Source organism: Triticum aestivum, chromosome 5A (assembly GCF_018294505.1).
Source record: "Triticum aestivum cultivar Chinese Spring chromosome 5A, IWGSC CS RefSeq v2.1, whole genome shotgun sequence".
Taxonomy (NCBI): Eukaryota; Viridiplantae; Streptophyta; class Magnoliopsida; order Poales; family Poaceae; genus Triticum; species Triticum aestivum.
In genome coordinates, this window is record NC_057806.1 from 116386521 (window position 1) to 116458609 (window position 72089).

The following is a 72089-nucleotide window of genomic DNA, read 5'->3' on the forward strand; positions in this document are numbered from 1 at the left end:
TTCTCAAATTTTGAAAATAGGATCATTTGATTTTATTTATTTTATCTTCAATTATTTCTATTATCAAAATATGAGAGAGGGAATAAAATGACTTTACCAAAATAAATAAATATTGAGGATTTAATAAAAAAATCAAATAAGATTTTATTTTGGTTTTATTTGCTATTTTATTTGAATTTAGGAAAAATGCGTGTTTTTCAAAATTGCATTTAGGCCCCAAATAAATGTTCATCTTGTGTGGCTCGATTTTAGAAGTCGGGGAAAATTTATTTCGGGATTTTTGGAGTCCATTTAGTATTCCTTTTGTTTTTTTCTGAGCATAACTATTTTTTAAAAAACGCAACCGACTTACCGGGCCGTGTCCGACCTGGACACTTGGCCCGGCCGGCTTTATAAGTCAGGGAGGCCCAGCTGGACCCCCACCAAACCCTAGCCGCCAGCCCCACCGCCCTAGCCCGCCGCCGCCGCCGGAGGATGACCTCGCCGCCACCGGGTTTTTTTCGAAAAACCGATCGGTTTTCCATCGGTTTCGTTCGGTTTTTTTATTTCATTTTTCTAATAGATCGGTTTTTCCGGTTTATCTAATTAGCGAGCGTTCGCTCGTTCGTTCATTTTAACGAACGCGTTCTTCGATTAGATCCAGTTAACGAACGTCCGTTCGTTAATCTGTTCGTCGTTTTCTTTTTCTCGGATTAAATCCGCGAATTTTCTGATCGCGATTCCCGATCCGTTTCTCATTCTAGTATAACTTTTCGCTCGTTTATCGGAATCAGGCGATTCAAGCGCTTGGAGTTTCGTCTCGAAACCCTCTTCCTGTTTAACCAACTCAAACAAGTTTTGCCACTGTAAAAATTGCCCTAGATCCAAAATAGTAAATGAAGCTTGTTTCTTTTGCCGTTTGTCTTTCGTTGCTTCGTTCGATTTGATTCTTTTTGCCAACCGGAGTTCTTAAGTTGAACTTTCTAGTTAGATCTCTTATTTGAGTTTTACCTATGCATTAGTTGAGTACTTATTGTATGCTTGTTTGTTTGCGATAGAGTACCCGGAGTGCGCCGCTTGCTACTTTGAATCGCAAGGTTTCGCGGATCATCAGCAAGGCAAGTAACACTTTGATCATACCTCCTACTACCCAGTTTTTATTGCATTAGATCAATCCTCACACATTGCATGATTAGGATCTAATTAAATTGCGGGTTTGGGGAGTAGTTGAGGTAGTACCTATTACCTGTTATTATCAAACCTTTGGGAGTTACTTCTACGTTTGCTTATCATGTCATGCTATGCTAGTAGACGTGGATTGGGTGAGTGAAATCCATGACATATGTGAGATTGTTAAAGTAAAGGTTTATCTAAGGTGGCAACTTAAATACACATCTGGGTGGATTGAGGCACCTGGGTATTCCAGCGATTGCATGTTTTCTTTTGGACCGCCACCCAGGCTCAAAGGGATCATGAGATTATTGATGCTAGAAACTTCCGTGTGCATCCACAAGCTACTATGGGCTCTAGCATAGTTGATTAAGTCGTGCGAACTCTTACAGTGGTAGACTAGCAGATGTAGGGGAAAGTAGGTGTAACGGTCTACCCGATCGTAAGGTGCTAGCGCTTCTGAAAGACTATGTCTCGATCATCCATTTCTCAAACACCCTGTAGTGCGAGAATCCCAACGGAGAAGATTGAGTCTTGTGGGGGGAAAGTGCGCAAACCTATGCAGAGTGTATAAACTAATCATGGTTAGTCGTGTCCCCGGTTATGGACATCTTGAGTATCTAGTACCTGGATTATCATGTGAATCTCATCATGTTACTCTAAAATAAATTTTGTTGGGTTTTGTTTAATGATGATGTTTAATTGGGATTGAGAATGCTGTCAACCATTCTCAATGTTTAACAACTACCATGATAGTTAAATAAAATTTATTCCTTTGTAGTAGGGAAAATTGGATTTACGCAAAACTGTAACCATAGAGCTTTCCACCAGCCAAATATGCATGTAGTATAGACTTATTCTTCCATTACTCTCTATGTGTTACATTGCCAGCATATTCCATGTGCTGACCCATTTCGGGCTGCAACGTTAATGTTGCAGACTTTTCAGACGATGATTAAGGTGCTTTTAGGTCATGGTTCTATACTCAGTGATGCCATTGGAGTTGATGGACTCACTTATCTTCCAAGCCTTCCGCTGTTATCGTTATTAGATGGCCTTAAGCCATATTTATTGTAATAAGTTCTCTTTTGAGACTCTCGATGTAATAAGTGTGTGATTGCCACTCTGTTATAAATCCTTCAAGTACTGTGTGGTGTCAACATTACTGATCCAAGGATGACACCTGAGCACAGAGATTGGACCGTTTGAGGTATGGTCGCTACAAGATGGTATCAGAGCACACGTTGACTGTAGGACATGACCACTAAGCTAAAAGACCTAGATCACTACTCACTGTCTTCTCATTCTGACCTCTCATCTTTTCTACTCTTTTAGGATGGTGGATGCAAGGAACAAGTTCATGCAACCAGATGAAGATACACCCTTTGGACGCCACTTGAAGTCACTAGATACCTGAACATAGGAGTACCAAGCTTCACCGGAACCTACAACGCCACTCTACCTGAAGAAGAGCGCTGGATGATTCAAGTTCAAGTTCCAGGAAGGACATTCATGCCAGTCATTGAGCCCATAGAGTTTTCTTTTGATGCACCAACTTGGAATCTAGGAAAGAGCATGGCAGCTCACATCGCCATGGGACGCATTGGAGAAGTTTACCGCAATGATCTCAAGGATACCATCTACCAGATTTGTGGGCGTCGAGATAGCACTGGGAGATGATCAGCACCAGGAAGGATAGATCAGTTGCAGCTTTTATCCAGGAGTTAAACCAGCACATTCGACATCAGGAGAACCAGATGTGCACCGACATGATAGATCTGAAGAAGGCGAGGACAAGAATCAAGGAACTGGAGGAAGAACTCGAGGCTACGCGTGAAGATTATGAAGAGGAAATCGAAGTACTAGTGGACAAGAATGCCGACTTAACAATGAAGATTGGAATACTCATGGGAGGCCCTACACCAGTAGAGGAAGACGAAGAACCCAAGGAAATTCGCCCAGAAGACTACATCATCATCGAAGACACCGACTCGGATCCAGATGATAGCGATGATGACTATGTTGATGAAGCTGGAGGAGATATCATGGAGTCTGCAACCGAAGAATATTTCTAGTAGACCACCCATCAGTAGTAGTAGTCCACCATGTAAATATAGTAGCCCGAGCACTTTTGCGATAGTTAGATCGATTGTATGCCCTTGTTTGATTGAATGAAGTGAATTGTTTGCTTTTGCCTCATGTGCATATGGGTAGTGTTTTCTCTTTAGACCCCCTCTATTCTTAAATCTCATCTTTTCTAAACCCTCAGATGCCTCCGAGACGTGACCCCGGATTTGCTTGTTGGGGAACGTAGCAGAAATTCAAAATTTTCCTACGTGTCACCAAGATCTGTCTATGGAGAGACCAGCAACGAAGGGAAGGAGAGTGCATCTACATACCCTTGTAGATCGCTACACGGAAGCGTTCAAGAGAACTGGGTTGATGGAGTCGTACTCGTCGTGATCCAAATCACCGATGATCCTAGTGCCGAACGGACGGCACCTCCGTGTTCAACACACGTACAGCCCGGTGACGTCTCCCATGCCTTGATCCAGCAAGGAGAGAGGGAGAGGTTGAGGAAGACTCCATCCAGCAGCAGCACGACGGCGTGGTGGTGGTGGAGGAGCGTGGTACTCCAACAGGGCTTCGCCAAGCACCGCAAGAGACGAGGAGGGAGAGGGGTAGGGCTACGCCAAGAAGGAGAGGAACTCATGTGTATTGGGCAGCCCAAACCTCAAGTATATATAGGGGAAGGGGAGGGGCTGCGCTCCCACCTAGGGTTCCCTCCCTAGGGGTGGCGGCAGCCCCCAGATCCCATCTGGGTGGCGGCCACAAGGGGGATAGGGGGAGGCGCACCTGGGGTGGGCCTTAGGGCCCATCTGCCCTAGGGTTTGCCCCCTTCCCCTCTTGGAGGCGCCTTGGGCCTTGGTGGGGGGCGCACCAGCCCACCTGGGGCTGGTCCCCTCCCACACTTGGCCCATGCAGCCCTCCGGGGCTGGTGGCCCCACTTGGTGGTCCCGGTACGTCACCGATAAAACCCGAAACTTTTCCGGTGACCAAAACAGGACTTCCCATATATAAATCTTTACCTCTAGACCATTCCGGAACTCCTCGTGACGTCCGGGATCTCATCCGGGACTCTGAACAACATTCGGTAACCATGTATATCTATTCCTTATAACCCTAGCGTCATCGAACCTTAAGTGTGTAGACCCTACGGGTTCGGGAACCATGCAGACATGACCGAGATGACTCTCCGGTCAATAACCAACAATGGGATCTGGATACCCATGTTGGCTCCCACATGTTCCACGATGATCTCATCGGATGAACCATGATGTCAAGGACTTAATCAATCCCGTATACAATTCCCTTTGTCTAGCGGTACGATACTTGCTCGAGATTCGATCGTCGGTATCCCAATACCTTGTTCAATCTCGTTACTGGCAAGTCTCTTTTACTCGTTCCGTAACACATCATCCCGTGATCAACTCCTTGATCACATTGTGCACATTATGATGATGTCCTACCGAGTGGGCCCAGAGATACCTCTCTGTTTACACGGAGTGACAAATCCCAGTCTCGATTCGTGCCAACCCAACAGACACTTTTGGAGATACCTGTAATGTACCTTTATAGCCACCCAGTTACGTTGTGACGTTTGGCACACCCAAAGCACTCCTACGATATCCGGGAGTTGCACAACCTCATGGTCTAAGGAAATGATACTTGACATTAGAAAAGCTTTAGCATGCGAACTACATGATCTTGTGCTAGGCTTAGGATTGGGTCTTGTCCATCACATCATTCTCCTAATGATGTGATCCCATTATCAACGACATCCAATGTCCATGGTCAGGAAACCGTAACCATCTATTGATCAACGAGCTAGTCAACTAGAGGCTTACTAGGGACATGGTGTTGTCTATGTATCCACACATGTATCTGAGTTTCCTATCAATACAATTCTAGCATGGATAATAAACGATTATCATGAACAAGGAAATATAATAATAACCAATTTATTATTGCCTCTAGGGCATATTTCCAACAGTCTCCCACTTGCACTAGAGTCAATAATCCAGTTCACATCGATATGTGATTAACACTCAAGGTCACATCCCCATGTGACTAACACCCAAAGAGTTCTGGGTTTGATCATGTTATGCTTGTGAGAGAGGTTATAGTCAACGGGTCTGAACCTTTCAGATCCGTGTGTGCTTTACAAATCTCTATGTCATCTCCTAGATGCAGCTACCACGTTCTATTTGGAGCTATTCCAAATAACTGTTCTACTATACGAATCCAGTTTACTACTCAAAATAATCTGGATTAGTGTCAAAGTTTGCATCGGCGTAACCCTTTACGACGAACTCTTTTACCACCTCCATAATCGAGAAAATTCCTTAGTCCACTAGTTACTAAGGATAACTTTGACCGCTGTCCTGTGATCCATTCTTGGATCACTCTTGTACCCCTTGACTGACTCATGGCAAGGCACACTTCAGGTGCGGTACATAGCATAGCATATTGTAGAGCCTACGTCTAAAGCATAGGGGACGACCTTCGTCCTTTCTCTCTATTCTGCCGCGGTCAGGTTTCGAGTCTTACTCAATGTTCACACCTTATAACACAGCCAAGAACTCCTTCTTTGCCGATCCATTTTAAACTCCTTCAAAATCATGTCAAGGTATGTGCTCATTTGAAAGTACTATTAAGCGTTTTGATCTATCCTTATAGATCTTAATGCTCAATACTCAAGTAGCCTAATCCAGGTTTTCCATTGAAAAACACTTTTCAAATAACTCTGCATGCTTTCTAGAAATTCTACATCATTTCCGATCAACAATATGTTAACAACATATACTCATCGGAAATTCTATAGTGCTCCCACTCACTTCTTTGGAAATACAACTTTCTCATAAACTATGTATAAACCCAAAATCTTTGATCATCTCATCAAAGCGTACATTCCAACTCCGAGATGCTTACTCCAGTCCTTAGAAGGATTGCTGGAGCTTTGCATACTTGTTAGCATTTTTCCAGGATTGACAAAACCTTCCGGTTGTATCACATACAACCTTTCCTCAAGAAAATCATTGAGAAAACAATGTCTTAACATCCTATCTGCAAGATTTCATAAATAATGCAGTAATCGCTAATATAATTCCAACAGACTCTTAGCATCGCTACGAGTGAGAAAGTCTCATCATAGTCAACTCCTTGAACTTGTCGGAAAAATCTTAACGACAAGTCGAGCTTTCTTAATGGTGATACTTACCATCATTGTCCGTCTACCTTTTAAAATCCATCTGTACTCAACAGCCTTACGACCATCGAGCCGTTCTGCCAAAGTCTACACTTTGTTTTCATACATGGATCCTCTCTCGGATTATATGGCCTCGAGCCATTTTGGAATCCAGGCCCACCATCGCTTCTCCATAGCTCGTAGGTTCATTGTTGTCTAGCAACATGACTTCCAAGACAGGATTACATACCACTCTGAAGCAGTACGCATCCTTGTCATCCCACGAGGTTTGGTAGTGACTTGATCTGAAGTTTCATGATCACTATCATAAGCTTCCACTTCAATTGGTGTAGGTGCTATAGGAACAACTCCCTGTGCCCTGCCACACACTAGTTGAAGAGACGGTTCAATAACCTCATCAAGTCTCCACCATCCTCCCACTCAATTCTTTCGAGAGAAACTTTTCCTCGAGAAAGGACCCGATTCTAGAAACAATCCCTTATTGCTTTCGGATCTGAGACAGGAGGTATACCCAACTGTTTTGGGTGTCCTATGAAGATGCATTTATCCGCTTTGGGTTCGAGCTTATCAGCCTGAAACTTTTTCACATAAGCGTCGCAGCCCCAAACTTTTAAGAAATGACAGCTTAGGTTTCTCTAAACCATAGTTCATACGGTGTCATCTCATCGGAATTACGTGGTGCCCTAATTAAAGTGAGTGCGGTTGTCTCTAATGCCTAACCCATAAACTATCATGGTAATTCGATAAGAGACATCATGGTATGCATCATATCCAATAGGGTGCAGTTATGATGTTCGGACACATCATCACACTATGGTGTTCCAGGCTGTATTAGTTGTGAAACGATTTCCACAATGTCTTAATTTTGTGCCAAACTCGTAATTCAGATATTCATCTCTATGATCATATCATAGATATTTTATCCTCTTGTCACGACGATCTTTCAACTTCACCCTGAAATTACTTGAACCTTTCAATAATTCAGACTTGTGATTCATCAAGTAAATATACTCAACATCTACTCAAATCATCTGTGAAGTAAGAACATAACGATATCCACTACACGCCTCAGCACTCATTGGACTGCACACATCAAAATGTATTACTTCCAACAAGTTGCTCTCTAGTTCCATTTTATTGAAAAAGAGGCTTTCAGTCATCTTGCCCATGTGGTATGATTTGCATGTCTCAAGTGATTCAAAATCAAGTGAGTCCAAACGGTCCATTTGCATGGAGTTTCTTCATGCATATACACCAATAGACATGGTTCGCATGTCTCAAACTTTTCAAAAACGAGTGAGCCCAAAGATCCATCAACATGGAGCTTCTTCATGTGTTTTATACCGATATGACTTACGTGGCAGTGCCACAAGTAGGTGGTACTATCATTACTATCTTATATCTTTTGGCATGAACATGTGTATCACTACGATCGGGATGGTATTATTCAAATAAACAGAGTAACCATTATTCTCCTTAAATGAATAACCGTATCACGATAGACATAATCCAATCATGTCTATGCTCAACGCAAACACCAAAACAATTATTAGGTTTAATACCAATCTCTATGGTAGAGGGAGCGTACGATATTTGATCAACCTTGGAAATACTTCCAACACATATCGTCATCTCACCTTTTAGCTAGTCTCTGTTTATTCCATAGCCTTTTGTTTCGAGTTACTAACACGTAGCAACCAAACCGGTATCTAATACCCTGGTGCTACTAGAAGTACTAGTAAAGTACACATTATAATGCATATCCAATATACTTCTGTCGACCTTGCCAGCCTTCTCATCTACCAAGTATCTAGGGTGGTTCTGCTTCAGTGACTGTTCCCCTTATTACAGAAGCACTTAGTCTCGGGCTTGGGTTCAACTTTGGGTTTCTTCACTAGAACAGCAGCTGATTTGCCATTTCATGAAGTATCCCGTCTTGCCCTTGCCCTTCTTGAAACTAGTGGTTTCACCAACCATCAACAATTGATGCTCCTTCTTGATTTCTACTTTTGTGGTGTCAAACATCGCGAATATCTCAAGGATCATCATATACGTCCCTGATATATTATAGTTCATCATGAAGCTCTAGCAGCTTGGTGGTAATGACTTCGGAGAACCATCACTATTTCATCTGGAAGATCAACTCCCACTCGATTCAAGCAATTGTTGTACTCAGACAATCTGAGCACAAGCTCAACAATTGAGCTTTTCTCCCTTAGTTTGCAGGCTAAGAAAATCGTCGGAGGTCTTATACCTCTTGACGTGGGCACGAGCCTGAAATCCCAATTTCAGCCCTCGAAACATCTCATATGTTTGTGACGTTTAAAACGTCTTCGGTGCCTCAACTCTAAACCGTTTAACTGAACTATCACGTAGTTATCAAAATGTGTATGTCAGATGTTCACAACATCCACAGACGACGTTCGAGGTTCAGCACACCGAGCGGTGCATTAAGGACATAAGCCTTCTACTGTCTGCATAATTGCTACTATCAACTTTCAACTAATTTTTCTCTAGGAACATATCTAAACAGTAGAACTAAAGCGCGAGCTATGACATAATTTGCAAAATCCTTTTGACTATGTTCAGGATAAACAAGTTCATCTTATGAACTCCCACTCAGATAGACATCCCTCTAGTCATCTAAGTGATTACATGATCCGAGTCAACTAGGCCATGTCCGATCATCACGTGAGACAGACTAGTCAACATCGGTGAACATCTTCATGTTGATCGTATCTACCATACGACTCATGCTCGACCTTTCGGTCTCTTGTGTTCTGAGGCCATGTCTGTACATGCTAGGCTCGTCAAGTCGACCTAAGTGTTTCGCGTGTGTAAATCTGTCTTACACCCATTGTATGTGAACGTTAGAATCTATCACACCCGATCATCACGTGGTGCTTTGAAACAACGAACTGTCGCAACGGTGCACAGTTAGGGGGAACACTTTCTTGAAATTATTATGTGGGATCATCTTATTTACTACCGTCGTTCTAAGTAAACAAGATGCAAAAACATGATAAACATCACATGCAATCAAATAATAGTGACATGATATGGCCAATATCATATAGCTCCTTTGATCTCCATCTTGGGGCTCCATGATCATCTTGTCACCGTCATGACACCATGATCTCCATCATCATGATCTCCATCATCATGATCTCCATCATCGTGTCTCCATGAAGTTGCTCGCCAACTATTACTTCTACTACTAAGGATACCGGTTAGCAATAAAGTAAAGTAATTACATGGCGTTGTTCAATGACACGCAGGTCATACAATAAATAAAGACAACTCCTATGGCTCTTGCCGGTTGTCATACTCATCGACATGCAAGTCGTGATTCCTATTAAAAGAACATGATCAATCTCATACATCACATATCATTCATCACATTCTTCTTGGCCAAATCACATCACATAGCATACCCTGCAAAAACAAGTTAGACGTCCTCTAATTGTTGTTTGCATGTTTTACGTGGCTGCTATGGGTTTCTAGCAAGAACATTTCTTACCTACGCAAAAACCACAACGTGATATGCCAATTGCTATTTACCCTTCATAAGGACCCTTTTCATCGAATCCGATCCGACTAAAGTGGGAGAGACAGACACCCGCTAGCAACCTTATGCAACTAGTGCATGTCAGTCGGTGGAACCAGTCTCACGTAAGAGTACGTGTAAGGTCGGTCCGGGCCGCTTCATCCCACGATGCCTCCGAATCAAGATAAGACTAGTAACGTCAAGTAAATTGACAATATCAACACCCACAACAACTTGTGTTCTACTCGTGCATAGAAACTACGCATAGACCTAGCTCATGATGCCACTGTTGGGGAACGTAGCAGAAATTCAAAATTTTCCTACGTGTCACCAAGATCTGTCTATGGAGAGACCAGCAACGAAGGGAATGAGAGTGCATCTACATACCCTTGTAGATCGCTACGCGGAAGCGTTCAAGAGAACGGGGTTGATGGAGTCGTACTCGTCGTGATCCAAATCACCGATGATCCTAGTGCCGAACGGACGGCACCTTCGTGTTCAACACACGTACAGCCCGGTGACGTCTCCCATGCCTTGATCCAGCAAGGAGAGAGGGGGAGGTTGAGGAAGACTCCATCCAGCAGCAGCACGACGGCGTGGTGGTGGTGGAGGAGCGTGGTACTCCAGCAGGGCTTCGCCAAGCACCGCAAGAGACGAGGAGGGAGAGGGGTAGGGCTGCGCCAAGAAGGAGAGGAACTCGTGTGTATTGGGCAGCCCAAACCTCAAGTATATATAGGGGAAGGGAAGGGGCTGCACCCCCACCTAGGGTTCCCTCCCTAGGGGTGGCGGCAGCCCCCAGATCCCATCTGGGTGGCGGCCACAAGGGGGAGAGGGGGAGGCGCACCTGGGGTGGGCCTTAGGGCCCATCTGCCCTAGGGTTTGCCCCCTTCCCCTCTTGGAGGCGCCTTGGGCCTTGGTGGGGGGGCGCACCAGCCCACCTGGGGCTGGTCCCCTCCCACACTTGGCCCATGCAGCCCTCCGGGGCTGGTGGCCCCACTTGGTGGACCCCCGGGACCCTCCCGGTGGTCCCGGTGCGTCACCGATAAAACCCGAAACTTTTCCGGTGACCAAAACAGGACTTCCCATATATATAAATCTTTACCTCCGGACCATTCCGGAACTCCTCATGACGTCCGGGATCTCATCCGAAACTCTGAACAACATTCGGTAACCACGTATATCTATTCCTTATAACCCTAGCGTCATCGAACCTTAAGTGTGTAGACCCTACGGGTTCGGGAACCATGCAGACATGACCGAGATGACTCTCCGGTCAATAACCAACAGCGGGATCTGGATACCCATGTTGGCTCCCACATGTTCCACAATGATCTCATCGGATGAACCATGATGTCAAGGACTTAATCAATCCCGTATAGAATTCCCTTTGTCTTGCGGTACGATACTTGCCCGAGATTCGATCGTCGGTATCCCGATACCTTGTTCAATCTCGTTACTGGCAAGTCTCTTTTACTCGTTCCGTAACACATCATCCCATGATCAACTCCTTGATCACATTGTGCACATTATGATGATGTCCTACCGAGGGGGCCCAGAGATACCTCTCCGTTTACACAGAGTGACAAATCCCAGTCTCGATTCGTGCCAACCCAACAGACACTTTCGGAGATACCTGTAATGTACCTTTATAGCCACCCAGTTACGTTGTGACGTTTGGCACACCCAAAGCACTCCTACGATATCCAGGAGTTGCACAACCTCATGGTCTAAGGAAATGATACTTGACATTAGAAAAGCTTTAGCATACGAACTACATGATCTTGTGCTAGGCTTAGGATTGGGTCTTGTCCATCACATCATTCTCCTAATGATGTGATCCTGTTATCAACGACATCCAATGTCCATGGTCAGGAAACCGTAACCATCTATTGATCAACGAGCTAGTCAACTAGAGGCTTACTAGGGACATGGTGTTGTCTATGTATCCACACATGTATCTGAGTTTCCTATCAATATAATTCTAGCATGGATAATAAACGATTATCATGAACAAGGAAATATAATAATAACCAATTTATTATTGCCTCTAGGGCATATTTCCAACATTGCCTTCCCACCGGAGCTCACCCAGTTGATCCAGCAGCAGAGCACATTGATGCAGTTGCTAGTCCAGAATCAGAATCAGGGGAACAACAACAACCCACCACCACCACCACCAGTTGATCACTTAGCCCGTTTTCTTAGGCTAAATCCGCCGGTGTTCTCTAGTAGCACCGAGCCGATAGTAGCAGATGATTGGCTCCATAAGACAGCAAGGGAGTTGACCACCGCAGGATGCACAGATGCAGAAAAGGTGAAATTTGCCGCACATCAGCTTGAAGGACCCGCAGCATCATGGTGGGAGAATTTCACAGCCACTTTCCCTATCGACACTGTCATGTGGGACCAGTTTCAGCAAGCTTTTCATACTGCCCGTGTTTCAGCAGGAGCTATGGCCATGAAGAAGCGAGCGTTTCGCAACTTGCGCCAAGGAGGAAGGACAGTTGGTCAGTATGTGGAGGACTTTAGTAAGTTAGCACGTTATGCCCCAGATGACGTAGCTACGGATGCAGCTAAGCAGGAGAAGTTTCTGGAAGGACTGAATGATGAGTTGAGCATGCAGTTGATGGTAGCAACCTTCAACAACTACCAGGAGTTGGTAGACCGTGCTCTTATGATTGAAGGGAAGCAGCAGCAAATTGAGACCTGCAAGAGGAAGTATGGACAAGGGAAGTTCAGGAGCTCAGCAGAAGCCATGTTTTACCCCTAGACCGGGAGGACATTTTCAGCATACCCATGGAGGAGGTAGCTCGCACAATCACAATGGCACCAAGAATGGTAATGGGAATGGAGGAAGCAATGGCCAGAACCGCACCAACGCATCAACTCCAGCCAAGAGAGACCTGAGCCAAGTCACTTGTTTCAGGTGCCAAAAGACCGGACATTATGCTAATGAATGTCCTGAATCCCAGAATGGAAATGGCAATGGAAGCTCTGGGAAGAAGCCGAACCCTTTCAACAGGGGACGGGTGAACCACGTTAATGTGGAGGAGGTTGAAGAGCAGCTGGATGCTGTAATCGGTAAGTTTTTGGTTAAGTCATTTACTGCACTCGTTCTTTTCGATACTGGTGCATCGCATTCATACATATCAAGGGGATTTGTGGATAAGTATAATCTGCCCACCAAAGTTCTTAGAACACCTATGTTAGTAAGCTCACCAGGAGCGGAGTATATGGCTAGCCAAGGATGTTTTCAAGTGCCATTGAGTATAGGTAGGCATGTGTTTCCCTCGGATTTAATCATTTTGGAATCAGAAGGATTGGATGTAATTCTGGGTATGGATTGGCTGTCGATGTATGGAGGAAACATTGATTGCGCCAGTAAGTCGATCTTTCTTACCACCCCAGAAGGGAGAAGGATCAAGTATGTATCCCGACATGTGCCAAAGAGGACTCAAGTAAATTTTTTCACAGGAGTTGTGCAGGAGGAAGTAACAGTGGTGAAGGATTTCCCTGGTGTATTTCCAAAGGAGTTGCCAGGCATGCCACCGGATAGAGATATTGAGTTTTTGATTGAGCTTTTGCCAGGCACAAGGACAATATCAAAGAGACCATATAGGATGCCCGCAAAGGATTTGGTGGAGATTAAGAAGCAGATTAAGGAGTTACTAGATAAAGGATATATTCGCCCAAGTTCTTCGCCTTGGGGATTGCTAGTACTTCTAGTGGAGAAGAAGGATGGATCGTTAAGGATGGTTGTTGATTATCGAGGATTGAATGAAGTAACCATCAAGAACAAGTACCCACTACCAATGATCAATGATATGTTTGATCGATTGCAAGGAGCTAAGGTATTTTCCAAGATCGATCTGCGATCAAGATACCATCAGTTGAAGATTCGAGAACAGGATATACCTAAAACGGCTTTTACCACCGGGTATGGGTTGTACGAGTATACCGTTATGTCATTTTGTCTGACTAACGCACCTGCATATTTTATGAACATGATGAACAAAGTATTCATGGAGTTTTTGGATAAGTTCGTCGTAGTGTTCATTGATGATATCCTGGTATACTCGAAGAACGAAGAGGAGCATAAGGAGCATTTATGTTTGGTACTTGGTAAGCTCAGAGAACATCAATTATATGCCAAGTTTAGCAAATGTGAGTTTTGGTTGAAGGAAGTTGGATTTCTCGGACACGTTATATCCGGAGAAGGTATAGCAGTAGATCCCACTAAGGTTGATACTATGACAAATTGGGAAGCCCCAACAACAGTTGCAGAGATCCGGAGTTTTCTTGGACTCGCAAGATACTACCGGAGGTTTATTGAGAATTTCTCAAAGATTGCAAAGCCTGTGATGGAGTTGTTGAAAAAGGATACCAAGTTCATATGGACCGAGGAATGTGAGGCTAGTTTCCAGGAGTTAAAGAAACATTTGGTTACATCACTGTGTTGATTTTGCCGGATCAGACCAAGGATTATGAGGTGTATTGCGACGCTTCACGTCGAGGACTTGGAGCAGTACTTATGCAGGAAGGAAGAGTTGTTTCATATGCCTCACGACAGCTTAAGCCTCATGAGTTAAATTATGCTACGCATGATTTGGAGTTAGCAGTCGTAGTGCATGCATTGAAAACCTGGAGACACTTTCTCATTAGAAACCATTGTGAGGTGTACACGGATCACAAGAGTTTGAAGTATATTTTCATGCAGAAGGAGTTGAATCTCAGGCAAAGGAGATGATTGGAGCTCATCAAGGATTATGATATGAGATTGCATTATCACCCCGGAAAGGCCAACGTAGTAGCTGACACGTTGAGCCATAAAAGTCATGTCAACACCTTAATGACGGGAGATTTACCAAGGGAGTTAGCCGAAAATCTTCGAGAGCTATGTTTGGAAATAGTACCAAGAGGCTATGTAGAAGCATTGAAGATTCAGTCTACTTTGATGGATAAGATCAGAGACGCCCAGAAGACAGACAAGGAGATTGCCTCTATAAAGGAGAAAATGAGCAAAGGAAAAGCTAAGGGATTTCGTGAAGATGAGCACGATACCTTATGGTTTGAAGACCGTGTTTATGTGCCTAATGATTCGGAGATCAGGAAGTTAATTCTGCAAGAGGCCCATGATTCACCATATTCGATTCACCCAGGAAATACCAAGATGTATTTGGATTTGAAGGATACTTTCTGGTGGACCGGAATGAAGAAGGATATTGCAGAGTATGTAGCAGTTTTTGATGTATGTCAGAGAGTAAAAGCTGAGCATCAGAAGCCAGCAGGATTGCTACAGCCATTGCCGATACCCGAATGGAAGTGGGATAAGTTAGGCATGGATTTTATTACAGGTTTACCCAGAACTCGTTCAGGCTATGACTCCATATGGGTTGTAGTCGATCATTTGACAAAGGTAGCTCATTTCATTCCAGTGAAGACTACCTATACCAGTGCAAAGTTGGCAAAGATATACATGACCAGAATCATATGTTTGCATGGAGTTCCAAGGAGCATTGTATCATATAGAGGAACCCAATTTACCTCAAAGTTCTGGAATCAGTTGCATGAAACTTTGGGTACCAGGCTAGAATTCAGTACGGCTTTCCATCCGCAGACAGATGGACAGACCGAGAGAGTCAATCAGATTTTGGAGGATATGCTGAGAGCTTGTGCGCTAGATTATGGATCTAGTTGGGACGAGAATTTGCCATATGCAGAGTTCTCTTACAACAACAGCTATCAATCCAGTTTGAAGATGGCCCCTTTCGAAGCCTTGTACGGAAGGAGGTGTAGGACCCCATTGTCGTGGGATGAAGTTGGAGACTGCCAGTTGTTTGGACCGGATCTGATTAAGGAGTCTGAACAGAAAGTGAAATTGATTCGCGATAGGCTCAAGGTAGCTCAATCGAGGCAGAAGAGCTACGCAGATTCTAAACGCAAGGAGACGGTTTACGAAGTCGGAGTCCGAGTTTATCTTCGAGTATATCCACTTCGAGGAGTTAAGCGATTTGGAGTTAAGGGAAAGTTAGCGCCACGTTTTGTAGGCCCATACAAAGTTTTGGAGCGTATGGGAGAAGTAGCCTACAAGTTGGAATTGCCCGAAGGATTGTCAGGAGTTCACAACGTGTTCCACGTTTCCCAGTTGAAGAAGTGCCACGCAGAGATGGCTGATATACCGTTGAGAGATACAGTGCCGCTGGAAGCAATTCAGTTGGACAGTGATTTGACCTATGAAGAGAAACCAGTCAAGATTCTAGAATATGCCAGTCGAGTCACCCGCGTCAAGGTTATAAAGTTTTGCAAAGTTCAGTGGAGCCACCACACGAAGGATGAAGCCACCTGGGAGCGAGAGGAAGAATTGCTGAAGGACCACCCTCACCTATTTTCTAGCCAACCCGAATCTCGAGGGCGAGATTCATCTTAAGGGGGATAGGTTTGTAACATCCCAAATTTTCAATTTGGAATGTTATACACTAGATCATCATTGCATATCATATTTTATTGCATTTTGGTTGATCCTAGAAAATTCTACGCAACTCAAGGACCCTCGGAGAGACTTGGGGATTTCGTTATTTTCATATTTGAGTTTTCCCAAATTTTAAAAATAGGATCATTTTATTTTATTTATTTTATCTTCAATTATTTCTATTATCAAAATATGAGAGAGGGAATAAAATGACTTTCCCAAAATAAAGAAATATTAAGGATTTAATAAAAAATCAAATAAGATTTTATTTTGGTTTTATTTGCTATTTTATTTGAATTTAGGAAAAATGCGCGTTTTTCAAAATTGCATTTAGGCCCCAAATAAATGTGCATCCTGTGCGGCTCAATTTTAGAAGCCGGGGAAAATTTATTCGGGATTTTTGGAGTCTGTTTAGTATTCCTTTTGTTTTTTCTGAGCGTAACTATTTTTTAAAAAAACGCAACCGACTTACCGGGCCGTGTCCGACCTGGACACTTGGCCCGGCCGGCTTTATAAGCCGGGGAGGCCCAGCCGGACCCCCACCAAACCCTAGCCGCCAACCCCGCCGCCCTAGCCCGCCGCGACGCCCGCCGCAGTCGGAGGTTGACCTCGCCGCCACCGGGTTTTTTTCCGAAAAACTGATCAGTTTTTCGTCAGTTTCGTTTGGTTTTTTAGTTCTTTTTTTAATAGATCGGTTTTTCCGGTTTATCTAATTAGCGAGCGTTCGCTCATTCGTTCGTTTTAACGAACGCGTTTTTCGATTAGATCCAGTTAACGAACGTCCGTTCATTAATCTATTCGTCGTTTTCTTTTTCTCGCATTAAATTCGCGATTTTTCTGATCGCGATTCCCGATCCGTTTTTCGTTCTAGTATAACTTTTCGCTCGTTTATCGGAATCAGGCGATTCAAGCGCCTGGAGTTTCGTCTCGAAACCCTCTTCCTATTTAACCAACTCAAACAAGTTTTTGCCACTGTAAAAATTGCCCTAGATCCAAAATAGTAAACGAAGCTTGTTTCTTTTGCCGTTTGTCTTTCGTTGCTTCGTTCGATTTGATTCTTTTTGGCAACCGGAGTTCTTAAGTTGAACTTTCTGGCTAGATCTCTTATTTGAGTTTTACCTATGCATTAGTTGAGTACTTATTGTATGCTTGTTTGTTTGCGATAGAGTACCCGGAGTGCACCGCTTGCTACTTCGAATCGCTAGGTTTCACGGATCATCAGCAAGGCAAGTAACACTTTGATCATACCTCCTACTAATCAGTTTTTATTGCATTATATCAATCCTCACACATTGCATGATTAGGATCTAATTAAATTGTGGGTTTGGGGAGTAGTTGAGGTAGTACCTATTACCTGTTATTATCAAACCTTTGGGAGTTACTTCTACGTTTGCTTATCATGCCATGTTATGCTAGTAGACATGGATTGGGTGAGTGAAATCCATGACAGATGTGAGATTGTTAAAGTAAAGGTTTATCTAAGGTGGCAACTTAAATACACATCTGGGTGGATTGAGGCACCTGGGTATTCCAGCGATTGCCTGTTTTCTTTTGGACCGCCACCCAGGCTCAAAGGGATCATGAGATTATTCATGCTAGAAACTTCCATGTGCAGCCACAAGCTACTATGGGCTCTAGCATAGTTGATTAAGTCATGCGAACTCTTACAGTGGTAGACTAGCAGATGTAGGGGAAAGTAGGTGTAAAGGTCTACTCGATCGTAAGGTGCTAGCGCTTCTGAAAGACTATGTCTTGGTCATCCGTTTCTCAAACACCCTCTAGTGTGAGAATCCCAACGGAGGAGATCGAGTCTTGTGGGAAAAAGTGCGCAAACCTCTGCAGAGTGTATAAACTAATCATGGTTAGCCGTGTCCCCGGTTATGGACATCTTGAGTATCTAGTACCTAGATTATCATGTGAATCTCATCATGTTACTCTAAAATAATTTTTGTTGGGTTTTGTTTAATGATGATGTTTAATTGGGATTGAGAATGCTATCAACCATTCTCAATGTTTAACAACTACCATGATAGTTAAATAAAATTTATTCCTTTGCAGTAGGGAAAAATTGGCTTTACGCAAAACTGTAACCATAGAGCTTTCCACCAGCCAAATATGCATGTAGTATAGACTTATTCTTCCATTACTCTCTATGTGTTACATTGCCAGCATATTCCATGTGCTGACCCGTTTCGGGCTGCAACGTTAATGTTGCAGACTTTTCAGACGACGATTAAGGTGCTTTTAGGTCATGGTTCTATACTCAGTGATGCCGTTGGAGTTGATGAACTCACTTATCTTCCAAGCCTTCCGTTGTTATCGTTATTAGATGGCCGTAAGCCATATTTATTGTAATAAGTTCTCTTTTGAGACTCTCGATGTAATAAGTGTGTGGTTGCTACTCTGTTATAAATCCTTCAAGTACTGTGTGGTGTCAGCATTACTGATCCAGGGATAACACCTGAGCACAGAGATTGGACCGTTTGAGGTCTGGTCGCTACAACTCTTTGTTAGATCAACAATAATGCATATGAGAGCCACTCAACATTTTAATCGTGGTCTTCTCCTCTCGACCCCCAAAGAACAAGAAAAGAAATAAAACTATTTACACGGGAAAGCTCCCAACAAGCAAAAAAGAAGAACGAGAAATCTTTTGGGGTTTTCTTTTTAATTACTACCACTACAGGCATGGAAAGTAAACTAGCTAAAAAGCTACAACTAATTTTTTTTGGTTTTTTTCTTAAGGTTTATCAAACACACAAGAAGAAAGCATAAAAAGGGAAATAAACTAGCATGGATATTACAATGAAAAAGTATGAGCACCGACAACTAGCATGAGTTTACGAACAAGAATGTAATGTCGGTGAGAGATACGTACTCCCCAGAGCTTAGGATTTTGGCCTAAATTGGTCTATGGCCACGGTTGGCCTAGCGGGTATCCAAAGTTATAGTTGGGGTCGCACTGAGATGCAGCGGCAATTGCCTGATGAGCTGCAGCTTGGAGGCGAGCTGTCTCTGCCCTCCTCTCGTACTCAGTCGCCTCCTCCCTGGTTACAACATATCTCCCCTTTGCCTGAAAGTCAAAGAAAGTAGGAGCAGGGAGAGCGACGTGATAGGTGCGTTGTCTGTCAAAGATTAGTCGGTACTGGAGGAACTGATCGTTCCTCTCAACAAACTGATGACGAACCATAGCATCATAATCTAGATAAGAAGGAGGCAACTCAATATCATATCCACGTATGGGTATCTCAAGAAATTAGCTATACAAGTTGCATAAATTCCACCAAAGAAATCTACATGAATACGATTATTATGCAACCTACGTGCAACAATAGCCCCCAAGTTGTATTGTTTATCTCCTAAAAGAGCGCTCCTGAGAACGCTGAGATCAGGTACACACATGTGACATGCTTCATCTTTACCGTTTATGCACCTTTCTATGAAGAGAGCAAAATAATGTATAGCAGGAAAATGAATGCTCCCTATGGTGGCTTGTGTTACATCTCTAGATTCCCCCACAGTTATACTAGCAAGAAAATCTCTAAATTTAGATTTGCGAGGTTCACTAACATCACCCCACTGTGGAAGTTTACAAGCAGTGGTAAAATCTTCTAAGTCCATTGTATAAGATTTATCATAAAGATCAAACAGGACGGTGTGAGAATTACATGAAGATGAAAATTTGAACCTTCTCACAAAGGAATCAGTTAGATGATAGTATTGGCGGCACTTATCTGCCTTGAAGCTCTCCAGATCAGCATTACGCACATATGCATCAAATTCCTCTTTAATTCCTTCTTGGAACATGAAGTCCTCTGACGGCCATTCACAAGGCCACACTTGAGCGTCTCTTGGTGGTTCCTCATCCACATCGCGTATTGCGGGCATGGGTCCTTGCTTCCTTGAAGAACCACCTTGGTACATTTTCCTGAATATATTTCTTCCTCTGAAAAATTTCTAAAATTTTTATTAACTCAAAATAAGAGTGAACCATACTCAACAAAATTGATAACAACTACTCCTACAAGTGCCTAGAGGCTATATCATGCATTAAAACTACTTTTGACCATATAAATTTGACATACAAGCTCAAGAACAGGGTCACCTAAGCAGCAAAAATTTGCAATGAATAAAGCACTAGAAAAAAACTAATTGGACCAATGAAGGAGTCACATACCAAAGAACAATCCTCCAAAGCAGTTTTGTGAATGGAGCTTAGAGCTAGGAGATCGAAAATGGCAGCAAGATGAGCTTGCACTCGAGTTTGAGCTGGTTGGTGATTTTTGTGGGAGGAAGAAGGAGTGTGTAGTAGCTGGAATAAGTGGAGGGGAGCCACCATGGGCCCACGAGGCAGGGGGCACACCCAGGGGGTGGGAGCGCCCTGGACCCTCGTGGCCAGGTGCTTGCTCCCCCTGCTGTGTTCTCAGTGCCAAATATTCTCAAATATTCTAGAAAAAATCATATTAAATTTTCAGGGCATTTGGAGAACTTTTATTTTCGGGGTATTTTTTATTGCATGGATAATTCAGAAAACAGACAGAAAAATACTATTTTTTCTTTATTTAATATAAATACAGAAAGTAAAAGGAGGGTACACAGAGTTGTGTTTTCAAAATTCACCCATCTCATGCTCATCAAAAGGTATTCACTAACAAGGTTGATCAGGTCTTGTTAACAAACTCATTTCGAGTAACATGAAACCAGAGAAATTTCGAATAACACTATGTTACCTCAACGGGGATATGCACGTCCCAATAATAAGAATATCATATTTCTTCTTGACAGTAGGTAGAGGAAATTCAAAACCTCCAAAAATAATCGATGGAATTTTTCCAATAGAATTGATACTGTGGACTTGAGGTTGTTTCCTCGGAAAGTGTACCATATGCTCATTACCATTAACATGAAAAGTGACATTGCCTTTGGTGCAATCAATAACAGCCCCTACAGTATTCAAAAAGGGTCTTCCAAGAATAATAGACATATTATCGTCCTCGGGAATATCAAGGATAACAAAGTCTGTTAAAATAGTAATGTTTGCAACCACAACAGGCACATCCTCACAAATACCGACATGTATAGCAGTTGATTTGTCAGTCATTTGCAAAGATATTTCAGTAGGTGTCAACTTATTCAAATCAAGTCTACGATATAAATAGAGAGGCATAACACTAACACCGGCTCCAAGATCACATAAAGCAGTTTTAACATAGTTTCTTTTAATGGAGCATGGTATAGTTGGTACTCCTGGATCTCCAAGTTTCTTTGGTATTCCACCCTTAAAGGTATAATTAGCAAGCATGGTGGAAATTTCAGCTTTCGGTATCTTTATTTTATTAGTAACAATATCCTTCATATATATAGCATAAGGATTCATTTTAAGCATATCAATCAAACGCATACGCAAAAAGATAGGTCTAATCATTTCAACAAAGCGCTCAAAATCCTCATCATCCTTTTTCTTGGATGGTTTAGGAGGAAAAGGCATGGGTTTCTGAACCCATGGTTCTCTTTCTTTACCGTGCTTCCTAGCAACAAAGTCTCTCTTATCATAACGCTGATTCTTTAATTGTGGGTTATCAAGATCAACAACAGGTTCAATCTCTACATCATTATCATTGCTCGGTTGAGCATCAACATGAACATCATCATTAACATTATCACTAGGTTCATGTTCATTACCAGATTGTGTTTCAGCATCAGAGATAGAAATATTATTGGGATTCTCAGGTGTGTCAATAACAGGTTCATTAGAAGCATGTAAAGTCCTATCATTTTTCTTTCTCTTTCTTTTAGAAGGACTAGGTGCATCAACATTAGTTCTCTGAGAATCTTGCTCAATTCTCTTAGGGTGGCCCTCAGGATACAAAGGTTCCTGAGTCACTTTACCTCCTCTAGTTGCAACTCTAACAGCAAAGTCATTGTTTTTACTATTCAATTCATTGAGCAAATCATTCTGAGCTTTAAGTACTTGTTCTACTTGAGTGGTAACCATGGAAGCATGTTTACTAATAAGTTTAAGTTCACCTTTAACATTAGCCATATAATCACTCAAGTGTTTAATCATGTAAGCATTATGTTTCAATTGTCTACCAACATAAGCATTAAAATCTTCTTGCTTAACCATAAAGTTATCAAATTCATCCAAACATTGGCTAGCAAACTTAGCAGGAGGGATTTCAGCTTTATCATATCTATAGATAGAATTTACCTTTACTACATGTGTCGGGTTATCAAGACCGTGTGTTTCTTCTATAGGTGATGAATTAAGACCATGTATTTCTTCAACATGAGGTAAATTCTTAACATCTTCAGCTTTAATACCTTTTTCTTTCATAGATTTCTTTGCCTCTTGCATATCTTCAGGACTGAGAAATAGAATACCCCTTTTCTTCAGAGTTGGCTTAGGAGTTGGTTCAGGAAGTGTCCAATTATTTTCATTAGTCAACATATTATTCAATAGAATTTCAGCTTCATCAATAGTTCTTTCCCTGAAAACACAACCAGCACAACTATCCAGGTGATCTCTGGAAGCATCGGTTAGTCCATTATAAAAGATATCAAGTATTTCATTTTTCTTGAGAGGATGATCAGGCAAAGCATTAAGTAATTGGAGAAGCCTCCCCCAAGCTTGTGGGAGACTCTCTTCTTCAATTTGCACAAAATTATATATTTCCCTTAAAGCAGCTTGTTTCTTATGAGCAGGGAAATATTTAGCAGAGAAGTAATAAATCATATCCTGGGGACTACGCACACAATTAGGATCAAGAGAATTAAACCATACCTTAGCATCACCCTTTAATGAGAACGGAAATATTTTAAGGATATAGTAGTAGCGAGTTTTCTCATCATTGATGAATAGGGTGGCTATATCATTTAATTTAGTAAGATGTGCCACAACAGTTTCAGATTCATAGCCATAGAAAGCATCAGATTCAACCAAAGTAATTATATCAGGATCAACAGAGAATTCATAATCCTTATCAGTAACAAAAATGGGTGAAGTAGCATAAGCAGGATCATATTTCATTCTAGCATTCAGAGATTTTTGTTTCAGCTTAGCTAATAGTTTCTTAAGGTCACTCCTATCATTGCAGGCAAGAAAGTCTCTAGCAGTTTCTTCATCCATAACATAACCCTCAGGAACAACAGGCAATTCATATCTAGGGGGAGAATCTTCATCATCACTTTCATCAATATTATCAGTTTCAGTAATTTCATTCTCTCTAGCCCTAGCAAGTTGTTCATCAAGAAATTCACCTAGTGGCACAATATCATCAAGCATAGAAGTAGTTTCATCATAAGTATCATGCATAGCAGAAGTGGCATCATCAATAACATGCGACATATCAGAATTAATAACAGAAGCAGGTTTAGGTGTCGCAAGCTTACTCAAAACAGAAGGTGAATCAAGTGCAGAGCTAGATGGCAGTTCCTTGCCTCCCCTCGTAGTTGAGGGAAAATCTTAGTTCTTTGATCTTTCAAGTTCTTCACAATGATAAGCAGATATAAATCCCAAGTGACTCAAATAATAGAGCTATGCTCACCGGCAACGACGCTAGAAAATAGTCTTGATAACCCACAAGTATAGGGGATCGCAACAGTTTTCGAGGGTAGAGTATTCCACCAAAATTTATTGATTCGACACAAGGGGAGCCAAAGAATATTCTCAAGTATTAGCAGCTGAGTTGTCAATTCAACCACACCTGGAAACTTAATATCTACAGCAAGGTATTTAGTAGCAAAGTAATATGATAGTAGTGGTAACGATAACAAAAGTAACGGTAGCAAAAGTAATATTTTTGGGTTTCATAGTGATTGTAATAACAGCAGCGGAAAAGTAAATAAGCGAAGAACAATATATGAAAAGCTCGTAGGCAATGGATCGGTGATGGAGAATTATGCCGGATGTGATCGATCATGTAACAGTCATAACCTAGGGTGACACAGAACTAGCTCTAGTTCATCAATGTAATGTAGGCATGTATTCCGAATATAGTCATGTGTGCTTATGTAAAAGAACTTGCATGACATCTTTTGTCCTACCCTCCCGTGGCAGCGGGGTCCTAATGGAAACTAAGGGATATTAAGGCCTCCTTTTAATAGAGTACCGGACCAAAGCATTAACACATAGTGAATACATGAACTCCTCAAACTACGGTCATCACCGGGAGTGGTCCCGATTATTGTCACTTCGGGGTTGCCGGATCATAACACATAGTAGGTGACTGTAGACTTGCAAGATAGGATCAAGAACTCACATATATTCATGAAAACATAATAGGTTCAGATCTGAAATCATGGCACTCGGCCCTAGTGACAAGCATTAAGCATAGCAAAGTCATAGCAACATCAATCTCAGAACATAGTGGATACTAGGGATCAAACCCTAACAAAACTAACTCGATTACATGATAAATCTCATCCAACCCATCACCGTGTAGCAAGCCTACGATGGAATTACTCACGCACGGCGGTGAGCATCATGAAATTGGTGATGGAGGAAGGTTGATGATGACAATGGCGACGGATTCCCCTCTCCGGAGCCCCGAACAGACTCCAGATCAGCCCTCCTGAGAGAGTTTAGGGCTTGACGGCGGCTTCGTATCGTAAAACGCGATGAATCCTTTTCTCTGATTTTTTTTCTCCTCGAACACAAATATATAGAGTTGGAGTTGAGGTCGGTGGAGCATCAGGGGGCCCACGAGGCAAGGGGGCGCGCCCAGGGGGTAGGGCACGCCCCCCACCCTCGTGGACAGGTGGAGGCCCCCCTGACGTGGATTCTTCTTCCAGTATTTTTTATATATTCCAAAATAATTCTCCATTGATTTTCAGGTCATTCCGAGAACTTTTATTTCTGCTGCACAAAAATAACACCATGGCAATTCTACTGAAAATAGCGTCAGTCCGGGTTAGTTCCATTCAAATCATGCAAGTTAGAGTCCAAAGCAAGGGCAAAAGTGTTTGGAAAAGTAGATACGACGGAGACGTATCAGGGATCGGGACCCTACCCCCTCAATCACCTGTAGCCGAGCGCCCCGGCCCGACCTCTTTCGAGCCCACAGTCACATCCTCCAATGGACGAGTGATGACCCACAAGCCTAGGGGATCTATCATAGTCGTTTCGATAAGTAAGAGTGCCGAACCCAATGAGGAACACAAGGAAATGACAAGCGGTTTTCAGCAAGGTATTCTCTGCAAGCACTGAAATTATGAGTAACAGATAGTTTTGTGAAAAGATAAATCATAACAGGTAACAAGTAATGAAAGTAAACAAGGTGCAGCAAGGTGGCCCAATCCTTTTTGTAGTAAAGGACAAGCCTGTATGAACTCTGATATAAAACAAAGCGCTCCCGAGGACACATGGGAATTGTTGTCAAGTTAGTTTTCATCATGCTCATATGGTTCGCGTTCGTTACTTTGATAATTTGATATGTGGGTGGACCGGTGCTTGGGTGCTGCCCTTCCTTGGACAAGCCTCCCACTTATGATTAACCCCTCTCGCAAGCATCCGCAACTACAAAAGAAAAAGAATTAAGGTAAACCTAACCATAGCATGAAGCATATTGATCCAAATCAGCCCCTTACGAAGCAACGCATAAACTTGGGTTTAAGCTCCTGTCACTCTAGCAACCCATCATCTACTTATTACTTCCCAATGCCTTCCCCTAGGCCCAAATCATGGTGAAGTGTCATGTAGTCGACGTTCACATAACACCACTAGAGGAGAGACAACATACATTTCATCAAAATATTGAACGAATACCAAATTCACATGATTACTTATAACAAGACTTCTCCCATGTCCTCATGAACAAATGTAACTACTGACAAAGTATATTCATGTTCATAATAAGAGGAGTATTAATTATCATTAAGGATCTGAACATATGATCTTCCACCAAATAAACCAACTGGCATCAACAACAAGGAGTAATCAACACTACTAGTAACCCACAGGTACCAATCTGAGGTTTTGAGACAAAGATCGGATACAAGAGATGAACTAGGGTTTGAGAGGAGATGGTGCTGGTGAAGATGTTGATGGAGATTGATCCCCTCTTGATGAGAGGATCGTTCGTGATGACGATGGCTTCGGTTTCCCCTCCCGGAAGGAAGTTTCCCCGGCAGAACAGCTCCGTCGGAGCCCTAGATTAATTCTGCCCAGGTTCCGCTTTGGGACGCCGGCGCTTCGTCTCGAAAGCTTCCTTCTTATTTTTTTAGGTCAAAACACACCATGTAGCAGAAGATGGGCGTTGGAGGCCTGCCAGGGGGCCCACAAGGACGGGGGGCCCTCCACCCATGTGGCTGGCTGGTGGCCCCCTCTGGTGCTTTCTTCGTCTAATATTTTTTATATATCCCAAAAATATTCTGCGTGAAGTTTCAGGACTTTTGGAGTTGTGCAGAATAGGTCTTTAATATTTGCTCCTTTTCCCGTCCAGAATTCCAGCTGCGGGCATTCTCTCTCTTCATGTAAACCTTATAAAATAAGAGAGAAAAGACATAAATATTGTGATATAATGTGTAATACCAGAAATCACCTCCTAATCAGAACCAGCCTCCTCCCTAGCATGGTTTGCATCAGAAGCCATGGCCATCACGCGTGCATGCCCCTCAGCCACTCGAGTATGAATTAGGCCCCTCTTCGTCACACTTTCCGCGACAACAGCCTAGGCCAACTCCTGTGCTCCAAAGCTTTCCAACCTCTCCAAAGGGAGCCTTGCTCAGGACTCCAAATAACATGACTACTTGAGGCCACTTTCAACAAGTTTGCATTAGACGTAAGAGCCAAAACTTTAAATGTTGGCATAGATCACGTAATGGGCTTAGGAAATATACCTTCGAGGCCTTGTGTCGCCTTAAGGTTCATTGCCCTCTCCATCATACCCGAACCCGACGTGATGACCGACATCACACTCTCCCTGGAAGGTAGAAGCCGTGATTGGCGAGGTGGGGTCCTGCACACCCTCCGCCGCCTTCTCATTCTTCTCCCCCCACTTGAGTCCCAGCATCCCCTTGAACGCCCCCCAAACATTTTTCCATGGGGAGCATATTTTCGATGAAGGTCTCCCCATCGAACTAGTCCAGGAGTGCCATAGAGTTCCACGGTCTTGTCAGTAACATGGACATTTCCAAACCCTTTAGGTGTCGTGGAGAGCATAAGGGTGAGACTGCGCGACGAGTATACCTGAGCGAGTTGGAACTTGGAAGGATGGGAAATTTTAAGGGTTTTGGAGTTTGATCTTTGAGCATGTAGTAACAAATATTTCCTCTCATATCGTCGAAGATCTCTTTTTGATAGTATCAACTAATGGCCTCAAAGTGACACTTATTGCCAAAATGGAATTAATAAACAGTGCCCTCGCCAAAAAATATACAAATAATAGTTAATGAACAGACTGTCTGTCTGCTAGCAAAATTCATGGAAAGGTTTATTAGAAGGGTGTTTGTTTTCAGGGACTTATTGGTCTAGGGACTTAAATAAGTCCCTATAAGTCTCATCTAAACCAAACAGGAGGGACTTATAGGGACTTAAAGTGGGCATTTGGGACTTATGAAATAAGACTCTCAATAAGGGACTTATAGGGACTTATAGTTGTAATATGGTCTTATAGAGACTTATAAGTCCCAGAAACCAAACAGGTAGGGACTTTTTAGGGACTTGGGACTTATAAATTGGAACTAAAAAAAATCTTAAGACTTATGAACCAAACAGGGCCCTAGGCACGCACCAGGGCGCCGTGGCAAGCCACCCCACATTATTAGGCTTGCACCATGACGACGATGTGCCGCGGTGGTATATATAAGACGGCGACAACTACATCTAGCTGCATGGTTGAGGAGAAATGGCGGGAGCCCACAAGTTCATCTTCCCCAACTTCCTCTCGCTTTTCTTCCATGGTGGCTGTGGGGCCGCATTGCCACCACCGCACCCCTCTGACGTCCTTGTCCACAAGCGGGCGCCACCCTCGGCTCGGCTCACCGACGCAACCGCGCTGGTCGTCGACGTCGACGGCGGCTTGCTCCTCTCCTCGGGCTCCCTCTTCCCCTACTTCATGCTGGTCGCCATCGAGGCCGGCGGCTTGCTCAGGGGCCTCCTCCTGCTCCTCCTCTACCCTTTCATCGCCTGCATCGGCGGCGACGTGGCCATCAGGGCTATGGCCTTCGTCGCCTTCTGCGGGCTCCGCGCCACGAGGTTCCGCGCTGGCCGCGCCGTGTTGCCGCGGTGGCTCCTGGAGAACGTCGGTCTCGAGGCGTTCGACGCCGTGCGGCGGCGGTGGTCCTCTGGCGCTGCCGGTAGGAGGGCGGCGGTGGTGTGGGCCAGCAGGATGCCGAGGGTGATGGTGGAGCCGTTCTTGAAAGATTACCTGGAGGCCGACGTGGCCGATGTCGTCGCGGCGAGGGAGATGAAGGTGCTGTGGGGGCTCTATACCGGCCTCATGGAGGAAGGAGGCGGCGAGGCGGCGTCCGAGGCAAGGAAGAAGATCATGGAGGGCGCCTTCGGCGATGATGTCGTGGGCTTCTCCGGAGGATCCATGGAATTTCTTTGCAACAACACTCTGTCTTCCTCGTGCAAGGAGGTGTACGTGGTGAGCGCCGAGGAGAAGAGCAAGTGGCGGCCATTGCCGCGGGACGAGTACCCGAGGCCGCTCGTCTTCCACGACGGCCGCCTCGCCTTCCTTCCGACGCCGCTCGCTACCGTCGCCATGCTCGTGTGGCTCCCATTGGGCGCCGCTCTCGCCGTGGCCCGCATCGCCGTCGCGATGACGCTCCCATACAAGTACGCCACGCCGATCCTCTCCGCCACGGGCCAGTCGTGGCGCCTCCGCGGCTCGCTGCCGCCGCCGCCGTCGTCGCGCGGGCAGCTCTACGTGTGCAACCACCGGACGCTCATCGACCCCGTGTACGTGTCCATCGCGCTGGACCGCCCCGTGCGCGCCGTGTCCTACAGCCTGAGCCGGCTCTCGGAGCTCATCTCCCCCATCGGCCGCACCGTGCACCTCGCCAGGGACCGCGCCCACGACGGCGCCGCCATGGCGCGCCTCCTGGCCGGGGGAGCGCACGTCGTGGTCTGCCCCGAGGGCACCACCTGCCGCGAGCCGTACCTGCTCCGCTTCAGCCCGCTGTTCGCCGAGCTCAGCGGCGACGGCGTCGTGCCCGTGGCGCTCGCCGTCGAGACGGCCATGTTCCATGGCACCACGGCAGGCGGCTGGAAGTCCATGGACGCGCTCTACTACCTGGCCAACCCAAGGATGTGCTACACCGTGGAGTTCCTCGGCAGGGTCGACACGTCGCCCGTCAGGGACGGCGGCGCCGCGAGCACGGACGTGGCCAACCGCGTGCAGCGCCTGATGGCGGCGTCGCTCGGGTACGAGTGCACCATGCTCACCAGGAAGGACAAGTATCTCATGCTCGCCGGCAACGACGGCGTGGTGCGCGCAAAGGGGGCAGCGTGCCAGTGGCCGTGACGGAAAAGAATTACTCTACATGCAAGCGTCGGAAAAAAAGAAAAAGAAAATAGAGGGAGGCAGAACAAATTTGATTTGAGATCGAGAGTTTGCTACAGCATATGTACTCTGTAGCCTCTGTTAAAGATATATACTACTCCCTCCGTTCCTAAATATTTGTCTTTTTAAAATTTCAAATGGACTACCACATACGGATGTATATAGACATATTTTAAAGTGTAGATTCATTTATTTTGCTCTGTATGTAGTCACTTGTTGAAATCTCTAGAAAGACAAATATTTAAGAACGGAGGGAGTAGTATATACTCTTTAAAGTTTTTGCACATCCTTCAACGCCGCATTACCTTTTCCATATGAGAATAGGGTTCTTTGGCCCTGGCAAAAATATATACTCCTTATATTTTGAAACTCATACATAAATTCATATATACGTAGATACACTTACTCCTATAAAAGCTCCCATCCACACCCTAATTCTATAAGTATCTGCAAGAATCTGACGCACATTACCAGATGACTTGAAATAAATTCAGGAAAAATGCGAACATTGGTGTCAAGTCTAAGACTTCACCACTGTCCTCCTAACCACTCAATTACATATTGGTTCACTCTATATTTTAGAATTGAGAGAGTATATATATCATGAAAGAAATGACACAAATAATCTCCCTACATTATGTTCACTAGGTAGTATTAGAGCATCTCCAAAAGTCCCTACATGTACATTATGTTCATCCATTACATCACCACCAAAAGTTAGCACTAAACCCTAGCCTAGCTACAAAACTCATTTGTACTAAACCCTAGCTAAATGAAAGGGCTCGGCGATGAACGCTACAATAGCCGCGGCCATCACCACATCGGTGGGGGCCATGTGGCGGTTCTGTGGCAGCCTCGAGATCGGAGTGGGAGATGACCACAACCAACATCACCTACTCCTCGGCATCTGCCCGAGACGGGGAAGCCTATCAGCGAGGGGAGTGTGAAGGGAGCGGCGTTCACGATCTCAGAGCAGGGTAACGACCGCGACCATCATTGCCTCCTCCTCGGTTTCGTTGGTCGACACCAGGGACATGGGCCGAGGGAGGGTAGCGGGTCGTCGTTCGGGAAGAGGGCCTGGATGACTAGCGACCAGAGTCACCCTCCATTAGCGGCGGTTGAAAGCTGCCTTCTTCCTCGTCTGAGTCATCATGTGTCGTCATGACAACATGAGGTGGGGACGCCCAGGGGCCCCTATGGTGGGACGGCTCGCCATCGTCTAGTGGAGATCGAATACGACGAGGCTAGCCAATGTCATTGGACCGAGGTGCGTGATCACATGAAGGGACCAAGGGGTTGTTTGGTTGCTGCCCCCATTCCTCGCCAATCGTGGGCTGACCAAAAAACTAGCAAAGGATTCGCGTGCACTGGTTTCACCAATTTGTTGGCGTGAAATCAATTGGAGGGTGGGTGGACGGGCTGAGCATGCCAAAAAATAGGAGCTAATCCAAACATACGCCCACGTCTCAGTCAACGCCAATGTTTTGGCTTGGCAGGTGAGGGCAGCGATCCAAATGTCCCCCAAGTACGAGTGCTGTTACCGTTGGCGCGAGTGATTGTCGATCATCCAAAGAAGCTAGATGTCACGGTGGGGTCCGAGCAGGTCCTCGCAACTGTGGCAAGGCATCATGGGAAACGACCGGTGGGGTTTGTAGATTGGACTTCTGGGATCGTAGTGCAGAGTGAACCGGGGCACGAAGAAGAGAGCGAGGCAAGAGAAAGTATGAAAAGGCCCTTTTATGAAGGTGAGGTCGGTGCGGGGTTACACCACTAAATCAAAAAAAAAAAATGTGACTACAATACCAAACAAACTTGCATACATGGCTGCTTGCATTTTCGCTACAAGACAAGTTGTGGCTGCTTGCATTTTTGCTAGAAGACAAGTTTAGGTCATCAAAAGAACCCTACAAAAGTTTAGGTCATCAAAACGAGCATGTAGCTGATTGATATTTTTCCAGAAAAAGGGAAACAAATTGGGAGAAAATGAAAAATGCGTCTGCCGGGAGTCGAACCCGGGTCTATTGCTTGGAAGGCAATTATCCTAACCGTTGGACTACAGACGCTTTGATGTCAGCAACATTTCATTACCTTATACCAACGGAACAGAAAGGCGTCATCACGCACTATTCTTGAGACGTACAAGAAATGAGAGACAAAATGCCACCGTCACCTGCGCAAGCAGGCCCAGAAAGTCATTACTTCACACTACAGCCAGTCTGGGGGGACGAAACAGTGGAACAAACCACTCCACCGATCGCTTGATCGATGGCCTGGATAGTTCTGCAATGGGAAGGGCTTGCTGGAATCTAGCCTGGATAGTTCGAGCCATGAAAAGATTGCTGAAATGTGACCTTGATGGTTCTTCTGCCATCAACAGCCAGTTTCTACCAAAATGCCAGCATCATCTGCAGAAGCAGACTCCAGACCAGACCTAAATTTGGGGGCTAAACAGTTCCGACATCCTAGATAGTTCATCTGCCATAACCTGGATAGTTTCTTCTGATACAGAGAAGATTGTGCTAAAGTGTTGTCTTGAATGAACAGGAGAAAGTAGTTAGGTCGTGGCTGACGGCCTTCGGCGATAAATAGCACCTAACAAGAGCAGGAACCAGAGATTGGACAGAAAGCCATGGGGCTTTCCACATTATGGCCATAATGTTAAAAGGGAATCTGTACTAATTGCCGCACCTTATGATGAACTGGAAAAAAATCTAGTAAGTTGTCTGTACAAAGTTGGTGGACATAATTAGTTGGTACTCCCTCCGTCCGGAAATACTTGTCCTCAAACGCGTTGCGTCTGAAGGAATTTGCTTGAAGGTTCTTCAGATTATGACCAAAACAGGCCAACATATCAACAAGATGACAAGATGGCATTGCTTACCAGCAGGTATTGAAAGTTTCCAGATCGTGATCAGATTGATCGAGGGGGGCCACGAGACGTGATTAAAGTTTCCAGATCATAGATACGCTGTTGAAAGCAAAGTGCAGGATCATGCGCAGCAACAGTACCAGTATAAGGACAGTCGTACACCAATTTCGGCTCATCAATGCACCATACGGCAAATAGCAAATAAGTGAAGAAACTCACTAAATTATCTAACCAATGCAGAATGATTTTATTATTTCCAATTGACAATTCTCCTGTCGGCAGAAAATCTGGAACCAGCTGCTTGGTATTGTGGCATGGAGAAAATTATGGCGAGATAAGACGGTGAATCAACAAGGTCCCAACAATCAATAGAAAGTCTTAATAATCTCAAGTAAGGTACATTTAAGAAAACCTACCCATAACCAGTTCCAAGTGTTGAATTCTTGATCATCTGAAACTCACGCCACAGGCCCTAAATGCAACATACTCCCTCCGTCCGGAAATACTTGTCCTAGAAATGGATAAAATGGATGTATCTATAACTAAAATAAGTCTAGATACAACCATTTCTACGACAAGTATTTCCGGATGGAGGGAGTACAAAGTAGTGACAGAACAAAATGATATGCCAAATTCAGAGAGATGCATTAGAACTACATACATTTCAAAGAAAGATGGTCAGAAGCATGCACAGATAAGTTCAGTGATGATAAACTGCAAATTTTTAATAGTCTCTATTTGATAGAAAAACTTGCAGGAGACCAGCAACAAACAAGTTGGGGGCATGAACAAGAATTCTCTACGACCAAAGTTATTGCTACTTATTGATTGGCGAATCCACTCAATCATCTCCAGCCTTTATTGAGCATGGAGGACACCTACCAACAACTGTTGAACAGTATTAAGGTATGATCATTCGTGAAGTTTGCATACCTAGCCAATCATCTTCCACACTGCTAGATTGCCACCATATTGGTTAGATCATGTCATGAGTTTAACAAGTCAATACCCAGCACTGTACTCCGTTAAATGCAGTTGGAAATGTTAGTACCTTGTACAGACGAAAGCAAAAAGATTCTAAGAGTGTCTGGATAAATGATGAAGATATGCTGATTTTTTGGAGTAACAATATGAACCAAACGGTGCATATATAGGCTACCAAGGTTTAATTAACTATACAGTCCAGCAAACATGAGGACCTGCAGAGGAATTCAACAACTACCATGCAGAATATGAAGGAATTTGCCAGTCACTAAGCATTTTGTCACGCACAGATCAACAGCAACTGAATGCATCGAAAAAACTAGTCTACTCAAACAAGGAGAACATCAGAAGTAACATAAGCACGTCTTGATCAAATTATAGACCAGCTCTTCTTATTTACTGCTAAAATAAAAGCATCTATTCCAACTACCAAGCATCTAGATATGTAATGACTTCGGCAATTAGTTTTACTAATTAAGCCAATAAAAGGATGCATGAGTTTTACAATAGAGAGTTGTGCTAATTACTTAGATTTGCCTTTTTAACCCACACTGGTATTTTGGCTTTTGATGCTTTTCAAAAAATAAAAGGTGTACTAAACAATGCATCTACAAGGGAATGATCATACCACATAATTTGGAAAAACAACAACAAGATTTAGGGAGAAGACCTGATGAGCTTATCTCACTAATTACTACCATCGTAATAGTGGTCACCGATACAGGGAAAACACCTAATGTAATTACTTCATCGTACAAGTGTTCCTTTGTATAAGAACTAAACCATACAGTAGATACGCATGCTACCTCAAGACCTTCTCCACGGTATACTTCTCCAGTTTCACCTTCCTATTTCTTCTTCTGAGGTCTTCGGCATTGTCATCGTCAACTTCATCAACAAGAATGATTTCAGGTTCATCGCCATCTTCAACGTCATCGTCAACATTGCCAAAAGACTCTAGTTCAGCCTCATCATCCCCATCGTCCACCCTCCCATATTCCTCATCAATATACTCGTCATCCAACTGTTGAGATCGCATAGCATGGAACTCTGGTGGAGGAGGGCAATCTTCAGTAATCGCCTCATCTCGTTTCATCACAAGGTGTCTAATGATTCTTTCATCCTTATCTAGCAGAGTCTTGAACTCGTTTATGGATTGTGCCTGTATCTCAAAGTTCATTAGGATGTAGTTGGCATGTGTTGCTTTCTTTATCTTGTAAGCAAGTCTGCGCAGTCCCCAGTTGTTCACCCTCCAAATCCTTCCTTTCTTCTCTCTGATAAAGTCTACAATAGAACGAAGAACATAGTTTATAGCATACCTTACAGCAGCAAAATCCTCGATAGAACTGAAATACCCCAAATAGTATGTTTTAGGCGATTAAAGTTAGCAAATCAGCCAGACAGGAGTATTCTTTAGCAGGCCATGGCTCCAGAAGAGTGTCAAACCCTTTGCCGCCATAACATGGAAGTTTGTCATACTCATCATGACTGAGATTAACTCGCTGAGGATTTAAGTACATACAAACAACATGTGGACAAAATCACATCTTTGTACAACTGAGTAAGTGATGCGTGAGTATCGAGAAATGCACCTTGTACTTTTGATACAACGTCTTCAACTTCTTCCACGCGGTCCTCGTGAATGAGGTAAACAACTTCATAGTGTCGCACTGCAGAATGATGGAGAATGTTCATTATCCTGATCTTAGATCACCACATCTGAACAGGCGTGCAATGATGCCGCCATATATAACCAATTAAAATGTTTTGATAAGGGGGGAAAGGGAAGAGGTCTTACTTCTTTGCAGATTTAAACCACTCTCTAGCTGAATGTTAAGAAGCTCGTATAGCTTTTCTGTAAATTTAGTTGGGTTAGACAGATCGCGTATTGGCATCAAGCACAAAAAGGACCAACTGAGTGCAAAATGACTATCACCTTCTTCGGCGTCCGCGAATTCTGGCAAAGCTTCACCGTCCTCTTTCACCTTTTTCTGCAAAACAATCAGCACAAAAAAGTATAATCAACTATAAATCTCATTTTTTGCTTTCTTCTCAAGGAACAAATAAATATTGAAAATGTTATGGCCGGCCGGCTTAGGCCCGCAAGTTATCTTAGTTTTTATTTTTAGATTAGGCAAGTTATCTTAGGCAAGTTATCTTAGGTTGATTCTTCTACAAGTTATCTAGGATATAAATATAGGTTGTAAGGCTCTTTTTGAAGGCAAGCAATAAGAAGAATATTATCTCCTATTGCCCGGCTCCCTGAGGAGCCGGAACCCTAGCCGCCAACAGCCCTAGCCACCGCCCTTCTCCTAGCCGCGACGGCGCCCTGCCGCCGGCGCGCCCGATCCTCGCCACGTCTCCCTCCATCCTTCCCTTACCACCTACGCCCTAGACCTGGTAGAGTACTTGATCCTACCAATTTGGTATCAGGTAACCGGGTTTCGACCATGTCTCCGCCAATTCCACCGCCACCACCACCGCTGCCCGCCAACTCCTCCACCACCGCCGCCTCTGCGCCGGGCGTCACGGCCTCGCTCTCGGCGGGCACCACTGCGTCGCTCTCAGCGCCGGTCCTAACGGCACCCGGCACAACGCCGGGCCAAGGGCAGCCACAGGCCCCCGTCCAACACTCGCCGCCGCCATCACCTCCCCCGCAGCCGCAACAGTTCACGCCGGAGGCCATGGCGGGCGTCCTCAACGACCTCGTCACCGCGGTTCAAGGGATCCGCCTCTACCTGGCAGGTCCGTACGGGCCGCCCCCACCACTCCATCCAGCCATGGCCGCGGGTCAGCAGGCGCTTCCATGGTACTCGGCACCGGGGGCCATCACCGGACTCCATCCAGCCATGGCCGCAGGTCAGCAGGCGCTTCCATGGTACTCGGCACCGGGGGCCATCACCGGAGGCTACCCGGCGCTCCCCGCCCCAGCGGCCGCACCGCCGCCTTGGGCGCAGTGGCCGCCGCAGATTGCGTCGGCAGCCCCGCCACTTCTCGCCACCACGGGGCCGCAGTGGCCCACTTGGACCGCGCCGGCCGCGCCGTCCTCCGTCGCGCCCTACCTTCCAGCGGCCTCGGAGCAGGGTCCTCCACCGGCCCCGCCCAGCCCTAACCTGGGCACCGGCGCCTCGGAGCAGGGCCAGACCCAGCAGCTTCTTCTGGCGTCACCGCCGGCCCCCACGCCGCAGGCGCCGGTGCAGCTCCACCAGGCGCCGCCGCCATCGACAGTACCACCACCCGCGCCTAGGGCTACGGGTCGGCCCCTGCACCAGGTGCAGTTTCCACCGTCACCATCGCCGATCCCCGCTTGGGCGACCGGCTCGTCTTCGGGGCCGGTCTACTCCACGGCGCCGGAACACCCGACGCCCTCCCTGCGGTTTGATCACCCCTCCAGCTCGGCGAACTACGCCCCGGCGCTTCTCGACCCAGCATACGCGCTGGCGGCGACTACGGCCGCCCCCGGGCACGGCGGGCCGACACCCCCTCGCTTCGCCAAACTGGACTTCGCCACCTACGAGGGCACGGAGGACCCCCTCAACTGGCTCAACCAGTGCGAGCAGTTCTTTCGAGGGCAGCGGACGCTCGCTTCGGATCGCACCTGGCTCGCGTCCTATCATCTTCGAGGCGCAGCGCAGACCTGGTACTACGCCCTCGAGCAGGACGAGGGCGGCATGCCACCATGGGAGCGCTTCCGGGAGCTCTGTCTCCTCCGGTTCGGGCCTCCTATCCGCGGGAGCCGACTGGCGGCCCTCGGCCGCTTACCTTCACATCCACGGTGCAGGACTACGCCGACCGCTTCCAGGCCCTGGCGTGCCACGCGCCGGGCGTCTCCGCACTCAGCGCGCCGAGTTATTTGTGGGTGGTCTACCGGACCATATCCGCGTCGACGTGGAGCTTCGGGGACCCCAGGATCTCCAGTCGGCCATGTATTACGCCCGCGCGTTCGAGCGCCGCGCGGTGGCCATCTAGCAGGAATCACCGTCCCAGACTGCTGGGTCGCTACCCGAACCGGATTCCGCGCAGGGTCGGCCTGTGCAGGCTTCTGCGGCACCCCTCGCCGCGACCGCGGGGCGCCCGTTCCGCCGGCTCACCCCAGCTGAGATACTCGAGCGTCGCCGCCAAGGGTTGTGCTTCAACTGCGACAAACCCTACAAGCCCGGCCACGCCTGCCCGCGACTCTTCTACCTGGAGGTGGCAGACTACATTCCGGAGGACGCCGTCGCCGCTGACCTGGCCGCCCCAGATGTCGAGAAGGTGTTTGACGCTGGTTGATTACCTCGAAGAGTTCAAGCAAGCGCTTCCCCACCTTACAGCTCGAGGACGAGCTGTTTGTGCAGGCGGGGAGAAGTGTTATGGCCGGCCGGCTTAGGCCCGCAAGTTATCTTAGTTTTTATTTTTAGATTAGGCAAGTTATCTTAGGCAAGTTATCTTAGGTTGATTCTTCTACAAGTTATCTAGGATATAAATATAGGTTGTAAGGCTCTTTTTGAAGGCAAGCAATAAGAAGAATATTATCTCCTATTGCCCGGCTCCCTGAGGAGCCGGAACCCTAGCCGCCAACAGCCCTAGCCACCGCCCTTCTCCTAGCCGCAACGGCGCCCTGCCGCCGGCGCGCCCGATCCTCGCCACGTCTCCCTCCATCCTTCCCTTACCACCTACGCCCTAGACCTGGTAGAGTACTTGATCCTACCAGAAAACTTCTAATCTAAGGAAACAAACATTAAAATGATTATAACCGAACAAATAAATATTGAAAACTTCTAATCTAAGGAAACAAACATTAAAATGATTATAACCATTACAATTTGTCTGTCATTTAAGTCTTAGCAGTGATAGTTTGGTCCATTGGCTAATAGCAACGATTTATGGTGTTCAGAGATTAACGCAATCATGCAAGGAACCAAATTAGAAGGAGCAATTCCTGCTGAAGACCATGCTGCGACGTACTTACAGGACCATCTTCTACCACCGGCAATTCAAAATACAGATTTTTTTGCAGGCAATGCTATCTTCTGTGATGCTGCATGGCGAATACAACCAGATGATGGTACTAAACATGCAGGAATTGGAGTCTTCATCCAGGTTCAGAACAATCAGCATATCCAGCAATTTCACATCTCGGCAATGTCCCCCCGGCTTCTTCTACCTAGGAAGCCGCCGCCGCCGGGCTCGGTGACCTGCACGCCCCAGTTGCCGCGGAGGTGTTTGGTGACGGCTGATCACCTCGAGGAGTTCCGCAAAGCGCTTTCCCGCCTTCCAGCTCGAGGACGAGCTGTTTGTGTAGGCGGGGAGAAATGTTATGAGCGGCATATATTACAGCCAGGCAGTTAGGGGCCTGGCCCAGTTATCTTATCGTGTTAGGGGCTTAGCCCAATTATATCATTAGGAGGATTATATAAACTCATGTAAGGACCCGTTTTGAGATTAAGCAAGAAGCAATCATTATTTGCTCGGCTTCCCGAAGGGAGCCGGGAGACCTAACCCTAGCCGCCTCCTGCCAACGCCGCCGCCTCTTCCCTCGCGCACGACGGCGACCGCGAGATCGCCCGCGTCCAGCCCCCTCCTTCCCCTACAATCTCCGCCCTAGACCCAGTAGAACCCTAGTTTCTACCATATTTCTTCCAAACGAAAGATGAGGGGCCAAATGCCAAGCATAAGGGACTGTTACCAGCATTTTAGCAAAATAGAAACATTGCAGATTGTATCAGTAGAATTCGCCCATCCAGCCCAAGAAACATCATCATGAAACTACACTTGTGGATCTACCCATGCTCACTATTAATAAATACTGCAATCTGGAAACTATGAGCAGAGAATGATACCAAACTATGCTCAGAGAATGACACCATATTCAGAATTCAGATACGGAAAGCTGCAACAAATACCATCTATTGCCTCCAATAATCTGCCTAGCTTTTCGGTCCAAGGTCTATCGAATAATATGCCTACTTCACCAAACTAGCAACCATGCTACATTTGATATTCGTCAAAGGGAGTTCATTATCCATAAGCTAACATCAAAATTCTCCGCAACCCAAATGCCAACGCTCTACAGAATTAGTGCAACTGCCCGCAGCACAAATCACGGGCACACGCACCTTTCTGAGAAGCACGGCCTCGGGGAACGGCCCGGTGACCTCGCCGGCCTTGGGGTTGAAGCTGTGCGCGTCCACCCTCTCCTCCCCCGCCTCCCCGTCCTGCCGCCCCCTCTTCTTCCTGGCCCCCGCGACCACGAACCGGCGCCTCCCCACGCCAAGGGCGAGCCGCACCGTGCTGACCAGCGGCGGCGAAGGCGCCAGGAGGAAGAGAGGCCGCGTCGACGCGGCGGTGGCCTCCATGAGCGACGGTTGTCGGTGAGAAGAGGAGAGGAGGAAGGTTCTCGCGGGGGTTTTGGTTTGGGGACGCGGAGCGAAACGAAACGTGGGCAGATAAGGTAGTTAACGGGCCGGGCTCTTGGGTGGACCATTTTGTTTTTTGTAGAGGCCGCGCGCTCAATCAATATGGGCCGGGTTCTGGGAAAGCCGGCCTCTCCGTCTTCTTCCTCCTCCGGCCGCAGTCGCCTAGGGTTTTGCGGCTCGTGGTCGTACTCGTAGCCATGGACGCGAAGGCGGCGCTGCCGCCGACGTCGACTCAGGAGCAGCAGAAGCAGGAGGAAGGAGGCGGTGGAGACGGAAGCTACGGCGTGCTCCTGTACTACAAGTACGCCGATGTCCCCGACGCCCCCGCGCTCGCGGCCTTCTACGAGTCCCGCTGCCGCGCTCTCGCGCTCGTCGGCCGCGTCCGCGTCGGCCCCGACGGCGTCAATGCCACGGTGAGCATCCGCCTCTTTCTAGTTCTCCCCCCGCTAACGGCGCCGTGTTTTGCGGATTCCCGTATGTATCGTGGTGGGTACTTGAATTCGTGGCGACGTTTTGCGCTGGTAGCTCGGGGGAAGAATGGCGGCGCTGGAGAAGCACATCGAGGAGATGAGCTCGAACAGCCTGTTCGACGGGACCGACTTCAAGCTGGCCTCCTGCGAGGACCCTATCGACGAGAGGGTCGCCAGGGAGTGCGGCTTCACGTCACTCTCGGTTCGGCTCGTCAAGGTTCTCTTCTTCCTCACAAGGCAAATGTTTTGACCATTTATGAGCTCGTGTAGCACCGTGAAGTCTTGTCAATTACATTGTGTCTAATGCTGTTCTTGGGATTGGCAGGAGCTGGTTACGCTTTGTTCCAACCCATCGCTGACAACGCCCGATATCTCATTCGCCGGGAGGCATTTGTCAGCGGCTGAGTTCCACTCGGTGCTTCAGACTGTGGGTGGGTTGATTCTCAAACCGAAGCTTGTATACATCTGGCTGTCAATGTGATCTACACTCTGCTTAGTAGCGAGATCATTCTCTTGCCATTAAGAACAGATGTTTAAACAAGAGCTTGATGCTAAGTTGGATTGCTCTTGTCGCAGGAACTGGTTCGGATACTGAGGCGCCTGCGGGGCAGAATGATGTGGTTGTTTTGGATGCAAGGAATCTGTATGAGACGCGGATCGGCAAGTTTCATGTACCAAATGTGGAGACGCTGCATCCTGAGATCAGACAATACAGTGACTTGCCATTGTGGATAGATGAGCATACTGAGAAGCTACGTGGTAAATCAATTATGATGTATGTATGGCCAGGTCTTCGAATTATACATTGCTTTAGAGTTTAGGCAACACATTTAGCAAGCAATTTAAGAACTACCTTATTGGTATTTTCAGGTACTGCACAGGAGGTATACGGTGTGAGATGGCCTCAGCTTATATCCGCTCCAAAGGTGAAGGCTTTGAGAATGTTTTTCAAGTAAGCTGCACCTTTCGGTTGCTAATTTTGAGATTTCAGACATCCGTACATATACACCATGATATCGTACTTTGCATTATTTATGATCATTTATTATTGTGCTTGCGTTAGTTATACGGTGGCATTCAAAGATATTTGGAGCAATATCCCGATGGTGGCTATTTTGATGGAAAGAATTTTGTATTCGACCATAGGTTAGTGCTGAACTTTGTGCTCGAACCCTTGAACTATTTCATAGTAACTCAGTTACTTAACTTGTTTCAATATGGTTTAACAGAATCTCTGTGGGAAGCAATAAAGATAACATACTTGGAACTTGTTTGATATGTGGATCTACCTATGATGACTATTCCTCTCGGTGTCGTTGCAGCAATTGCAGAATGTTGGTCTTAGTGTGCTCCACATGTCAGGTACCTAAGATGACATGCTTTATATTGTTTTCTAAATTGTTGCTAATTACCTTAATTTCATTCTTGATGACTCATGACAGAATGTGTCTGCTAAATCTTGTAAACATTTTCTTCTCCAGGATTCTAATAAGGAGTATGTATGTGAACTATGTCTAAAGAATGGAAAACAGTGCTGTGAAATATCTGTAAAGCAAGACTACCAAGCAGAGTCAGAGCTATCTGAACCTTCTGACATTGGAAAGCTATCCATAAGCAACAAAATTTCAACCTCTAAAGCTCCTGGGAGTAATGGTAAGGTCTGTATCAATTCACATTTGTGTCATTCGGATGTTTGGCTATTTAAGATATTATCAAGTATGCCCAGCCTAGAAGTCCATATGCTACGTAGGCAGAACTATGGAAGTGTTGCTCACCAAGAAAGAGTAATGCACAGTAGATTCGCTAATTTTGTAGAGTAACTATGTAGGCAGAACTAAAGAAGTGGTGCTCAGCAAGAAAGAGTAACACACAGTAGATTCGCTAATTTTGTAGGGAGTATTTGAAACCTATGGGGTCAAAATGAACTCCATAGACCATATGGTAGCAAGCTTCTGTACTAACTTAACTAGTCGTTACCCGTGTATTGCTCTGGAGCAAAGAGATAAAAGCATTGGTCAAATGGAAGGTCTGTCCGGCGCACGCCTCAAGCACGGCACACATGCAGCTTTTGACAGTGTTGCAACAAATGTTGATGTCTTTCTCCTGTTTTCTCCTCACGAACTTCCACTTGTAGTTTGAAGTGCCTATTTCTTTTTCAATCAATTCGTTTGTGGTCTTCAATTCATTTTTGTCTGAGATAGTATTACCTTTTGTCGGTACCCGTGTATTGCTTCCGAGTCAGTATTTTTGTCTGAGTGTTAGTATTGCAACTTGTGGAAATGATGTACCAGGTAGTGAGCAGCTGAAGAAGTTGAGGATTCTCTGCTTGCACGGCTTCCGTCAGAACTCTTCAAACTTTAAGGGAAGAACATCATCACTTGCGAAGAAGCTGAAACACATCGCGGAGCTTGTCTTTATAGACGCTCCACACAAGCTTTCATTTGTATACCGACCACATCCAGATGTCTGCTCCGACAAACCCTCACCTCCATCTGGCACAGCAAAAACAAAATCCGCATGGCTAGTTTCTCCGAACATGAGCTGCCACACCATGCAAGATTGGAAGGTTGCAGATGCACCGTTTGACCCCCTTCAGTACCAGGAACAAACAGACGGGTTCAAGGAATCATATGCATACCTTGAAAGTATAATTGCTCAGGACGGCAACTTTGATGGCGTTCTCGGTTTCTCCCAGGGTGCAGCAATGGCTGCCTTACTGTGCAGGCAGCAGCAGAAGACTTGCGGATCTCCAAAGTTCAGGTTTGGGATATTCTGCTCTGGATATCCAGCACCTGTTGGCGATTTTGACAGAGAGCCAATCAGGCTCCCCTCGCTCCATTGCTTCGGTGGCGGTGAAGGTCATGACAGGCAGATCGCAAGCAGGGCAAGCACTGAACTTGCTGGCATGTTTGAGGAGGGCCGGTGCACCATCGTTGAGCATGACATGGGGCATATCATTCCTACCCGGCCACCCTACATCGATCGGATGAAAGAGTTCCTATGCAATTTCATATGACCTTTTTGGAAAATAGGGGATGTGCTTTGTTGTATCTCTGGACCTGCTATGATGTATTTCTTCTTTTTGTATACTACTTTTGCCTCTAAAACCGAAGGAAAGGAAAGACAACAAACAAATCAGTGAGTTGAAACCAGATGCTTTGTGGATGGCGCAAAATAGTTATTGTCCCGCGTACAGCACTGTATAAAATCATGTCTTAGGATGTGCCCATTATTCTGCTTTAGTATTTGTGCAAATTTTTTATATATCTATAAGTGTGAAAGATTTTGATTGTTTGAGCTAAAATTTTGTTTGACCTTCAGGGAAAAATGACATGGATACTTTGAACAAAATGTAACATGTATTTGGTTTAGGACAAACTTTGACCAACAATTTCTCTGCTACCCTCTGTCTCATAATGTAAGACGTTTTTTGACACTACACTAGTGTCAAAAAACGTCATATATTATGGGACGGATGGAGTATTTTACATGGTATAAAATTGGTATTAGATTTTTATTCAAAAGTATTAGCTGGTGATCATGATATTGTATCACATGAGTTTCAGTGTAAAATTGATCAAATATTTGTCAATAATTTTTTAGGTGAGTAATGGCCGGCAAGATTGATAGTTCAGAATGCTCTTTCTCCATCGCCATCTCACTTTGTGCAGGTTTGTAGTGTGTGATCCAACTTACATCAGATATATGATCATTGCAACAAATTCTGACAATAAAGATTTTTATAAAACTGAAACATTGAGATTTTGAAGTTCCGTAATGACTTTGCTGATGAACTATGGACGATTAAAGTTGCACAAACTAGACTAGTGATGGCCAAAATCCACACCATGATGGAGGTAGAATGGTGAGACTTTTATATCATGCATCACTGCCTCAGACACACAACACATAACAAAAATAAACATAAAAACACCCCCCAAGGGGGTACATGTCTTCTCTCACTTCCCTGTGCTAAATAGGGCGTCCTGCGAGGGACCATGGAAATTTGGACCCTGGCTACATTGTAGCTAGGTTTTCTGATTTCGTCTCATAGTCTACACACATATGTTATTGTTGGAAATATGCCCTAGAGGCAATAATAAAATGGTTATTATTATATTTTCTTATTCATGATAATTGTCTATTGTTCATGCTATAATTGTGTTATCCGGAAATCATAATACATGTGTGAATATATAGACCACGACATGTCCCTAGTGAGCCTCTAGTTGACTAGCTCGTTGATCAATAGATGGTTACGGTTTCCTGACCATGGACATTGGATGTCATTGATAACGGGATCACATCATTAGAAGAATGATGTGATGGACAAGACCCAATCCTAAGCATAGCGCAAGATCGTGTAGTTCGTCTGCTAAAGCTTTTCTAATGTCAAGTATCTTTTCCTTAGACCATGAGATTGTGTAACTCCCGGATACTGTAGGAATACTTTGGGTGTGCCAAACGTCACAATGTAACTGGGTGACTATAAAGGTGCACTACGGATATCTCTGAAAGTGTCTGTTGGGTTGGCACGAATCGAGACTGGGATTTGTCACTCCGTATGACAGAGAGGTATCTCTGGGCCCACTCGGTAAGACATCATCGTAATGAGCTCAATGTGACTAAGGGTTGGTCACGGGATGATGTGTTGCGGAACGAGTAAAGTGACTTGCCGGTAACGAGATTGAACGAGGTATTGGGATACCGATGATCGAATCTCGGGCAAGTAACGTACCGATTGACAAAGGGAATTGTATACAGTATTGCTTGAATCCTTGACATCGTGGTTCATCCGATGGGATCATCGTCGAACATGTGGGAGCCAACATGGGTATCCAGATCCCGCTGTTGGTTATTGGCCGGAGAATTGTCTCGGTCATGTCTGCATGGTTCCCGAACCCGTAGGGTCTACACACTTAAGGTTCGATAACGCTAGGGTTATTAGGAAGACTTGTATGTGACTACCGAATGTTGTTCGGAGTCTCGGATGAGATCTCGGACGTCACGAGGAGTTCCGGAATAGTCCGGATGTGAAGATCTATATATGGGAAGTTGTCATACGGTCACCGGAAAAGTTCGGGGGCATATCGGTATTATACCGGGGCCACCGGAGGGGTTCCGGGAGTCCACCGGGAGGGGCCACCTCTCTTGGAGGGCCTCATGGGCCGTAGAGGAAAGGGAACCAGCCCTTGGAGGGCTGGGCGCATCCCCCCTTTGGGCCCATGCGCCGAGGGTTGGGGGGAAACCCTAGAGGGGGCGCCCCCCTTGCTTGGGGGCAAGCCCCCTCCCCTTGGCCGCCCCCCCCCTCTAGATCTCATCTAGAGGGGGCCGGCCCCCTTCCTCCTTCCCCTATAAATAGAGGGGCAAGGGGAGGGCTTTAACAAATTCCCATCTGCCCATAACCGCGGGCACGACTTTCGAAAGTTCAAATCCCTGCAGGGGAGTCCCAACTTAGCCCATCACAAGCTCTCACGGTCAACGAAGGATATTCCTTCTCTTGAGACATTCCGATCAGACTCGGCATCCCGGTTACAAGACATCCTCGACAATGGTAAAACAAGTCCAGCAACACCGCCCGAATGTGCCGACAAATCCCGATAGGAGCTGCACATATCTCGTTCTCAGGGCACACTCAGATGAGCCAGACGTCGGGTAGGCCAGCCCAGAGTTGCCCCTGGTAGCCCCAGACATCGCTCAGTTGGACCAACACTTAGAGAAGCACTGGTCCGGGGGGTTAAAATAAAGATGACCCTTGAGTCCGCGAAACCCAAGGGAAAAAAGCTAGGTGGCGAATGTTAAAACCAAGGTTGGGCATTGCTGGAGGAGTTTTATCCAAGGCGAACTGTCAAGGGGTTTCCATTATAACCCAACCGCGTAAGGAACGCAAAATCCGGGAACATAACACCGATATGACGGAAACTAGGGCGGCAAGAGTGGAACAAAACACTAGGCATAAGGCCGAGCCTTCCACCCTTTACCAAGTATATAGGTGCATTAAGATAACAAGATAATATAGTGATATCCCAACAATAAACAATGTTCCAACAAGGAACGATCTCCAATCTTCACCTGCAACTAGCAACGCTATAAGAGGGGCTGAGCAGAGCGGTAACATAGCCAATCAACGGTTTGCTAGGACATTGTGGGTTAGAGGTTTGACATGGCAATTTGGGAGGCATGATAAGCAAGTGGTAGGCATCGTAGCATAGGCATAGCAAAAGAGCGAGCATCTAGCAAGCAAAGATGGAAGTGATTTTGAGGGTATGATCATCTTGCCTGCAAAGTTGTCAGAGTTGACTTGAGCCTCGTAAGCGAACTCAACGGGCTCCTCGTTCATGAACTCGTCTCCCGGCTCTACCCAAACAAGGACAACAAGCAAACGGAACACAATCAACCACGTGCAATGCTCAAACAACATGATGCAAACATGGTATGATATGCGGGATGCGGTATGCGATGCATATGCAAGATTTGACAAGAAATGATTGAACCTGGCCTCAACTTGGAAATCCAAGAGTGTCACTGGAAAGGTGTGGTGATTTCAGTTGAAATCGATATAAAGATCACCGAAATCGGATGCACGGTTTGGAAATGGCAAGCAAAACAAATATGACACCGGTCTGCGATAATCAGCAAATGATCAACTAAATGCATCAAGAAAAATATGCTACAACACTCAAACATGACAACAAAATACATGGCAGGGATCCACTCATGAAGCTTGACAAAATATGAACACTGAGCTACGGCTAATTCATCCATTAACAAGTTCAAACAAGCATGGCAAAAGTGCAAATGACAACAGGTTTCAGACTTAGTGAAATTAACACAAGTCTGGAATTTATCATCAGGAAGCACACTTTAGAGCATAAAAACTACATGCTATAGGAACTTAACATGGCAAATCAAGGCATGGCATGAAGCTACTCAAAGCACTTAACAAAAGTCTCTTAGTGACCTTGAGCCAAAAGGGATCAGAAAAAACAATTGCAAGCATGTGAACATGGCAAAAATATAAGCAGATTCAGACTTAGTGGAAAAATTAGAGCATGCAAATCAGTTAACGAGTAGGCATGTTTACGAGCTCAATGCACTCACTACAGAGCATGGCATGACAAACTAAGCATACACCCATCAAGAATACATAGCATAGAAGCTAGACATGGTAAGAACAACAACATAGCATGCACGGATCAATAGCAACATCATCGGAAAAATCGCTAAACATGTCAACAATCTGCGAGGATTAACTTTATAGCAAAAGTAGAGCTCGATTGACTCAAGCTAGGGTGCTCCATAAATGCAAAAAAAGACATGGATAGATAGAGCACCACAATGTTAACAAATCATCCTTACTGATCATCCTCAAAAGAGGCACGGATCACTAGGAAACAATATGAACATATGGCATAACGACAAAATCAGGACAAGGACTTGGTGAAATTCTAAGTCCCTGAAATCAGCATTACCGATTACGCTACTTTGCAAGCTTGTGCTAGTCACCACAAATATCACAAAAATACATGGCAATCACCTCTGTAAAGATGGCATGGCATATGACGAAACACATGTAGAGCTCAGGATTATAGCATGCACACATTAATCATGGTAAAAATGACATAGCTATTTGATGCAACAGATCTGACAAATTCACCACATAGCCCTCTTCCAACAGCATTTCGGGCATCAAGATGAGCTCAAATGAAAATGATGCAATGAGATGAAATGATGAACTCGACGAGACGAACATTACGATATGCTACACGCACGAATCGGAGCTACGGATGCAGAGTTATAGCATGCCAAAGTTTGCAAATATTTAGGGTTTGGGGATGAAAGTCAACCCTCTCAGATCCACATCTGGATCCAACCGGTACTGTAGCAGGGTGCGGAAAATGAGGATCGACGGCGACGTCGGGGAAGAAGAAGCAGCGGCCGACGGGGACGGCGAGGTCGCCGGAGCGGGATCCGGCCGGAGCTGCGACGGCCGGGGTCAGAGACGGCGCGGCGAGGCCGGGCGGTGAGGACGGGGCGGCGGCCACCGGGCGGCAGGCGGCGGAGGCAGTCGGCGTTGGCGCGGCGGCGGTGGTCGTGGTCGGCGATGGCGGCGGAGGGCGGCGGAGCTCCCAAGCGCGGGCGACGGAGCGCCTCGGCGGCGGCGACAGGCGCGCGGGGTCGGGCGCTCGGGCCCCTGCGCGGCTCGGGCGGGCCGCGGCGGCGGTGAACTGGGGACCGAGGGAGCGGCGAATGGGAGGAGGCCACGTGGCGGCGGACGGGCCGGTCGGACGTGTCCGTCCGGACTGAATTCTGTCCGGCGGCGCGGTGGGGAAAAAGGACTAGGGTTTTGCCCGAAAATTTCGGGAAGTGGCCTTTAAATAGAGGTAGAGGAGGCTAGGAAGCTCCAGATGGAGTGCGGTTTTCGGCCACGCGATCGTGATCGAACGCTCTAGATGATGGAAAGGTTTTTGGGCCAAATTGGAAGGGTGTTGGGCTGCAACACAAACGAGGCCTTTTCGGTCCCTCGGTTAACCGTTGGAGTATCAAACGAAGTCCAAATGGCACGAAACTTCACAGGCAGTCTGTTGGGGAACGTAGCAGAAATTCAAAATTTTCCTACGTGTCACCAAGATCTATCTATGGAGAGACCAGCAACAAGGGGAAAGGAGAGTGCATCTACATACCCTTGTAGATCGCTACGCGGAAGCGTTCAAGTGAACGGGGTTGATGGAGTCGTACTCGTTGTGATCCAAATCACCGATGATCCTAGTGCCGAACGGACGGCACCTCCGTGTTCAACGCACGTACAGCCCGGTGACGTCTCCTACGCCTTGATCCAGCAAGGGGAGAAGGAGAGGTTAGGGAAGACTCCATCCAGCAGCAGCACGACGGCGTGGTGGTGGTGGAGGAGCGTGGTACTCCAGCAGGGCTTCGCCAAGCACCGCAAGAGACGAGGAGGGAGAGGGGTAGGGCTGCGCCAAGAAGGAGATTGAATCGTGTCTCTGGCAGCCCAAAACCTCAAGTATATATAGGGGGAGGGGAGGGGCTGCGCCCCCACCTAGGTTTCCACCCCTAGGGGTGGCGGCCAGCCCTAGATCCCATCTAGGGGGGCGGCCAAGGGGGGAGAGAGGGGGCGCACCACTAGGTGGGCCTTAGGCCCATCTGAGCCTAGGGTTTGCCCCCTTCCACTCTTCCTTGCGCCTTGGGCCTTGGTGGGGGGGCGCACCAGCCCACCTGGGGCTGGTCCCCTCCCACACTTGGCCCATGCAGCCCTCCAGGGCTGGTGGCCCCACTCGGTGGACCCCCGGACCCCTCCGGTGGTCCCCGTACACTACCGGTGATGCCCGGAACACTTCCGGTGGCCAAAACCATACTTCCTATATATCAATCTTTACCTCCGGACCATTCCGGAACTCCTCGCGACGTTCGAGATCTCATCCGGGACTCCGAACAACATTTGGTAACTGCATACATACTTTCCCTATAACCCTAGCGTCATCGAACCTTAAGTGTGTAGACCCTACGGGTTCAGGAAACATGCAGACATGACCGAGATAACTCTCCGGTCAATAACCAACAGCGGGATATGGATACCCATGTTGGCTCCCACATGTTCCACGATGATCTCATCGGATGAACCACGATGTCAAGGACTTAATCAATCCCGTATACAATTCCCTTTGTCTAGCGGTACGATACTTGACCGAGATTCGATCGTCGGTATCCCGATACCTTGTTCAATCTCGTTACTGGTAAGTCTCTTTTACTCGTTCCGTAACACATCATCCCGTGATCAACTCCTTGATCACATTGTGCACATTATGATGATGTCCTACTGAGTGGGCCCAGAGATACCTCTCCGTTTACACGGAGTGACAAATCCCAGTCTCGATTCGTGCCAACCCAACAGACACTTTCGGAGATACCTGTAATGTACCTTTATAGCCACCCAGTTACGTTGTGACGTTTGGCACACCCAAAGGACTCCTACGGTATCCGGGAGTTGCACAATCTCATGGTCTAAGGAAATGATACTTGACATTAGAAAAGCTTTAGCATACGAACTACATGATCTTTGTGCTAGGCTTAGGATTGGGTCTTGTCCATCACATCATTCTCCTAATGATGTGATCCCGTTATCAATGACATCCAATGTCCATGGTCAGGAAACCGTAACCATCTATTGATCAACGAGCTAGTCAACTAGAGGCTTACTAGGGACATGGTGTTGTCTATGTATCCACACATGTATCTGAGTTTCGTATCAATACAATTCTAGCATGGATAATAAACGATTATCATGAACAAGGAAATATAATAATAACCAATTTATTATTGCCTCTAGGGCATATTTCCAACAGTCTCCCACTTGCACTAGAGTCAATAATCCAGTTCACATCGCTATGTGATTAACACTCAAGGTCACATCCCCATGTGACTAACACCCAAAGAATTTACTAGAGTCAATAATCTAGTTCACATTACCATGTGATTAACACTCGATGAGTTCTGGGTTTGATCATGTTATGCTTGTGAGAGATGTTATAGTCAACGGGTCTGAATCTTTCAGATCCGTATGTACTTCGCAAATCTCTATGTCATCTCCGAGATGCAGCTACCACGTTCTATTTGGAGCTATTCCAACTAACTGTTCCACTATACGAATCCAGTTTACTACTCAGAATAATCTGGATTAGTGTCAAAGTTTGCATCGGTGTAACCCTTTACGACGAACTCTTTTACCACCTCCATAATCGAGAAAATTCCTTAGTCCACTAGTTACTAAGGATAACTTTGACCGCTGTCCTGTGATCCATTCTTGGATCACTCTTGTACCCCTTGACTGACTCATGGCAAGGCACACTTCAGGTGCGGTACACAGCATAGCATACTGTAGAGCCTACGTCTAAAGCATAGGGGACGACCTTCGTCCTTTCTCTTTCTTCTGCCGCAGTCAGGTTTCGAGTCTTACTCAATGTTCACACCTTATAACACAGCCAAGAACTCCTTCTTTGCCGATCCATTTTGAACTCCTTCAAAATCTTGTCACGGTATGTATTCATTTGAAAGTACTATTAAGCGTTTTGATCTATCCTTATAGATCTTAATGCTCAATACTCAAGTAGCCCAATCCAGGTTTTCCATTGAAAAACACTTTTCAAATAACTCTGCATGCTTTCCAGAAATTCTACATCATTTCTGATCAACAATATGTCAACAACATATACTCATCAGAAATTCTATAGTGCTCCCACTCACTTCTTTGGAAATACAAGTTTCTCATAAACTTTGTATACACCCAAAATCTTTGATCATCTCATCAAAGCATACATTCCAACTCCGAGATTCTTACTCCAGTCCTTAGAAGGATTGCTGGAGCTTTGCATACTTATTAGCATCTTTCAGGATTGACAAAACCTTCCGGTTGTATCTTATACAACCTTTCCTCAAGAAAATCGTCGAGGAAACAATGTTTTGACATCCTATCTGCATGATTTCATAAATAATGCAGTAACTGCTAACATAATTCCAACAGACTTTTAGCATCGCTACGTGTGAGAAAGTCTCATCGTAGTCAACTCCTTGAACTTGTCGGGAAATATCTTAACGACAAGTCGAGCTTTCTCAATGGTGACACATACCATCATTGTCTGTCTTCCTTTTAAAATCCACATGTACCTAACAGCCTTACGACCATCAAGTAGCTCTTCCAAAGTCTACACTTTGTTTTCATACATGGATCCTCTCTCGGATTTTATGGCCTCGAGCCATTTATCGGAATCCAGGCCCACCATCGCTTCTCCATAGCTCGTAGGTTCATTGTTGTCTAGCAACATGACTTCCAAGAAAGGATTACGTACCACTCTGAAGTAGTACGCATCCTTGTCATCCCACGAGGTTTGGTAGTGACTTGATCTGAAGTTTCATGATCACTATCATAAGCTTCCACTGTTGGGGAACGTAGTAATTTCAAAATTTTCCTATGCACACGCAAGATCATGGTGATGCATAGCAACGAGAGGGGAGAGTGTGATCTACGTACCCTTGTAGATCGACAACGGAAGCGTTAGCACAACGTGGTTGATGTAGTCGTACGTCTTCACGACCCGACCGATCAAGCACCGAAACTACGGCACCTCCGAGTTCTAGCACACGTTCAGCTCGATGACGATCCCCGGACTCCGATCCAGCAAAGTGTCGGGGAAGAGTTCCGTCAGCACGACGGCGTGGTGACGATCTTGATGTTCTACCGTCGTAGGGCTTCGCCTAAGCACCGCTACAATATTATCGAGGACTATGGTGGAAGGTGGCACCGCACACGGCTAAGAATATGATCACGTGGATCAACTTGTGTGTCTAGGGGTGCTCCCTGCCTCCGTATATAAAGGATCAAAGGGGGGGCGCGGCCGGCCAGGAGAGGGCGCGCCAGGAGGAGTCCTACTCCCTCCGGGAGTAGGATTCCCCCCTTTCCTAGTTGGAATAGGATTCGGGAGGGGGAAAGAGGAGAGAGAGAAGGAAGGGGGGCGCCGGCCCCCTCTCCTTGTCCTATTCGGACTAGGGGGGAGGGGCGCACGGCCCAGCCCTGGCCACCTCTCCTCTCTTCCACTAAGGCCCACTAAGGCCCATATACCTCCCGGGGGGTTCCGGTAACCTCCCGGTACTCCGGTAAAATCCCGATTTCACCCGGAACACTTCCGATATCCAAATATAGGCTTCCAATATATCAATCTTTATGTCTTGACCATTTCGAGACTCCTCGTCATGTCCGTGATCACATCCGGAACTCCGAACAAACTTCGGTACATCAAAATGCATAAACGCATAATATAACTGTCATCAAAACCTTAAGCATGCGGACCCTACGGGTTCAAGAACAATGTAGACATGACCGAGACATGTCTCCGGTCAATAACCAATAGCGGAACCTGGATGCTCATATTGGCTCCTACATATTCTACGAAGATCTTTTATCGGTCAGACCGCATAATAACATACGTTGTTCCCTTTGTCATCGGTATGTTACTTGCCCGAGATTCGATCGTCGGTATCTCAATACCTAGTTCAATCTCGTTACCGGCAAGTCTCTTTACTCGTTCCGTAATGCATCATCTCACAACTAACTCATTAGTTGCAATGCTTGCAAGGCTTATGTGATGTGCATTACCGAGAGGGCCCAGAGATACCTCTCCGACAATCGGAGTGACAAATCCTAATCTCGAAATACGCCAACCCAACATGTACCTTTGGAGACACCTGTAGAGCTCCTTTATAATCACCTAGTTACGTTGTGACATTTGGTAGCACACAAAGTGTTCCTCCGGCAAACGGGAGTTGCATAATCTCATAGTCATAGGAACATGTATAAGTCATGAAGAAAGCAATAGCAACATACTAAACGATCGGGTGCTAAGCTAATGGAATGGGTCATGTCAATCAGATCATTCACCTAATGATGTGATCCCGTTAATCAAATAACAACTCTTTGTCCATGGTTAGGAAACATAACCATCTTTGATTAACGAGCTAGTCAAGTAGAGGCAGACTAGTGACACTATGTTTGTCTATGTATTCACACATGTATTATGTTTCCAGTTAATACAATTCTAGCATGAATAATAAACATTTATCATGATATAAGGAAATAAATAATAACTTTATTATTGCCTCTAGGGCATATTTCCTTCAGTCTCCCACTTGCACTAGAGTCAATAATCTAGTTCACATCGCCATGTGATTCAACACTAATAGTTCACATCACCATGTGATTAACACCCATAGTTCACATTGTCATGTGACCTATACCCAATGGGTTTACTAGAGTCAGTAATCTAGTTCACATCGTTTATGTGATTAACACCCAAAGAGTACTAGGGTGTGATCATGTTTTGCTTGTGAGATAATTTTAGTCAACGGGTCTGTCACATACAGATCCGTAAGTATTTTGCAAATTCTATGTCTACAATGCTCTGCACGGAGCTACTCTAGCTAATTGCTCCCACTTTCAATATGTATCTAGATCGAGACTTAGAGTCATCCAGATCTGTGTCAAAACTTGCATCGACGTAACCTTTTACGACGAACCTTTTTGTCACCTCCATAATTGAGAAATATTTCCTTATTCCACTAAGGATAATTTTGACCGCTGTCCAGTGATCTACTCTTAGATCATTATTGTACTCCCTTGCTTAACACAGTGTAGGGTATACAATAGATCTGGTACACAGCATGGCATACTTTATAGAACCTATGGCTGAGGCATAGGGAATGACTTTCATTCTCTTTCTATCTTCTGCCGTGGTCGGGCTTTGAGTCTTACTCAATTTCACACCTTGTAACACAGGCAAGAACTCTTTTTGACTATTCCATTTTGAACTACTTCAACATCTTGTCAAGGTATGTACTCATTGAAAAAACTTATCAAGCGTCTTGATCTATCTCTATAGATCTTGATGCTCAATATGGTAAGCAGCTTCACCGAGGTCTTTCTTTGAAAAACTCCTTTCAAACACTTCTTTATGCTTTACAGAATAATTCTACATTATTTCTGATCAACAATATGTCACTCACATATACTTATCAGAAATGTTGTAGTGTTCCCACTCACTTTCTTGTAAATACAGGCTTCGCCGCAAGTCTGTATAAAACTATATGCTTTGATCAACTTATCAAAGCGTATATTCCAACTCCGAGATGCTTGCACCAGTCCATAGATGGATCGCTGGAGCTTGCATATTTTGTTAGCACCTTTAGGATTGACAAAACCTTCTGGTTGCATCATATACAACTCTTCTTTAAATCCATTAAGGAATGTAGTTTTGTTTATCCATTTGCCAGATTTCATAAAAATGCGGCAATTGCTAACATGTTTTGGACAGACTTAAGCATCGCTAGGATTGAGAAAATTTCATCGTAGTCAACACCTTGAACTTTGTCAAAAAAACTTTTTCGACAAGTCTAGCTTTGTAGATAGTAACACTACTATCAGCATCTGTCTTCCTCTTGAAGATCCATTTATTTTCTACGGCTTGCCGATCATCGGGCAAATCCATCAAAGTCCACACTTTGTTCTCATACATGGATCATATCTCAGATTTCATGGCCTCAAACCATTTCGCGGAATCTGGGCTCATCATCGCTTCCTCATAGTTCGCAAGTTTGTCATGGTCTAGTAACATGACTTCCAGAACAGGATCACCGTACCACTCGGGTGCGGATCTCACTCTGGTTTACCTACGAGATTCGGTAGTAACTTGATCTGAAGTTACATGATCATCATCATTAGCTTCCTCACTAATTGGTGTAGTAGTCACAAGAACAGATTTCTGTGATGAACTACTTTCCAATAAGGGAGAAGGTACAATTACCTTATCAAGTTTTCTACTTTCCTCCCACTCACTTCTTTCGAGAGAAACTCCTTCTCTAGAAAGGATCCATTCTTAGCAACGAATGTCTTGCCTTCGGATCTGTGATAGAAGGTGTACCCAATAGTCTCCTTTGGGTATCCTATGAAGACATATTTCTCCAATTTGGGTTTGAGCTTATCAGGATGAAACTTTTTCATATAAGCATCACAATCCCAAACTTTAAGAAACGACAACTTTGGTTTCTTGCCAAACCACAGTTCAGATTGTGTCGTCTCAACGGACTTAGATGGTGCCCTTTTAAACGTGAATGCAGCTGTCTTTAATGCATAACCCCAAAACGATAGTGGTAGATCGGTAAGAGACATCATAGATCGCACCATATCTAATAAAGTACGGTTATGATGTTCGGACACACCATTATGCTGTGGTGTTCCAGGTGGCGTGAGTAGTGAAACTATTTCACATTGTTTTAACTGAAGGCCAGACTCGTAACTCAAATATTTTACCTCTGCGATCATATCGTAAAAACTTCTATTTTCTTGTTACGATGATTCTCCACTTCACTCTGAAATTCTTTGAACTTTTCAAATATTTCAGACTTGTGTTTCATTAAGTAGATATACCCATATCTGCTCAAATCATCTGTGAAGGTCAGAAAATAATGATACCCGCCACGAGCCTTAACACTCATCGGATCTCATACATCAATATGTATTATTTCCAATAAGTCAGTTGCTCGCTCCATAGTTCCGGAGAACGGCGTTTTAGTCATCTTGCCCATGAGGTATGGTTCGCAAGCATCAACTGATTCATAATCAAGTGATTCCAAAAACCCATTAGCATGGAGTTTCTTCATGCGCTTTACACCAATATGACCTAAACGGCAGTGCCATAAATAAGTTGCACTATCATTATTAACTTTGCATCTTTTGGTTTCAATATTATGATTATGTGTATCACTACGATCGAGATCCAACGAACTATTTTCATTGGGTATGTAACCATATAAGGTTTTATTCATGTAAACAGAACAACAATTTATTCTCTTACTTAAATGAATAACCGTATTACAACAAACATGATCAAATCATATCCATGCTCAACGCAAACACCAAATAACACTTATTCAGGTTCAACACTAATCCCGAAAGTATAGGGAGTGTGCGATGATGATCATATCAATCTTGGAACCACTTCCAACACACATCGTCACTTCACCCTTAACTAGTCTCTGTTTATTCTGCAACTCTCGTTTCGAGTTACTAATCTTAGCAACTGAACTAGTATCAAATACTGAGGGGTTGTTATAAACACTAGTAAAGTACACATCAATAACATGTATATCAAATATACTTATGTTCACTTTGCCATCCTTCTTATCTGCCAATCACTTGGGGTAGTTCCGCTTCCAGTGACCAGTCCCTTTGCAGTAGAAACACTTAGTCTCAGGCTTAGGACCAGACTTGGGCTTCTTCACTTGAGCAGCAACTTGCTTGCTGTTCTTCTTGAAGTTCCCCTTCTTCCCTCTGCCCTTTTCTTGAAACTAGTGGTCTTGTCTACCATCAACACTTGATGTTTTTCTCGATTTCTACCTTCATCAATTTCCGCATTACGAAGAGCTTGGGAATCGTTTCCGTTATCCCTTGCATATCATAGTTCATCACGAAGTTCTACTAACTTGGTGATGGTGACTAGAGAATTCTGTCAATCACTATCTTATCTGGAAGATTAACTCCCACTTGATTCAAGCGATTGTAGTACTCAGACAATCTGAGCACATGCTCACTAGTTGAGCGATTCTCCTCCATCTTTTAGCTATAGAACTTGTTGGAGACTTCATATCTCTCAACTCGGGTATTTGCTTGAAATATTAACTTCAACTCCTGGAACATCTCATATGCTCCATGACGTTCAAAACGTCTTTGAAGTCCCGATTCTAAGCCATTAAGCATGGTGCACTAAACTATCAAGTAGTCATCATATTGAGCTAGCCAAACGTTCATAATGTCTGCATCTGCTCCTGCAATAGGTCCGTCACCTAGCGGTGCATCAAGGACATAATTCTTCTGTGCAGCAATGAGGATAAACCTCAGATCACGGATCCAATCCGCATCATTGCTACTAACATCTTTCAACACAATTTTCTCTAGGAACATATCAAAATAAATATAGGGAAGCAACAACGCGAGCTATTGATCTACAACATAATTTGCAAAATACTACCAGTACTAAGTTCATGATAAATTTAAGTTCAATTAATCATATTACTTAAGAACTCCCACTAAGAAAGACATCCCTCTAATCTTCTAAGTGATCACGTGATCCAAATCAACTAAACCATGTCCATTCCTATGTTGATCATCTCTGCTATATGATTCACGCTCGACCTTTCGGTCTCCGTGTTCCGAGGCCATATCTGTATATGCTTGGCTCGTCAAGTATAACCTGAGTATTCTGCGTGTGCAACTGTTTTGCACCCGTTGTATTTGAACGTAGAGCCTATCACACCCGATCATCACGTGGTGTCTCAGCACGAAGAACTTTCGCAACGGTGCATACTCAGGGAGAACACTTCTTGATAATTAGTGAGAGATCATCTTATAATGCTACCGTCAACCAAAGCAAGATAAGATGCATAAAAGATAAACATCACATGCAATCAATATAAGTGATATGATATGGCCACCATCATCTTGTGCTTGTGATCTCCATCTTCGAAGCACCGTCATGATCACCATCGTCACCGGCGTGACACCTTGATCTCCATCATAGCATCGTTATCGTCTCGCCAATCTTATGCTTCCACGACTATCGCTACCGCTTAGTGATAAAGTAAAGCATTACAGCGCGATTGCATTGCATACAATAAAGCGACAACCATATGGCTCCTGCCAGTTGCCGATAACTCGGTTACAAAACATGATCATCTCATACAATAAAATTTAGCATCATGTCTTGACCATATCACATCACAACATGCCCTGCAAAAACAAGTTAGACATCCTCTACTTTGTTGCTGCAAGTTTTACGTGGCTGCTACGGGCTTAAGCAAGAACCAATCTTACCTACGCATCAAAACCACAACGATAGTTTGTCAAGTTGGTGCTGTTTTAACCTTCGCAAGGACCGGGCGTAGCCACACTCGGTTCAACTAAAGTTGGAGAAACTGTCACCCGCTAGCCACCTTTGTGCAAAGCACGTCGGGAGAACCGGTCTCGCGTAAGCGTACGCGTAATGTCAGTCCGGGCCGCTTCGTCCAACAATACCGCCGAACCAAAGTATGACATGCTGGCAAGCAGTATGACTTATATCGCCCACAAATCACTTGTGTTCCACTCGTGCATATAACATCAACACATAAAACCTAGGCTCTGATACCACTGTTGGGGAACGTAGTAATTTCAAAATTTTCCTACGCACACGCAAGATCATGGTGATGCATAGCAACGAGAGGGGAGAGTGTGATCTAAGTACCCTTGTAGATCGACAACGGAAGCGTTAGCACAACGTGGTTGATGTAGTCGTACGTCTTCACGGCCCGACCGATCAAGCACCGAAACTACGGCACCTCCGAGTTCTAGCACATGTTCAGCTCGATGACGATCCCTGGACTCCGATCCAGCAAAGTGTCGGGGAAGAGTTCCGTCAGCACGATGGCGTGGTGACGATCTTGATGTTCTACCGTCGCAGGGCTTCGCCTAAGCACCGCTACAATATTATCGAGGACTATGGTGGAAGGTGGCACCGCACACGGCTAAGAATATGATCACGTGGATCAACTTGTGTGTCTAGGGGTGCTCCCTGCCTCCGTATATAAAGGATCAAAGGGGGGGTGCGGCCGGCCAGGAGAGGGCGCGCCAGGAGGAGTCCTACTCCCTCCAGGAGTAGGATTCCCCCCTTTCCTAGTTGGAATAGGATTCGGGAGGGGGGAAAGAGGAGAGAGAGAAGGAAGGGGGGCGCCGGCCCCCTCTCCTTGTCCTATTCAGACTAGGGGGGAGGGGCGCGCGGCCCAGCCCTGGCCACCTCTCCTCTCTTCCACTAAGGCCCACTAAGGCCCATATACCTCCAGGGGGGTTCCGGTAACCTCCCGGTACTCCGGTAAAATCCCGATTTCACCCGGAACACTTCTGATATCCAAATATAGGCTTCCAATATATCAATCTTTATGTCTCGACCATTTCGAGACTCCTCGTCATGTCCGTGATCACATCCGGGACTCCGAACAAACTTCGGTACATCAAAATGCATAAACTCATAATATAACTGTCATCAAAACCTTAAGCGTGCGGACCCTACGGGTTCGAGAACAATGTAGACATGACCGAGACACGTCTCCGGTCAATAACCAATAGCGGAACCTGGATGCTCATATTGGCTCCTACATATTCTACGAAGATCTTTTATCGGTCAGACCGCATAACAACATACGTTGTTCCCTTTGTCATCGGTATGTTACTTGCCCGAGATTCGATCGTCGGTATCTCAATACCTAGTTCAATCTCGTTACCGGCAAGTCTCTTTACTCGTTCCGTAATACATCATCTCACAACTAACTCATTAGTTGCAATGCTTGCAAGGCTTATGTGATGTGCATTACCGAGAGGGCCCAGAGATACCTCTCCGACAATCGGAGTGACAAATCCTAATCTCGAAATACGCCAACCCAACATGTACCTTTGGAGACACCTGTAGAGCACCTTTATAATCACCCAGTTACGTTGTGACATTTGGTAGCACACAAAGTGTTCCTCCGGCAAACGGGAGTTGCATAATCTCATAGTCATAGGAACATGTATAAGTCATGAAGAAAGCAATAGCAACATACTAAACGATCGGGTGCTAAGCTAATGGAATGGGTCATGTCAATCAGATCATTCACCTAATGATGTGATCCCGTTAATCAAATAACAACTCTTTGTCCATGGTTAGGAAACATAACCATCTTTGATTAACGAGCTAGTCAAGTAGAGGCATACTAGTGACACTCTGTTTGTCTATGTATTCACACATGTATTATGTTTCCGATTAATACAATTCTAGCATGAATAATAAACATTTATCATGATATAAGGAAATAAATAATAACTTTATTATTGCCTCTAGGGCATATTTCCTTCATCCACTTAATTTGGTGTAGGTGTTGGAAATATGCCCTAGAGGCAATAATAAATTGGTTATTATTATATTTCCTTGTTCATGATAATCGTTTATTATCCATGCTAGAATTGTATTGATAGGAAAGTCAGATACATGTGTGGATACATAGGCAACACCATGCCCCTAGTAGGCCTCTAGTTGACTAGCTCGTTGATCAATAGATGGTTACGGTTTCCTGACCATGGACATTGGATGTCGTTGATAACGGGATCACATCATTAGGAGAATGATGTGATGGACAAGACCCAATCCTAAGCATAGCACTAGATCGTGTAGTTCGTATGCTAAAGCTTTTCTAATGTCAAGTATCATTTCCTTAGACCATGAGATTGTGCAACTCCCGGATACCGTAGGAATGCTTTGGGTGTGCCAAACGTCACAACGTAACTGGGTGGCTATAAAGGTACACTACAGGTATCTCCGAAAGTGTCTGTTGGGTTGGCATGAATCGAGACTGGGATTTGTCACTCCGTGTAAACGGAGAGGTATCTCTGGGCCCACTCGGTAGGACATCATCATAATGTGCACAATGTGATCAAGGAGTTGATCACGGGATGATGTGTTACGGAACGAGTAAAGAGACTTGCCGGTAACGAGGTTGAAGAAGGTATCGGGATACCGACGATCGAATCTCGGGCAAGTATCGTACAGCTAGACAAAGGGAATTGTATACGGGATTGATTAAGTCCTTGACATCGTGGTTCATCCGATGAGATCATCATGGAACATGTGGGAGCCAACATGGGTATCCAGATCCTGCTGTTGGTTATTGACCGGAGAATGTCTCGGTCATGTCTGCATGTCTCCCGAACCCGTAGGGTCTACACACTTAAGGTTCGGTGACACTAGGGTTATAGAGATATTAGTATGCGGTAACCCGAATGTTGTTCGGAGTCCCGGATGAGATTCCGGACGTCACGAGGAGTTCCGGAATGGTCCGGAGGTAAAGAATTATATATAGGAAGTGCTATTTCGGCCATGGGGACAAGTTTCGGGGTCATCGGTATTGTACCGGGACCACCGGAAGGGTCCCGGGGGTCCACCGGGTGGGGCCACCTGCCCCGGGGGGCCACATGGGCTGTAGGGGGTGCACCTTGGCCTATATGGGCCAAGGGCACCAGCCCCAAGAGGCCCATGCGCCAAGAGAAGAGAAAAAGGGGAGAGTCCTAAAAGGGGAAGGCACCTCCGAGGTGCCTTGGGGAGGATGGACTCCTCCCCCCCTTGGCCGCACCCTTCCTTGGAGGAAGGGGCAAGGGCTGCGCCTCCCCCCTCTCCCTTGGCCCTATATATAATGGGGAAAAGGAGGAGCAACCAATACCTAAGGCCTGGCGCCTCCATCTCCCTCCCGTGACACATCTCCCTCCTCCCGCGGCGCTTAGCGAAGCCCTGTTGGAATCCCGCTACTTCCACCACCACGCCGTCGTGTTGTTGGATCTCCATCAACCTCTCCTTCCCCCTTGCTGGATCAAGAAGGAGGAGACGTTGCTGCTCCGTACGTGTGTTGAACGCGGAGGTGCCGTCCGTTCGGCGCTAGGATCATCGGTGATTTGGATCACGACGAGTACGACTCCATCAACCCCGTTCTCTTGAACGCTTCCGCGCGCGATCTACAAGGGTATGTAGATCCAATCCTCCCTCATTGCTAGATGACTCCATAGATTTATCTTGGTGACACGTAGGAAAATTTTGAATTTATGCTACGTTACCCAACAGTAGGTGCCACAGGAACAACTCACTGTGCCCTGCCACACACTAGTTGAAGAGACGGTTCAATAACCTCATCAAGTCTCCACCATCCTCTCACTCAATTCTTTCGAGAGAAACTTTTCCTCGAGAAAGGACCCCATTCTAGAAACAATCCCTTATTTCTTTCGGATCTGAGACAGGAGGTATACCCAACTGTTTTTGGGTGTCCTATGAAGATGCATTTATCCGCTTTGGGTTCGAGCTTATCAGCTTGAAACTTTTTCACATAAACGTCGCAGCCCCAAACTTTTAAGAAATGATAGCTTAGGTTTCTCTAAACCATAGTTCATACGGTGTCATCTCATCGGAATTACGTGGTGCCCTATTTAAAGTGAATGTGGTTGTCTCTAATGCCTAACCCACAAACTATCGTGGTAATTCGATAAGAGACATCATGGTATGCATCATATCCAATAGGGTGCAGTTATGATGTTCGGACACATCATCACACTATGGCGTTCCAGGCTGTATTAGTTGTGAAACAATTTCCACAATGTCTTAATTCTGTGCCAAACTCGTAATTCAGATATTCACCTCTATGATCATATCATAGATATTTTATCCTCTTGTCACGACGATCTTTCAACTTCTCCCTGAAATTACTTGAACCTTTCAATAATTCAGACTCGTGATTCATCAAGTAAATGTACTCAACATCTTCTCAAATCATCTGTGAAGTAAGAACATAACGATATCCACTACACGCCTCAGCACTCATTGGACTGCACACATCAAAATGTATTACTTCCAACAAGTTGCTTTCTAGTTCCATTTTACTGAAAATGAGGCATTCAGTCATCTTGCCCATGTGGTATGATTTGCATGTCTCAAGTGATTCAAAATCAAGTGAGTCCAAATGGTCCATTTGCATGGAGTTTCTTCATGCATATACACCAATAGACATGGTTCGCATGTCTCAAACTTTTCAAAAAAACGAGTGAGCCCAAAGATCCATCAACATGGAGCTTCTTCATGCGTTTTATACCGATATGACTTAAGTGGCAGTGCCACAAGTAGGTGGTACTATCATTACTATCTTATATCTTTTGGCATGAACATGTGTATCACTACGATCGAGATTCAATAAACCATTCATTTTAGGTGCAAGACCATTGAAGGTATTATTCAAATAAACAGAGTAACCATTATTCTCCTTAAATGAATAACCGTATTGCGATAGACATAATCCAATCATGTCTATGCTCAACGCAAACACCAATCTCGATGGTAGAGGGAGCGTGCGATGCTTGATCACATCAAGCTTGGAAAAAACTTCCAACACATATCGCCAGCTCACCTTTAGCTAGTCTCCGTTTACTCCGCGGCCTTTTATTTCGAGTTTACTAACACTTAGCAACCGAACCGGTATCCAATACCATGGTGCTACTAGGAGTACTAGTACACAATGTATATCCAATATACTTCTATCGACCTTGCCAGCCTTCTCATCTACCAAGTATCTAGGGTAATTCTGCTCCAGTGGCTGTTCCCCTTATTACAGAAGCACTTAGTCTCGGGTTTGGGTTCAACCTTGGGTTTCTTCACTAGAGCAGTAGCTGATTTTCCGTTTCATGAAGTATCCCTTCTTGCCCTTGCCCTTCTTGAAACTAGTGGTTTCACCAACCATCAACAATTGATGCTCCTTCTTGATTTCTACTTTTGTGGTGTCAAACATCGCGAATATCTCAAGGATCATCATATATGTCCCTGATATATTATAGTTCATCATGAAGCTCTAGCAGCTTGGTGGTAATGACCTCGGAGAAACATCACTATCTCATCTGGAAGATCAACTCCCACTCGATTCAAGCGATTGTTGTACTCAGACAATCTAAGCACAAGCTCAAGATTGAGCTTTTCTCCCTTATTATGTAGGCTAAGAAAATCGTCGGAGGTCTTATACCTCTTGACGTGGGCACGAGCCTGAAATCCCGATTTCAGTCCTTGGAACATCTCATATGTTCTGCGATGTTTCAAAAAAACATCTTTGGTGCCTCAATTCTAAACCATTTAGCATTACGCACTGAACTATCATGTAGTCATCAAAACGTGTATGTCAGATATTCGCAACATCCACAGACAACGTTCGAGGTTCAGCACACTGAGCGGTGCATTAAGGACATAAGCCTTCTATGAAGCAATGAGGACAATCCTTAGTTTACGGACCTAGTCCGCGTAATTGCTACTATCAACTTTCAACTAATTTTTTCTCTAGGAACATATCTGAATAGTAGAACTGAAGCGCGAGCTACGACATAATTTGCGAAGACCTTTTGACTATGTTCAGGATAATTAAGTTCATCTTATGAACTCCCACTCAGATAGACATCCCTCTAGTCATCTAAGTGATTACATGATCCGAGTCAACTAGGCCGTGTCCGATCATCACGTGAGACGGACTAGTCATCATCGGTGAACATCTTCATGTTGATCGTATCTACCATACGACTCATGCTCGACCTTTCGGTCTCTTGTGTTCCGAAGCCATGTCTGTACATGCTAGGCTCGTCAAGTCAACCTAAGTGTTTCGCGTGTGTAAATCTGGCTTACACCCGTTGTATGTGAACGTATCTAACACCCGATCATCACGTGGTGCTTCGAAACGACGAACTTTCGCAACGGTGCACAGTTAGGGGGAACACTTTCTTGAAATTTTAATGAGGGATCATCTTATTTACTACCATCGTTCTAAGCAAATAAGATGTATAAATATGATAAACATCACATGCAATCAAATAGTGACATGATATGGTCATCATCACTTTGCTCCTTTTGATCTCCATCTTCGGGGCTCCATGATCATCATCGTCACCGGCATGACACCATGATCTCCATCATCATGATCTCCATCATCGTGTCTTCATGAAGTTGTCTCGCCAACTATTACTTCTACTACTACAGCTAACGGTTAGCAATGAAGTAAAGTAATTACATGATGTTTATGTTGACACGCAGGTCATAAATAAATTAAAGACAACTCCTATGGCTCCTGTCGGTTGTCATACTCATCGACATGCAAGTCGTGATTCCTATTACAAGAACATGATCAATCTCATACATCACATATCATTCATCACATTCTTCTTGGCCATATCACATCACATAGCATACCCTGCAAAAACAAGTTAGACGTCCTCTAATTGTTGTTTGCATGTTTTACGTGGCTGCTATGGGTTTCTAGCAAGAACGTTTCTTACCTACGCAAAAAACACAACGTGATATGCCAATTGCTATTTACCCTTCATAAGGACCCTTTTCATCAAATCTGGTCCGACTAAAGTGGGAGAGACAGACACCCGCTAGCCACCTTATGCAACTAGTGCATGTCAGTCGGTGGAACCAGTCTCACGTAAGAGTACGTGTAAGGTCGGTCCGGGCTGCTTCATCCCACAATGCCGCCGAATCAATATTGGACTAGTAACGGCAAGTAAATTGACAATATCGACACCCACAACAACTTGTGTTCTACTCGTGCATAGAAACTACGCATAGACCTAGCTCATGATGCCACTGTTGGGGAACATAGCAGAAATTCAAAATTTCCCTACGTGTCACCAAGATCTATCTGTGGAGAGACCAGCAACAAGGGGAAAGGAGAGTGCATCTACATACCCTTGTAGATCGCTACGCGGAAGCGTTCAAGTGAACAGGGTTGATGGAGTCGTACTCGTCGTGATCCAAATCACCGATGATCCTAGTGCCGAATGGACGGCACCTCCGTGTTCAACGCACGTACAGCCCGGTGACGTCTCCTACGCCTTGATCCAGCAAGGGGAGAAGGAGAGGTTGGGGAAGACTCCATCCAGCAGCAGCACGACAGCATGGTGGTGGTGGTGGAGGAGCGTGGTACTCCAGCAGGGCTTCGCCAAGCACCGCAAGAGACGAGGAGGGAGAGGGGTAGGGCTGCGCCAAGAAGGAGATTGAATCGTGCCTCTGGCAGCCCAAAACCTCAAGTATATATAGGGGGAGGGGAGGGGCTGTGCCCCCACCTAGGTTTCCACCCCTAGGGGTGGCGGCCAGCCCTAGATCCCATCTAGGGGGGGCGGCCAAGGGGGGAGAGAGGGGGGCGCACCACTAGGTGGGCCTTAGGCCCATCTGAGCCTAGGGTTTGCCCCCTTCCACTCTCCCTTGCGCCTTGGGCCTTGGTGGAGGGGCGCACCAGCCCACCTGGGGCTGGTCCCCTCCCACACTTGGCCCATGCAGCCCTTCGGGGCTGGTGGCCCCACTCGGTGGACCCCCGGACCCCTTCGGTGGTCCCGGTACACTACCGGTGATGTGATCCCGTTATCAATGACATCCAATGTCCATGGTCAGGAAACCGTAACCATCTATTGATCAACGAGCTAGTCAACTAGAGGCTTACTAGGGACATGGTGTTGTCTATGTATCCACACATGTATCTGAGTTTCCTATCAATACAATTCTAGCATGGATAATAAACGATTATCATGAACAAGGAAATATAATAATAACCAATTTATTATTGCCTCTAGGGCATATTTCCAACACGGTCTACTGGTAGTAAACCAAGGCCACATGAAAAGTCTCGGTCCAATCCGGAAATGTTTAACCCCCACACATGAAAAGAGGTAGAAAGGGGCACCGGAGAAGATAGGAGCGCCGAAATGCAAAACGGACAACGGGGAAAATGCTCGGATGCATGAGATGAACACGTATGCAAATGCAATGCACATGATGACATGATATGAGATGCATGACAAAGGCAACAACACACGGAGACAAAAACCCAAACCCGAGGAAAATAAAATAACTTAGGCCGGAAACGACAAGAGTTGGAGTACAGATAAGGTAAATTACATCCGGGGTGTTACAACACTCCACCACTACGAAAGGATCTCGTCCCGAGATCTAGGACTGGAAAAATGCCAGGTACTCAGAATGGAGGTGATCCTCATGTTCCCAGGTGGCTTCACGGTCGGAATGGTGTGACCACTTGATTTGAGGAATTTGATTGATTTTTTGCGAGTCTTGCGCTCAGTTTCTTCAAGAATAGCAACAGGGTGCTCACGATAAGAAAGGTCTTCTTGGAGATCAATGTCTTCAAAGTTGACGGTGTGGTTAGGGGTCTTGAAGCACTTGCGGAGCTGAGAGACATGGAACACGTCGTGCACGTTTGCAAAGTTGGAAGGAAGCTCGAGTTGATAGGCGAGATCGCCTCTCTTGTTGACGATCTTGAAAGGACCCACATATCTAGGGGCAAGCTTCCCTTTGATACCGAAGTGACGAGTACCTTGCATTGGAGAGACGCGGAGGCAATGGTCTCCGATCTCGAAAGCCAAATCACGATGCTTACTATCATAGTAGCTCTTCTGGCGTGATTGCGCTGCTTTGAGTTTATCACGAATGACTTTGCACATTTCCTCTGCCTCTGTGATCAAGTCATTTCCAAGAAGTTGACGTTCACCGGTCTCTGACCAGTTAAGAGGAGTACGGCACTTCCTGCCATAGAGAATTTCAAATGGGACCTTGCCCGAACTCGCTTGGAAGCTGTTGTTGTAGGAGAACTCGGCATATTGAAGACAATCTTCCCACTTCATACCAAAAGAGACAACGCAAGCCCTGAGCATATCTTCAAGAATCTGATTGACACGCTCGACTTGGCCGCTAGTTTGAGGATGAAAAGCTGTGCTGAAACGGATGTTGGTGCCCATGGCCTTCTGAAAAGAATCCCAAAACTTCAAGGTGAAGATGCTGCCACGGTCTGAAGAAATCAACTGCGGAATGCCGTGCAGAGAGACAATCCGAGAGGTATAAAGCTCCGCCAATTGAGCTGCTGTGATAGACTCTTTGATAGGCAGAAAATGAGCCACTTTTGTGAGTTTGTCGATGACAACGAATATAGCATCATTGCCACACTTAGACTTTGGAAATCTCGTCACCAAGTCCATCTCAATGTAGTCAAACTTCCATTCTGGAATGGCAAGAGGTTGGAGGAGACAAACTGGTCGTTGGTGTTCTGCCTTCACTCTTTTGCAGACATCACATTCATTCACAAACTAGGCAATCTCACACTTCATTCGAGTCCACCAAAATGCCTGCTTGAGGTCATGGTACATCTTTGTACTTCCAGGGTGGATAGAGAGGAGTGAATTGTGAGCCTCGTTCATAATGACTTTACGAAGGTCACCTTTAGGTACAACAATGCGATCCTCGAAGAAGAGAGTATCCTTGTCATCAAGGCGATAACACTTGTACTTGGGTTGACTCTTGGCAATCCCAATCTTCACCTTCTTCACCATAGCATCAAGAAGTTGAGCCTTGCGAATCTGATCTTCCAAAGTAGGAGAGACTTGAAGGTTGGTGAGGAAACCTTGAGGAACAACTTGCAGATCGAGTTTGTGGAAAGCTTCACAAAGCTCGGGTTGGTAAGGCTTGAGAATCATACTGTTGCAGTAAGCCTTCCTGCTCAATGCGTCAGCAATTACATTGGTCTTGCCTAGAGTATATTCGATACTCGGATTATACTCTTGAATCATTTCGACCCAACGAGTCTGCCTGAGGTTGAGATTAGGCTGAGTGAAGATGTACTTGAGACTCTTGTGGTCAGTGAAGATGTCCACTTTCCTTCCCAATAAGAGATGTCTCCAAGTCAAAAGAGCATGCACAACTGCCGCCAACTCGAGGTCATGAGTGGGGTAGTTCTTCTCGTTGGGCTTCAACTGGCGAGAGGTATAAGCCACAACTTTCTTCTCTTGCATCAACACTGCACCAAGACCTTGAAGAGAGGCACCACAGAAGACCTCGAACGGTTTGGATTCATCAGGAGGAGTCAGAACTGGAGCAGTGACTAATTTCTCTTTTAGGGTGTTGAAAGCGATGTCACATTCAGGAGACCAAACGTACTTCACGTGCTTCTGGAGAACGTTGGAAAGCGGCTTCGCGATCTTTAAGAAGTTCTCAATGAACCTTCGACGGTAGCTTGCGAGACCAAGGAAGCTGCGGAGTTGCTTCACGTTCTGAGGTGGTTCCCAATTCACAATTGTAGACACCTTCTCAGGATTCACCACTATGCCCTTGGCAGAGATGATATGCCCAAGATAGAGAACCTCATCGAGCCAAAACTCGCACTTTGAAAACTTGGCGTAGAACTGATGTTCTTTGAGCTTATCCAGCACCAAACGCAAGTTCTTGGCATGATCTTCCTTGTTCTTGGAAAAGACCAAAATGTCATCGAGGTAGACCAAGATGAAGTCATTTGTGTAGGGGTTGAAGATGAAGTTCATCATGCAAGAGAAAGTCGACGGAGCGTTGATGAGGCCAAAAGACATGACAGTGTATTCATATGAACCATAGCTTGTTCTGAATGCCGTTTTGGGGATATCTTGCTCACGAATTCGAATCTGGTGATAGCCCATACGGAGATCAAGCTTGGAGAATACTTGAGCACCTTTGAGTTGTTCAAACAGCTCGTTGATGTTGGGAAGTGGGTACTTGTTCTTTATAGTCTTCTTGTTCAATGGACAGTAGTCAACACAAAGTCGGTCCATTCCATCCTTTTTCTTCACAAAAAGAACTCCACAACCCCACGGAGAAGAACTAGGTCGGATGAGACCCATACGCTCTTGTTCATCGAGTTGCTTCTTCAGCTCCTTCAACTCTTTAGGTCCCAGCTTGTAAGGACGTTTGCAAACAGGTTTCGTACCAGGCTCAAGATCGATGACGAATTCAACTTGTCGGTGCGGAGGCATTCCTGGAAGCTCTTCTGGAAAGACGTCTTGATATTCGCAAACGACTGGAATTTGAGAGATGGCATCCAGTTCGTCCTTCTCATTGAGAGAAAACAGGCGGTTGTATTATCCCGAGCGGCAAAGACAATTACATCCTCAGACGAATGAGTCAATTGAATCTGCCTGGCAGCACAATCAAGCTGAGCCTTGTGCTTAGAAAGCCAGTCCATTCCAAGAATAAGATCAATATCCGAGTTACCAAGGACCACTGGAGAGGATAGAAACTTGTAGTCACCCAACGTGATAGTAACATCCGGGGCCATAGCGCTTGCATTCATGAACTTACCCGGAGAAACAACTAATAATTGCCTAGGCAATTCTTGTAAAGGCAACTCATGCTTAGAAACAAATGGTCTCGAGATGAAACAATGCGATGCACCAGTGTCAAAAAGAACTTTTGCAGGAATATCGTTAACAGGAAGGTTACCCATGATGACATCTGACGAGTCCTCTGCCTGAGCTGCATTCATCAAGTTGACCTTTGCAGACTTGGGGTTATGCTTGACCACAGCTGTACTTGCCGGTCTCACAGGAGGAGGAGGAGGGATACGCCTCTGATTGAAGCATTTGTTGGCATAGTGACCCTTCTGTTGGCACTTGTTGCACGTGACCTCTGAAAGCGGACGGTGATATGGAGCACTTGATCTTGGAGCTTGAGACGAAGTCTTGTTCTGAAAGCCAGGGTTGGGTGGGTGGGAAGATCCACTACCACCTTTTCTCTTCTGCTGATAATGCTGACGAAATGGAGGAGGAGGAAGCCAATACTTTTGCTGCTTAGCCACTTGAGTTGAGGAAGAAGGAGTTGCATCTCTGACTCGCTTCTTGGAAGCATCGCACTTCAGTTGAGCAGTCTCTTGCTTCATTGCCATGTTGTAAAACTCATCGTACCTCTTGGGCTCAAAGAGGACAAGAGCTAGCTGGATTTCTTCTCTGAGACCACCCCTGAATTGGTATATCATGCTCTTCTCGTCAGGGATGTCTTGCTTAGCAAAATGGGCGAGCTTCTGAAACATTTTGTTGTACTCGTAAACAGACATAGTGCCTTGCTTCAGGTTGCGGAATTCCTCACGCTTGCTTTCAACCACACTCTGAGGAATATGATGAGCTTTGAAGTCTTGACAGAATTCATCCCAGGTAATCACACGGCCTCCTCTGGAATCTTTGTACTGCTGAAACCATTCTGCAGCTTGGTCTTTGAGTTGGAAGGAGGCGAACTTGACAAAGTCCTCAGGCCTGACGTTACTGCACTCGAAATGCTTGCATATGTCCATGAGCCAATCATCAGCGTCTGTTGCCTCAACACAATTGCTGAAGGTCTTTGGCTGGTTAGCAAGGAACTGGTTGAGTGTAGCAAACTGATTCTGATTGTTGCCATGACCCTGGTTCCCTTGGTTGCGCTCTTGAAGAAGT

General features: G+C 45.5%; 3 protein-coding genes and 1 non-coding gene across 5 annotated transcripts; 2 read left to right on the forward strand and 2 right to left on the reverse strand.

The window, feature by feature from the left end:
- The first annotated feature begins 28280 nt into the window (after positions 1-28280).
- On the forward strand, positions 28281-30056 carry LOC123106683 (probable glycerol-3-phosphate acyltransferase 3). The gene has a single exon (XM_044528776.1). It carries the CDS (start codon positions 28281-28283, stop codon positions 29901-29903), a length of 1623 nt encoding a protein of 540 aa, XP_044384711.1. The 3' UTR covers positions 29904-30056.
- Positions 30057-31933: 1877 nt separating this feature from the next.
- On the reverse strand, positions 31934-32005 carry TRNAG-UCC (transfer RNA glycine (anticodon UCC)). Its single transcript has one exon. It is a non-coding gene; the product is annotated as a tRNA-Gly (tRNA).
- Positions 32006-34451: 2446 nt separating this feature from the next.
- LOC123102554 (uncharacterized) lies at positions 34452-40201 on the reverse strand. 2 transcript variants are annotated; one of them, XM_044523951.1, is made up of 5 exons: positions 39894-40199; positions 35732-35786; positions 35594-35650; positions 35388-35465; positions 34452-35079 (listed from the first exon to the last, which is right to left on the reverse strand). In XM_044523951.1, the coding sequence occupies exons 1-5, from the start codon at positions 40131-40133 to the stop codon at positions 34598-34600; spliced, it is 912 nt and encodes a 303-aa protein (XP_044379886.1). In that variant the 5' UTR covers positions 40134-40199; the 3' UTR covers positions 34452-34597. The 2 variants fall into 2 exon arrangements, with proteins under 2 accessions (XP_044379886.1, XP_044379885.1); XM_044523950.1 differs by having other exon boundaries at positions 35594-35786; positions 39894-40201.
- A 55-nt stretch (positions 40202-40256) lies between these two features.
- On the forward strand, positions 40257-43962 carry LOC123102553 (rhodanese-like domain-containing protein 6). Its single transcript, XM_044523949.1, has 9 exons — positions 40257-40606; positions 40719-40880; positions 40989-41094; positions 41240-41438; positions 41534-41615; positions 41727-41809; positions 41893-42025; positions 42145-42316; positions 42955-43962. Exons 1-9 carry the CDS (start codon positions 40391-40393, stop codon positions 43677-43679), a joined length of 1878 nt encoding a protein of 625 aa, XP_044379884.1. The 5' UTR covers positions 40257-40390; the 3' UTR covers positions 43680-43962.
- The last annotated feature ends 28127 nt before the right edge of the window (positions 43963-72089 follow it).

Bases quoted from the DNA above. Each gene is read 5' to 3' on its own strand.
- LOC123102554 (XM_044523950.1), bottom strand. From the start codon at position 40,133: ATGGAGGCCACCGCCGCGTCGACGCGGCCTCTCTTCCTCCTGGCGCCT. The intron at 35,787-39,893 runs GTGCGTGTGCCC...ATTGTTTTGCAG, and splicing joins AGGCCGTGCTTCTCAGAAAG to AAAAAGGTGAAAGAGGACGG. The intron at 35,080-35,387 runs GTGCATTTCTCG...GTTCTATTGTAG, and splicing joins CGTTGTATCAAAAGTACAAG to ACTTTATCAGAGAGAAGAAA.
- LOC123102553 (XM_044523949.1), top strand. From the start codon at position 40,391: ATGGACGCGAAGGCGGCGCTGCCGCCGACGTCGACTCAGGAGCAGCAG. The intron at 41,439-41,533 runs GTATGTATGGCC...TGGTATTTTCAG, and splicing joins CGTGGTAAATCAATTATGAT to GTACTGCACAGGAGGTATAC. The intron at 41,616-41,726 runs GTAAGCTGCACC...TGCTTGCGTTAG, and splicing joins GCTTTGAGAATGTTTTTCAA to TTATACGGTGGCATTCAAAG.
- LOC123106683 (XM_044528776.1), top strand. From the start codon at position 28,281: ATGGCGGGAGCCCACAAGTTCATCTTCCCCAACTTCCTCTCGCTTTTC.